The sequence below is a fragment of the Melopsittacus undulatus genome, chromosome 15 (assembly GCF_012275295.1).
Source record: "Melopsittacus undulatus isolate bMelUnd1 chromosome 15, bMelUnd1.mat.Z, whole genome shotgun sequence".
NCBI lineage: Eukaryota > Metazoa > Chordata > Aves > Psittaciformes > Psittaculidae > Melopsittacus > Melopsittacus undulatus.
Window position 1 is genome coordinate 6,388,486 of NC_047541.1, and position 66,242 is coordinate 6,454,727.

General features: G+C 54.6%; 6 protein-coding genes across 10 annotated transcripts; 5 read left to right on the plus strand and 1 right to left on the minus strand.

Moving 5' to 3' along the window:
* Positions 1-14,430: 14,430 nt before the first annotated feature.
* Positions 14,431-16,906, plus strand: LOC115945450 (uncharacterized; the record flags this gene model as incomplete). The annotated part of the gene is made up of 5 exons (XM_031043459.2): positions 14,431-14,642; positions 14,948-15,030; positions 15,573-15,733; positions 16,298-16,424; positions 16,803-16,906. Coding segments are annotated over exons 1-5 (687 nt in total), but the record flags the coding sequence as incomplete, so codon positions are not given.
* A 2,230-nt stretch (positions 16,907-19,136) lies between these two features.
* On the minus strand, positions 19,137-25,177 carry SRPRA (SRP receptor subunit alpha). Its single transcript, XM_005142799.3, has 14 exons — positions 25,011-25,177; positions 24,605-24,688; positions 23,395-23,558; positions 23,145-23,305; positions 22,874-23,021; positions 22,265-22,418; positions 22,010-22,116; positions 21,732-21,850; positions 21,395-21,481; positions 21,132-21,304; positions 20,834-21,047; positions 20,591-20,754; positions 20,019-20,117; positions 19,137-19,827 (listed from the first exon to the last, which is right to left on the minus strand). Exons 1-14 carry the CDS (start codon positions 25,122-25,124, stop codon positions 19,699-19,701), a joined length of 1,917 nt encoding a protein of 638 aa, XP_005142856.1. The 5' UTR covers positions 25,125-25,177; the 3' UTR covers positions 19,137-19,698.
* Positions 25,178-25,319: 142 nt separating this feature from the next.
* On the plus strand, positions 25,320-29,181 carry FOXRED1 (FAD dependent oxidoreductase domain containing 1). Of its 3 annotated transcripts, XM_034069530.1 has the most exons (10): positions 25,320-25,383; positions 26,358-26,596; positions 26,678-26,788; positions 26,864-26,982; positions 27,077-27,171; positions 27,578-27,679; positions 27,750-27,826; positions 27,929-28,074; positions 28,434-28,563; positions 28,680-29,181. In XM_034069530.1, exons 1-10 carry the CDS (start codon positions 25,359-25,361, stop codon positions 29,037-29,039), a joined length of 1,404 nt encoding a protein of 467 aa, XP_033925421.1. In that variant the 5' UTR covers positions 25,320-25,358; the 3' UTR covers positions 29,040-29,181. The 3 variants fall into 3 exon arrangements, with proteins under 3 accessions (XP_033925421.1, XP_033925422.1, XP_033925420.1); XM_034069529.1 differs by lacking the exon at positions 25,320-25,383 and having other exon boundaries at positions 26,259-26,596; XM_034069531.1 differs by lacking the exons at positions 25,320-25,383; positions 27,077-27,171 and having other exon boundaries at positions 26,253-26,596; positions 27,578-27,672.
* Positions 29,182-29,586: 405 nt separating this feature from the next.
* EI24 (EI24 autophagy associated transmembrane protein) lies at positions 29,587-36,336 on the plus strand. The gene is made up of 11 exons (XM_034069474.1): positions 29,587-29,658; positions 31,425-31,572; positions 33,224-33,369; positions 33,765-33,825; positions 34,314-34,380; positions 35,026-35,150; positions 35,236-35,355; positions 35,447-35,558; positions 35,652-35,763; positions 35,866-35,940; positions 36,036-36,336. The coding sequence occupies exons 2-11, from the start codon at positions 31,531-31,533 to the stop codon at positions 36,199-36,201; spliced, it is 1,026 nt and encodes a 341-aa protein (XP_033925365.1). The 5' UTR covers positions 29,587-29,658; positions 31,425-31,530; the 3' UTR covers positions 36,202-36,336.
* A 141-nt stretch (positions 36,337-36,477) lies between these two features.
* Positions 36,478-46,164, plus strand: STT3A (STT3 oligosaccharyltransferase complex catalytic subunit A). Its single transcript, XM_005142801.3, has 19 exons — positions 36,478-36,836; positions 38,132-38,215; positions 38,354-38,479; positions 38,582-38,642; positions 39,414-39,535; positions 39,701-39,846; positions 40,396-40,486; positions 40,896-41,002; positions 41,520-41,684; positions 41,895-42,075; positions 43,014-43,169; positions 43,293-43,384; positions 44,004-44,159; positions 44,269-44,457; positions 44,537-44,653; positions 44,734-44,836; positions 45,352-45,540; positions 45,659-45,774; positions 45,863-46,164. Exons 3-19 carry the CDS (start codon positions 38,392-38,394, stop codon positions 45,899-45,901), a joined length of 2,118 nt encoding a protein of 705 aa, XP_005142858.1. The 5' UTR covers positions 36,478-36,836; positions 38,132-38,215; positions 38,354-38,391; the 3' UTR covers positions 45,902-46,164.
* Positions 46,165-46,357: 193 nt separating this feature from the next.
* Positions 46,358-51,887, plus strand: CHEK1 (checkpoint kinase 1). 3 transcript variants are annotated; one of them, XM_005142802.3, is made up of 12 exons: positions 46,358-46,443; positions 46,833-47,056; positions 47,519-47,583; positions 47,658-47,727; positions 48,105-48,293; positions 49,004-49,108; positions 49,185-49,280; positions 49,354-49,462; positions 50,025-50,202; positions 50,812-50,943; positions 51,041-51,142; positions 51,672-51,887. In XM_005142802.3, exons 1-12 carry the CDS (start codon positions 46,379-46,381, stop codon positions 51,765-51,767), a joined length of 1,431 nt encoding a protein of 476 aa, XP_005142859.2. In that variant the 5' UTR covers positions 46,358-46,378; the 3' UTR covers positions 51,768-51,887. The 3 variants fall into 3 exon arrangements, with proteins under 3 accessions (XP_005142859.2, XP_030899308.2, XP_030899310.2); XM_031043448.2 differs by lacking the exon at positions 46,358-46,443 and having other exon boundaries at positions 46,457-47,056; XM_031043450.2 differs by lacking the exon at positions 46,358-46,443 and having other exon boundaries at positions 46,457-47,056; positions 49,381-49,462.
* Positions 51,888-66,242: the final 14,355 nt, after the last annotated feature.

A 66,242-nucleotide genomic window follows, 5' to 3' on the forward strand; every position in this document is an offset into this window, starting at 1 on the left:
ACCTATGGGTTAAATAGAATCCTAGGCTGGTTTGTGTGGAGCAGAGCCAAAAAGTTGCTCCAGTAGATGCTCTTCTGTATGCAGTTTATGTGACTTTGAAGCAGCATTTGAAGTGAACTCTGGGAGCTCTTGAGTAGAGATTCTTTGTGATCATGGCCAAGATCTTTACAGTCTTTTGTAAGGTGAATGCAAGAGGCAGATTAAGGTGCATCTGGTTAAGCCAAGATGATAAAACCACAGACCAAGCAGCTTGGGTTCTAGGACTCAGTTGTAGTGGACAGACCAAGCAGCCCCATCTGTGAGGATGATCTAGAAAGCTCTTTAAGCCTTTAGCTACCTGGTAAGTGAATATGGAGACCCTGGATCGAGCTTTTAAGGGGCCAGCAGACTCTGCAACCATTGTGCTGACAAGGCTTGGCTGGATTGTTTAGCCCAGAAGCTGTGATTTACATCATGCACTGGCTTATGTTTTATGCTTCTTGTCTTTAGGACTCTCCTCCCCAAGTGGTCCTTGTTTGCCTGGGTATTACTGCACCTCAGAGGCCCGAGTCCCCAATCCTGCCCATGATGAGGCAGGCAGCCTTTGCCCAGCAGGACATTACTGCCCACCAGGCAGCAGCAAGCCAGAGCCCTGTCCTGCTGGTACCTTTCTGCCTCAGGCTGGGATGGTTCATGGTAATGCCTGCATGCCCTGCCCTGCGGGGAGGTTCTGCCAAGGAGAAGGCCTGGCCAATGTTTCTGGTGTGTATTGTGTGCATCTGACTTCTTCTTGTCTCCCAGGATTGGATTTCTTGATGTTCTCTGGTTGCTTAAACCTAATGCAGGAGCTTTTCTCCCATGCAGGAACGTGTTACGCTGGGTATTTCTGTCCCCGTGGAGCCACGCAGCCGGATCAGGAGCACTGCCCCCCTGGCTTCTACTGTCCTGAAGGCTCTGAGTCCCCAGTCCCTTGCAGCCCTGGAAGCTTCAACCCTGACAGTGGGAAACGGCAGCCTGCAGACTGTCAGCCCTGCCCAGCTGGGTACTTCTGCAGTGGTGAGTTACACACTGGGAGCCAAGACAGACACCCGCTGCAGCTTCACTCTTACAAGCTCATGCTTAGCAGGTACAGGAGAAGCTCAGCTAGTGCCACACATCATCTTTGGTTAGCAGCAGTTTCTGCGGGTTGTACACCACTATAAATGCCCCAAGGCATTTGTCCTCCAAAACTGACGTTGGGATCTCAGTAGCAGTCTCAGGTCACCCATAACACTTCTTGCTTGTTATCACACCTTCCTCCCTTGGCTCAGCCACCTCTCCAGATGTCTGTTGTGTCTTTGGCCTCAGGAAAACAGAATAGCTCAGCAAAGGGGCACTCAGTGCCAGGGTCTCTGCAGCTTCTCAGGTGTTCTCACCATCTGGCTGTGCAAGATGTTGATGTGCTCCCCACCCAGCACTGCAATGTCTGTAGTCACACTGACAGAGCTTCACCCATCACCTTCTGTGAGACAAAGAGGCTTTGGCTTTCTCAGGTGAGAAACTGAAGCAACAGGAAGGAAATGACTTGGCTGAACTACCACAGAGCTTTGTAGCAGAGCTGGAACCACAGCTGAGAGCATCAGTCACAGCTGAGCATTGAATTGGAAGCCTGTGTTAAACCAGGCAGATAATTCAGAGCTTACTTTGCTGTACAAGATGTCCTTTGTCTGAGGCTGAACTTCAGAGAATTGGTGCTTTCTGACACGTGTTACAGGTGTATGATGGAGGAGATGGTGATTTCAGGAGCTAAGGGTTTCCATTGTCTGATCTGGCAAAGGAAAAGGAAGGACTTTGCTCTTGTTGTTGCTGAGCTGGGCAAAACCAGTTCTGAAGGAGCATGTTCTGCAGGCTACAACTGCACCCCTGGCCAGACTCCCCTTACCCCCATCACTGCCCACAGGGCTTTTACTGCATGGTAGGATCTGCCTTTCCTGTGCCCTGTGAGGATGGGGCACAGCAGTCACAGCAGAGGAAGGACTTTGTGACCTCTGCCCAGCAGGACTCTCCTGTGAGGAGTGTGAAGCAGGGGCTGTGTATTGTGGTAAAAGGGTTTCCAGGTCATTAAGGGCTGAGTCTTCCTGTTAGTGACACAGACAGTAAAGGGATTCTGAATGCTGCCTTCCTTCTGCTGAGCTTCTGCTAAGTCAGTGTGGGTTGGACTGGACATGCAGGGGCAGCAGTTTCTGCCAAGAAAGGAAGGCAAAACCCATTTCAAAGCCCATGGGGTTGTTGGATGAACAAATAGGCTGAAGCCAAATCTTTCTCCTGTCTGGGGAAAGAAACTCCATGCCCAGGAAAATACCAGTTACGAAGCTCTCCCTGTGTCACTGCTCCTGCATGCGACAAGATGAACCACACAGAATGGGGCTGCACAGCTCCCTAGGTGGGATTGTGCTCCTAAAGCCATAGGCAGCTCCTGTCACCCCCTGTAGTATCCCCTGAGCAAGGTGCTGTGCTTGTGTCCTAGGTTCTGGAGCACAGACTCCTGAGGTGTGTCCTGCTGGGTACTTCTGCCTGCCCGGCACCAGCTCCAGTTCAGAGCACCCATGTCCAAAGGGCACCTTCGGCCCCAGGAGTGGAGCCACCAAAGAGTCTGACTGTGAGCCCTGCCCTGCAGGTGAGCAGGGACTTGGCACAAGCAACCCAGGGGCATCCATGGGAAGGATGTGGACAACTTCTCCCTTTGTGCTGTTGACTCCTCCACTGATCTTCTGTGCAGGCCCTCACACTGAGATTGCTTTTCTGCTCCTTGCAGGCATGTACTGCTCAGCACCAGGCCTGTCACAACCATCTGGATTTTGCTATTCAGGTTATCATTGTGCCAAGGGAGCCATCAGCCCAGCCCCGTTCAAACACAGGGTGAGTGAGTGCCAGGCAGCAGCACAGTAAACCCGGTGACATGGGGACCTGTACCTTCTGGGGCAACGTTTTCCAAGCATTTCTGCTGTCTATGGGGTTGCTTGTGCATTGTACTGCTGCCCTTGGGAGCTCCTCAGATGCAGTGACATGCTGCTGCTCTTCATGTCTGCTGCAGTATGTTGCTGCCCACAGATAAACTCTGCTCAGACCCTTTGTAGCTTGCACTGGAGTGTCCTGTCTAATACCTCTTCCAGGAGATGACCCAGGGATGCAATAGCCACATCTCAGCAGTCAGTGCCAGCTGTGGTCCTTGTTTAGTTCCAGTAGCAGCAGACTTGTAGGACCTCAACATCAGGAGGACACGGAGCTGTTGGAGCAAGTCCAAAGGAGGCCATGAGGATGCTCAGGGGCTGGAGCAGCTCCTGTATGGAGCCAGGCTGAGAACATAGGGGCTGTTAAGCCTGGAGAAGAGAAGCTGAGTGGAGACCTCAGAGCAGCTTCCAGTGTCTGAAGGGGGCTACAAGGATGCTAGAGAGGGACTATTCATTAGGGACTGTAGCAACAGGACAAGGGATGATGGGTTCAGACTGAAACAGGGGAAGTTTAGGTTGGATATAAGGAAGAAATTCTTCCCTGTGAGGGTGCTGAGGTGCTGGCACAGGGTGCCCAGAGAAGCTGTGGCTGCCCCATCCCTGGCAGTGCCCAAGGCCAGGTTGGACACAGGGGCTTGGAGCAGCTGCTCCAGTGGGAGGGGTCCCTGCCCGTGGCAGGGGTTGGAAGTGGATGAGCTTTAAGGTCCCTTCCAACCCAAACCAGTCTGGGATATTATGACTTTGCTCCTCTGTGCCCTTTCCAGAACCTGTGTCTGTAGCACATGGTGCCAAGTCTCTCAGTAACACTCCTCTCCTGTGTGTTTTATGGATACAGGTGGAATCTTCCAGCCTTGGCCTGCCTGGGAATGACATCTGCCCTGCAGGGCACTTCTGTCCCAGTGGTACAGAGTATCCTGTGCCCTGTCCTCCTGGCTCCCTCTCCAGCATGGTGGGACTGGAGGCAGAGGGGCAGTGCCAGCCCTGCCCAGCTGGACACTACTGCAGTGGGGCAGGACTGTCTGATCCAGCCCAGACCTCGCCGTGTAACGCAGGGTATGGGCAGACACTCACTTCCTGGGGCAAAAGAGCAGGATTTGTCTTAAAACCAGTGAAATAACTTCAAAGAGTCTATCAAACCTGAAATAACCTGGATCTTCAAGGGATGTTTCTTATGCAATGTGCTCTAGTGGAGGGTGTCCCTGTTCATTGCAGGGGGTTGGAACTGGATGAGCTTTGAAGGTCCTTTCCAACCCAAACCATTCCATGATTCTACTGTGGTGACCCTTGGTTCTTGATTATTGCCTCCCCCATCTATTTTCTCCAGAGCAGGGCTGTGAGCTCTTTGTTTCAGGTCTGACTTGTCTCTCTACAGGTGTGTTTGCCTGGAAGGAAGCTCTGCTCCCTGCCCTTCTGATGGGATTCATGGATACAGATGTCCCAGTGGTTTCTACTGTCCTGCAGGCACTGTGCTAGAGCTGCCCTGTGAGCCTGGCACATTCAGCCCTGTGCCTGGGGCCAGTGCCTGCCTGCCTTGCCCTGCTGGTATGGCCTGCAGCACTGCAGCCACTGTTGAGCCACGGAGCTGCCCCAGAGGTGAGGCACTGGTTCACTCCAGGGGATGGGGTATTTGCCCTCAGAGCAAGCTCAATGTGTCCCCCTCTTCTCCTTTCCCCTTTGAGCAGTGCCTCACTCCCCTCTCCCAATGTACAGGTTACTACTGCCCGGGTCAGACTGCTGTCCCCCTGCCATGCCCTGAGGGGACACTGAACGCTGTGGAGGGGGCATTGGCCCCCAGTGCCTGCAAGCTGTGCCCAGTGGGGAGGTACTGCAGAGGAGATGCCAACTGGGAACCTGATGGTGAGTCCGGGTCATAGCAGACACCACAGTGAGGGCTGAAGGATGTGGGGAAGGAGAGAAGGTATCTCAGTGAGCAGAGGTAGTGAAGGCTATTGGAGGGCACCCCCTGCCCTGTCTGTGCCTCTGTCATTTCTGTTTCATTCTTTGAGCTGAGCATCTGTTTTGGATGTTGCTTTCGTGTTACTGCATCACTTCCTTATCCCCCTTAGGTTTTCCACTTTCTCATTCTACGCTTTTAACCCTTTTATTGCTCTTTTCTGTCCTCCAAAATCCTTCCCTTCCCATTTAAGCACAGAGTAGGTGTCACTGGGCCAAAAGCAAAGGTTGGAGGCATGAAGTGGAGAGTCACAGCTCTTCCCACACAAAACAAAACCAGAATCAGTTAGAGAAGTGAGGAGAACAGGCAAGTGCCAGAAGAGATCAGTGCAGGTCAGGAAGGGAAGTGATAGAAACCAAAGATGGATGTGAAGGAGGGAAGGCAAACCAAAGGTGAGAGGCGCAGATGTCAGCAGTGATGAACCAGGTTCCTGTGGGGGTTTGAGGAGGTGCTTCCTCACTCCTGTGGGCTGCTGACTGCCTCCCTCTCTGTGCCCCACGGCAGGTCTGTGTTCAGCTGGCTACTACTGTGAAGGAGGAGCCACTGATGCCATTCCACGCAGGACACCTGCATTCCCACTCAGTGGGCCCTGCCCGCTCGGGCACTATTGTCCAGAGGGCACCCATTTCCCAGTTGCCTGCCCAGCTGGGACCCTGAACAATGCCACTGGTGAGTGTGGCCTCACCCATGGCCTGCTGCTGGCAATGCGTTACCAGACCAAACAAGTGCTGAGGATGCTGTGCAGCTCTGGGGGTGCTTTCATCTCCTGCTGGTGTGCTCCCAGGTGCTGCCTCCCCAAAGAGCTGTGTGCCGTGCTACCCTGGCTCCTTCTGTGCTGCTGTTGGGTTGAGCTCTCCAACAGGACCTTGTGCTGAGGGGTTTTACTGCCCAGTGAACTTCAGCTCCGTCAGCCCCACTGCTTTCCTCTGCCCTAAGGTACTGCTCAGGGAGAGGTGGGTCAGTTGTTTCATTTCAAGGTGCTTCATCTCCCACAGTGGTGAAAGGTCATGGAAGTGTTGATTACATCCCATAGAACGCTGCTGGAGCAGTTCTGGGATCACCCTTTACACGGATCCTATTTCCATGCTATCTCCTTCCTCCTGTCATTGCCAGGGTCACTTCTGCAGCTCTGGGGCAGCCCATCCAACACCATGCCCTGCTGGGGAGTACCAGCCAGCCAGTGGCTCTGCAGCCTGCATCCCGTGCCAGAGAGGATTCTATTGCCAGGAGCTGGTGGCAGGAGACCCCAAGCGCTGCCCCCCACATTCCTACTGTCCTACAGGTACACTGGAACTTGCACACCAAGGATCCCAATGTTGTGGCTTCACTGTGACCCAAGAGTTGTACAAACCTAATGTGCATTGTCCTGTAAGCCGGGTGATGGGAGGTGGCAATGAACAAATGGGATGTAGTCGGCATCTTGCTTCCTGGGAGTCAGCTCCTCTGTTCTAGAGTCTTGTCAGAGCACAACAGGGGTTTTATTGTCTCTGTGGGCTCCCTTTCAGGCACACGGGTTCCTCTCACATGTCCTGAAGGCACCTTCACTCCTGCAAATATGACTGGTCTGTGGAATGAGAAGGAATGCCTGCCTTGCTTACCTGGTCACTACTGCAGGTTGGGATCCATTGCGATCTGGCATCTTTCCTCTCTGTTTTAAGTAGTTTGGCATCTTGTTTTGTGCTGATGAGTCGATGTCAGGTTCCTCCCAGCTCTACCACACCTCTCATTCAAAGGAAAGAAATGGATCTTAGACACAGCTTTTGGGCACAGAGGTGCTGGATCTGTGAGTTCTGGGGGCACCTCCAAGCAATTTGATACATCTGAAAGAGATAGTAGGTAGTGTTTGTGAAAGCATGGAAGCAATGCAGGAATTCCAGCCTACTGGAAAGTCATCCACAATTGCATCTAAAGCACTTTGCCCATGTTCATGGAATTTGAACTGAGAACCACCTGGTTCAAGCTGTCTGCATGGTTCTGTAAGTGGAAAAACGGGTCTGTTTTCTCTCTCATCTCAGCATCAGAAGTTCTTCTTTATTGCCAAGTTCATTCCATCTCTTCCTGCACCAAATCATTAGCAGCAGGTGCTACAAAAGCTCTTCACTGCCCTCTCTGCTGCAGGCATGGGCGGCTGGAGGGGAAGTGTGCTGCTGGATACTTCTGCCTTGCTGGGAGCTCCCAGTCCACTCCCCAGGGCCACAGCTTCTCCTGGCGCTTTCTGACTGGGTGCCACTGGGGTCAGGAGTGTGCAGGGCTGTGTCCTGCAGGTAAGTGAGGGTCTCAGTAGTGTGTTAAGTGTAGAACAGGGACTTGCTGGAGAGTGTGCAGAATACATTGTGATCCCTTCTGTGAAGCTGTCGTTGCTCATTGGTTTCCTCTGGTTTTACACCTTTTGAACAAAGAGGTGTACCTGACCTAAAGGCTGCCTTGAATTTATAGTGCTAGACTGCTAGTGCAGTTGTTTTGGCTCTCTAAATCCACAGCAGTGTCCCCACAGCTGTGTAGGTGTTCATCCTACAACAGGAGGCTCATGCTGAGCCATTTTTTGCCATTGGAGGGCTTTCAGATCTGATTTTCATCTCCTTCCCATCCGTTTCTGTAGGTTTCTACTGCCTGGAGGGATCCCAGGTACCAACACCGTGTCCTGCGAATACCATTAGAGATGTTCCAGGAGCTGTGAAGAGAGAAGACTGCCTCCCCTGTCCACCAGGCCACTGGTGCAAAGCAGGTAGGAACTTGGAGCTGACCAGTGAGGGGAGGGAATGGATGTTGTTTTGCATCCTTGAGTCTGGTGATGACTTTGGAGAGCTGGCCTAGGAGGAAGCCTAGGATATCGGATACTGCACTGGGGACCAGTCCTTGCAGCAGGCACACTGTCTAGTGATGGGTTCTAGTGACTGCAGAGGAAGAAGGCACCAAACACTTCATACAATGTGCTGTTCCAGCAAACACTGCAAATGTGGGAGAGTCGAAACTACAACCGGGCTCCAAAGATCCCTGTGTCAGATGGGGATTGGACTGTGAAGGTGGATTATAGACATCTGTGCAGGTGTTCAGGAAGGACCCAGAGAGGACAGAGAAGAAAAGTGTTCCAATTACGATGCAAAGTTGACTCCCTAAAGCCCTGCTTTTTGCTTGCTAGGGGATTCAGAGGCCTACCCATGCCCATCAGGACACTATTGCTTCGGAGGCAATGGCAGTGAGCACAGCAGTCTCCTGGCACCTCAGAAATGCCCTCCACAAACCTACCGCAAGCTTCCAGGAGCTCAGAGCCTGACAGATTGCCAGCCCTGTCCTCCTGGCTACCACTGCCCTTTATCAGGTGAAACCTCTGGAGCTGATTGCAGAATTCCCTGAGATGGAATAGTGCTCAGAGCCCTTCTCTAAACCCTCTCATGGCCCTTTCTTCGTTCCTTTCTCTTCCTAACAGGTCTGACCAGGTTTGAGGATTATCCCTGCCCCCCTGGGTACTGGTGCCCAGGTAAAGGGGATGCTTTCCTGTGTCCAGCTGGCACTTCCAGGATCCAGCCTGGTGCAAAATCATTGGAAGAGTGTGAACCCTGCTCACCTGGATACTTCTGCCCAGATCCAGCAGAGACAGGGCTGCCTAACACCCAGGGAGTACCCTGTAAACCTGGCTATGAGTGCCCAGCAGGTGACATGGCCATGCTCCTGTTTTCTTTATTTCCAGCTATTTCTGGCTGGGATCAATCACTGTTTCCCCTTTTTGCCACCAGGTTCAGTAAATCCAAAGCCTTGCAGGCCTGGCCTGTACTGTGCTGCTCACACAGCCCTGCCTTCCATGTGCCCTGCTGGGTATTACTGTCCTGAAGGATCATCAACATACAATAGCCCTGAGCAGCTGTGAGTACCTGGTGTGTTTGGTGCAGCCAGCTTTAACTTTCTAAGGAGTGAATATTGTGAGATGTGCCTGTGCTAAAACCCATCTGAATGCTTCAACCATGGACTTTGTGCACTGTGCAGAAGCAAAGGCACCTCTGGAATAGGTAACAGTCATGGATTTGGTAGCTGCTAAGGCTGAGTAGGGTGATTCATGATTTCTACTTGAGCCTGGAACCAGGTGAAAACCACTTTTAGTTTTGCCCTCAGTTAGCACTGGCCATGGAATCCGGGAATCCAAACACCTCCAGGCACTTTTCCTTCTTATCTCCGTGTTTTGCATTCCAGGTGTGTGTTTCCCTACTACTGCCCCCCAGGCAGTGCCCATCCGCTGCCCTGTGAAGCAGGGTACATGGCCCTCAGCTTGCCTGGTCCAAGGGACTCACCTGAGAAGTTCTGCAGGATCTGTGATGCAGGCACCTACCGCAGTGACCCGCTCATCATGTCCCCCTGCCAGCCCTGCCCTGCAGGCTTCCTATGCCCACAAGGTAAAAGGAGCTGCCACAGAGCAAGGAGGCAAGAAATAGCAGCTTAAGCTGCTGGGTTTAAGTTCTATGTGGGCAAAGCTCCGCAGTTCTAAACCCTGGTGTGGGCTCTCACATCAGTTTGTGGAGCACTTATTGTGGTAGGCTGTCGTGTATGAAGAGAAATGAATCCAGCGTGGTTTGGATATCCATGTCCTGTCTCCCAGGGCATGACCCCTCCAGCCCTTGTGAACTGGGTTCTCCCTAATTCTGTGGCTTAGCTGAGAGGTTCAGGGTTAATGTATTACCAGAGGAGTGACCCTAAGGGCTCAAAGACCCTGAGACCCCTGCTGCTTGCAGCCTGAGGAGTTAGAATGTGGGAGCAACAGGTTTATGAGCATGGAAAGCCTGTTGGCTGGTATCCTATGGGAAGTTCACTGATGTGTGTTGAGCTCCCATGGAGGAGACCTTGTCTGCTGACTCTTGCCATTGGATTTGTCCAGTGAAAGAGGAAAGACAAAGAAATGAAGGTTTATATTTAAATATCAATGAATTAAATTTAATGTTTATGAACTTTATACATAGCTGCCTATGGTAAATGCCCCATCCTGGGCAGTGTCCAAGGCCAGGTTGGACAGAGCCTTGGATAACATGGTCTAGTGGAAGGTGTCCCTGCCCAGGGCAGGGGGTTGGAACTGGATGATCTTTCCAACCCAAACCAGTTTGGGATTCCATGATAGAGAGGTGTGGATATGTACAACAGGAATAAATGTCCTCTGCCCATCTCTCAGCATGTGCTTCAGTCCCTACCAGTGTCTGTGTCTCCAGGCAGTGAGAGTTACCACAAGAAGCCTTGTCCCAGTGGCCACTACTGCCCTCCCCTGGCATCTGCCCCTCTGCCCTGTCCCCCGGGGACCCACAGGAGCAGCAGCTTTGGGAAGCACATAGAGGATTGCCAGGCCTGTCCTGCCGGTACCTTCAGTCACCTCCCTGCCCAGGCTGCCTGCTTCCCCTGTGGCAGCTCCTCCTCCTCTCAGCCTGGTGAGTCCTGTGTGTGACTGAAACTTCCACCTCTTGAGAGACCAGGAGATGTGATTCCCCACATGGTGGTTCCGTGATGGGCCACAAGTCCTGGGGTCCTCATGGTGCTGTTGGTGCTACCAACTGCTCTGCCTCTGTCCCACCCAGAAGGAGAACTCTGTTTCCAAAGCTTGTTTTCCTTTTACACTCTATTAGCCAAAGGGATTTGTCTCCTTCAAAGGAAGAGATGAGCAGCCCCATGAACTCTTGTTCTGTCCTTGCTTTGCAAACATTGGAGTTTCACCAAGAGTACTTTTGCCCTGCACTGGGGAGCTTGCATGAAGTGTAGGTTTGCCAAAATTGGGCACTGAACCATATCCAGCTTTGGAAAAGGCTGGAAACCTGGCAGGGAGGTGGCAAATGCCTTACTGGGTGTACTGTGGTGGGTTTGAAGCACAAGAGAGGGGCCTGGCAGCATTGACTAAGTCCTTACCCCACTTAGTGGCTTGATGCACAAGTGACTGCAGGGTTTGTCAATGCGCCATTGCTGCTCTTCTCTAAGGTGCAACCAGCTGTACCTGCCACGGGCTGAACCGGGCTTTCCAGCAGTCAGATGCCTCCTGCATCTGCCAAGCAGGTTACATTTACTATGATGAGAGAGGCAAGATGGACCCTGACAGCAACAGCGACCAGGACTGCCAGCCCCAGGTGAAGCTTGGCTTCAGAACAGAGCTGTTGTGTGATATGAAGGCAAGGGAGAGTGATTCGGTGCTTCAGGCCCTGTTTCAGGGTCTGTACATGCAATCCGAGTTTTGTTCTCTGGGCTGCTGCAGACACAAGTCCCTTAGCTGCTTTGTTTGACCATTCCTTGTAGGATAATGGCACTTGTCTTTGCTAAATTCATAAGAGATGGAGGCAAAGGATGCTTCTTCCATGCTGTGGCAATGGAGAGCAGCACAGTGTCACAGACAAATGACAGATGCAGGAATTAAAGCTTCCACATTGTTCCTATGGAGTCCTTCATCAGTTTGGATGAGATGCTGTGGTCTTTCTTCCATGCTTTCCAAGTTGTCTTTATGAGCCCTTGTGGGGTGACCTTTACCTGAACATCAGCAGCTTGCAGGGGGAGGAAGAGGATTTGAGGGCTGCTGTCAGTGGGAGCTGCTCTGGTGTCCCTCACTGGTGAGTGTTGCTGTTCCAGGTGGATGAGCTCTGTGCTCCGGGACAGGTCCGGCTCGCAGCCACACGTCAGTGCGTCCTTCCCGAGCAGTACGACTGCTCCCCTGCTTGTGGGCCTGCAGGAGGAGAGGTGAATGCAGAGCTGGGCATGTAAGTGCCATCCAGAAGCACCAGAGTGGGTTCTGAGCGGCTGTTACTGATCCCATCAGGGCATCCCGAGGGAGGTGTTCTGGGCAGACACCAGAATGACACTGAGGGACAAGGTGAGGGTGGGCAGAGCTCATGTTTTCCGAGGTAGACCTTTTCCATGTGCCTCAGGTTGAGGAAATGAAACCTTATTCCAACCCCCACCTTTAATGCCAACTAAAACACTAGTTTAATACCAACTGAAAACTAGCTCTTGTCAAATTATGCTTCTAAGCTTTCTGTGGAGGAACTTCTGTATTACAAAATCTCCTCCTGACGTGGACTGCCCAGAAATGAGGTGTGTTAAAGTTAAACTCTGTTTCTTTCAGCCATTGACTGAAAGTAGAACTTTAGGGAGGGATGCATAACACTACCACAGGACTGAACTAGATCTCTGTTAGATACCTGTTAGAGAGTGGGGTATTACATTTTGGCCATAGCAGGCAGTGCTGGGTGAGATGGTCTGTGAGCTTGCTCCATTCTGGTTTCCATGGGCTGGTCCCCAGTAAGATACTGGGGTCAGCCTGATCATCAGTGTGTTATAGCTGTTTGCTCAGGGAGCAGAAGTGATCAAGACCTTTTGTCGTCAGCACAGATGTCACTGCAAGCAGTATGTCTCTGCTGAGGAGCTGTGTGACCAGCTGTGTCTGCTGAGAGCCCCACGGATCTCTTTGGGATTCGGCATCAATAGAGAGCTGCTGCTGAGGATGAATGGAGGAGAAATGTGGGTAAGTGTGAGGTTACACAAGGGTGGGAGGCTGCGAGTAGAGAGGAGAGGCTCTCACTGTCAGGTTGTTGCACTGCTGAGAGATGACAGCTTCTGAATGGTTGAGGAAAGCCCTCTGTAGAGCAGTCTGGTACAGCTGACACTGATCACAACCCAGGCTCCCAGGCTGGAATCAGTGACAAGTGTTCCCTCTGCTTCTAACAGGAAGTGACAAACGTTCTGGGCCCGGACGAACACGTGCAGAAAAGCCATCGGGTGCATTTGGTTCTGTTCAGTCCCACTGCAGTGCTGGGTTTCATTGCCTCCAGCACAGATGCTCTGGAAGCGTTTCTCACAGGTAAGGCTTGAGGGTGACTCAAAGTTCCAGTCACACAAAGCCATTCATTTCCTTCCAAGTTGGCACAGAGGGAATTCATTGTCCAAGTTATTTACAAAGCTGGGAGAGATCTTGTTCTCTGTGGGAGTAACCAGTGGTGACCTGCACTGGCTCTCTGGGAACGGGTCAAATACAGCTTGTAGAATGATTTTGGCCTTCCAAGAAGCTAGAAGGAAACTCCACTTGAAGGCAGGTCTGTTGCTGGCTCCTAACTCCAGTTGCTTCTCACTTATGGTAGTGTGGCTGAGGGCAGAATTTGACCTTGTGAGCTATAATTGTCCACAGATACAAAGAAAGAGTTCTCTGTTTTCAGGAGCTCCTCATTGTGCAGAGTTCATTCTGTTTGTCCTCTTGCCTGTGCCAGGAGACTTTTCATCACATCAGTTGCTACAGAAAGGTCGTAGAATCCAGAGGGCTTCCTCCACAGATACCCACACCTTGCCCCTCGTTCCTAACCCAGTAGTATGCCTGGAAGCAGGAGACACGATCCTTTTCCAGCTCAGCATCGATTCCCACAGTGAGTGTTGTTGGGTCTCTGTGCTCTTTGTGTCCAGAGCAACAACTCCACATCTGAGAGCACTGCATGTATGAGCACATTCCTTCACCTCCCTGTCTCTCCTGCCTTTGGGGGACTCTGGAGCTTTAGCCTAGTGACTTACATGGTGCTTTTCCACTTTTTTACTGGATCTCTGTAGAATAAAGATATTGTTTGTCCTCTGTTAGAAAGCAGAAGGTGTTGGTGGGCAGTAATGCACACCTCAAAGGAGTTGGCCCTGCATGGCCCCAGGAGATAAATGCAGCTCCATAGTTCTTTGCCAGGCCAGTATCACCTGTCCTGACTGATGTAGGTCACTGCTGCTGACACTGAGCTGAACTGTTCCCAGACCGTGCATCCAGCCATTACCCTGTGTATCAGAAGCAGCATCTCTACAACAGCAACCCAAGCTGGGATTTTGGAGCCTTCCGAAGGCTGGACCACCTCATCCAGGAGACTCACCTCAACATCTCGTGGTAATAATACCTGCTGTGGTGAATATACACATGGCATGGGAGGGACTTGAGAGTGAGTGTGTCACTGAACATGCCAGCTTGGTGTGTTCATGTGTTTAACTGTCAACACAGCTGGAGGCTAAAGGAAGTGTGGATCAACCTTCCTTCCTTTTCTTCCTCACTTCTCCCTTCCAGGTTTGCCCATGTTTTCCTGGAGTCTGGGACATATGTTTTCAGGGATAGGACCATTCAGGAGCACTTCCTGATCGTGACTGTGAATGAAGCAAATATGGGTTGTGACCCCCGAGATGTTTCCTTCCAGCCCTCTTCTCTGTTCCAGCTGGCCAGACATGGAATTCTGAAGCAGCAGAACCTGAATTTGGCTCCTAACTGGGCCACTATCACAGGTACAGCCAAAACACTGTGAGAGAGGGAAGGACCAGTTGTGCTTCTCCCCACTCCCTGCTTGAAGAATTCAAGTGAGGGCTTTGTTTCCCTTGGCTTGAAGGCAGAAAGTGCCAGTGTTTTAGTGCTAAACTCAGCTGAAATGAAAGGCATCATTTAAAAGATCACTCGGGGCTAAATACGAGGACAGTTGAGGTCTTTCCTCAAAGCTGTGCACATACCAGTCCTGTGTCCATCAGTGAGAGGACAGGAAAGCAATAGAAATGAAAGTGTGGCTTGCATCCTCTGTGCTGTCCCTCTTGGCTTTCCCAGCAGTTCTCTTTGTCCTGGGCTCCCTAATTGTGGTGCTGGCAACCCTGGCTGTAGTGTTCCAGCCTGCTGTGCCCATCATCAGCCCCCTGAAGGCCTGGAAGCCACGATGGAGGAGCCTGGGCGAGCCACACATCCCACCGGAGTACATCCTCCTTAAAGACAGGTAAACCCCTTTGCATGGGAGCTATCAGGACACCCTGACAGTACAGAACCATGTCCTGTTGCATTACTCTCAGTCCCTGATGCTGGACCTCTTGCCAGCTCTACAGGATGTTACTAATTGCACAGGGAGCTGGTCGGTGTCACCAGCAGCGTGGTGTGTAACAGCTCTGTTGTGTCCATCTTTGTTCTGACTTCAAACTCTAGCCAAGAAACCTATCCTCGTGCTTGAACTGGGCTGGTGATAGTGAAGGATCTGATTTTACTGAGGATGAGATACTCTTCACCCTCTTCTGTCATTCCCTTTAGCCTTCAGTTCTATCAGACAGTCGGTCCTCATGCTTCTGGAGAAGATGCTGACTTTGAAGAGAAGGGAGCTGTGCATAATGCAGGTAAAGTGCTGGGCCAGTTCACTGCCCATCATCCTGTTACCTGTTAGCTCTCTAGTAGGATACTTTCATACCTGCTCACCAAGGGCACACAGACACTTTGGCTGCCCTCTACTCATGTGTGCACATTTACACACACCACACACACTTCCATTCTAGGTTCATTTGATCTCCTCACATGGGGACTGTAACCTCCTGTCATGGAATGGGTCAGTGTTTTACTCCTTAGGAGGGCAAGTGGCCAGCCCTCTTTGGCCTTGTTTGCCTTCAGGAGATAAACCTCATCTTGGGAATTTCAGGATGTTCACAGGGTGCAGTAAAACCCAGCGCACAGCCGGTGGTGATGCTGGGAACAGAGGAGCAGAAACCCTGAGTTAGGATGGGATAGTAACACTCCTCCCCCTCACCAAGGAACAGCACCTCCTCTTACACCTCTTTCGCTTTCCTCCTTCACATTACACCATGCTGCTGCCTCCTATGGACAGGCAGTGCCCCTTGTGGGAAATGAAGACCTGTGGCCACTCACCAAACACTTTGTGTTTCAGAAGAGCGGTTGACACGGAGGCTCCTGGAGGATTTCAGTGTTCGCACCCTCTACGATAAGCTGGAAGATCAGAACTTGCATCTGGCATCTCAGCTGGCCAAGCACAGGATGGACGTGCTGGTGTTCTACAATGGAGTCAGCCAGCAGATCCGGAGTCTCATGGTCAGTGTGGAAACAACTGAGGGAAGGGAGTCTTGCAACTGTGACGTTTGTAAGATAAATGGTTCTCCTGCAGTGGCAGTTTGCTCCTTTTGGTCCCTTCTTTTGGCATAGAATCATAGAATAGTTAGGACTGGAAAGGACCTCAAGATCATCCAGTTCCAACCCCCCTGCCATGGGCAGGGACACCTCACACTAAACCATATCACCCAAGGCTTCATCCAACCTGGCCCTGAACACTGCCAGGGATGGAGCATTCACAACCTCCCTGGGCAACCCATTCCAGTACCTCAGCACCCTCACAGTAAAGAATTTCTTCCTTATATCCAATCTAAATCTCTGCTGTTTGAGTTTCAACCCATTACCCCTTGTCCTGTCACTACAGTCCCTAATGAAGAGTCCCTCCCCAGCATCCCTGTAGGCCCCCTTCAGATACTGGAAGGCTGCTATGAGGTCTCCACGCAGCCTTTATAATGTAGTCATGCTAATTTCTGGTTTTATGCAAGAAGCAGGATGGGTGGCCTTGTGGGGCTTGCAGAGTTGAACACTGCTGTTCTCTGTAAGCAGGACATGCTGCAAGCACTGGACACTGAAGACTTGAAAAGGGCTCGTGAGCACAGACCTGCAGAGAGCAGCAGGGCAGCAGCATGTGCTGAACAGTGTGATGGGCACTGTGGACACGACTTCCAAGCAGGTGAGAGAGCCAAAGTGCAGAGCAAGAGAGCAGCAGTGTCAGGGAGCATCAGTGGTTGCACAGGACATGATGGGTACAGTGGATGGCTCATACACATGAGAGGACATCCCACAAGACTGTGTCTTCCAGTGGTGCTGTAGTTCTGTAGGAGCTCTGTAAGAGCTGACCGCCTGTCTTCGTGTGAGTTCAGTGAGAAGCCAGGTCCAGCTTAGGAACAGGTAAGCAGAGAGTTCTTTGGAAATGCTACAGCATGAGGCAGCTTGGAGTCGCCATGTGGCATTTCCAAAGGTTCGTGCTCTTGGCTTTGCTCTGGAGATCATTGCAGTTCTTCATGTGGTTCTGTAGGAGTCCACTGAAAGTGCCTGTTGGGTTCATTAGGCGCTCCATGGCAAGAGGCAACAGAGTTAATGAAAGCTCTGGAGATGCTGCTGGGGAATGCTCTGTACAAGAGTGCATCCTTGAAGCGAGCTGTGGAGCAGAAGGTCCAAGGGCAGGATGTGGTGGCAGCTGTGCCCTCCCTGGACAGCCTGGCCAGTGAAGGTAAATCAGGAGGAATGGAAGGGCAGGTGAGTTGCAGGTGTCTTATTGGGCCGTCTCTCACCTCCCTGATAGTTTTTTGCCCATTTCTTTAACTCTTGGGCCCTTTTTACCTCATAGGGTCATGAGCTGCCTCAGCAGTGGGAGCTCTTCACTGGGAACAATGTTTTTTTCAGCTTCCCTGGGCATGAAGAACAAGGTAAAGGCAATGACTTCTTGTCCTGGGTTTGGCTGGGATAGAGTTAGTGCTCTTCCTATGCTGTGCTTTGAATTTAGTGTGGGAATAACGCTGGTAACACACCGATGGTTTAGTTGTTGCTCTGTAGCACTTACTCAGTGGCAAGAACATCTGTGTTCCATGCCCTGCCAGTGAGGAGCACGAGAAGCCAGGAGGTAGCAGAGCCAGAACCTGAATTAGCCCAAGGGATATTCCATACCATGGAACATCATGCTCAGGATAGAAACTGGGGGGAGTTGGCCAGGAGGGGCTGATCACTGCTTGGGGCTGGGCATCGGTCAGCAGGTACTGAGCAGTTGTACTGTGCATCACTTCCCCCCTTGAGTTTCATTCCTCAGGTGTGTTGCAGACTCCCAGCCCTGAAGAGCCTCTTCTTCCTCTAGGCTTAAAGTGCCCCCCTGTTCCCTTCAGGTGTAGATGTCCAGTTGGCTTACCTGACCGAGTTGGAGGTGGAGAGCCTGATAGCAGCTTCTCCCCTTGCCAAGACTCTGTGGGAGATCAAGCAAGCTCTGGTGAACCTGCAGCAACCTTCAGACCTTGGTAATGCAGGTAACACACCTTGCTCTGCACCCACTGTTTCCCCATAGTGGATAGGATATAAGATTACAGAACGGGAGAGAAGTTGTCTCTCACCCTTGGGAAAAGCCACACACAAATACCTGCTGTTGAGCTGCAGGTCGTTAAAGAGAAGACACCTTTGATTAGCCCAAAGTGCTTGATTAGTTCACATGTGCACACTGGTTTCATTTGTTCTATCACCAGGGAATTTCATTTCTTAGAGCTTTTTCTGCTCACCACAATCTGGGAACACCCAAGGTTAGGGTGAATGCTTAGGGAGCAATTCATCACCAAGGCAGCATGTTCTCTTTGTGGTTTATAGCAGCATGCACTGGGCAGATAGAGCCCAAGTCAGTGTAGAGTGCTTGGAGCCAGTTCCTTGGCCATTGGACCAGGCTGCCTTATGGTGGCAGAGCTGTCTCCTGGTGCTGTCCTCTGAATTTGCACTCTGCTTTTGGATTGCCATACTGATGGCACCCACCAGACCAGCATGGGGAGCTCACCCTCTTCTGAGCCCTTCTTTTGGGTCACAGAAGAGGGATGAAGCTTTGCTGCTGGAAATCCAGAGGAGCTGCATTGCCCAGAGGATTGAAGAGGCAGAAACAGAACTTCATCTTCTGCAGTGAAACAGCCACCAGCTCCCTTCCTTGAGGAACCTGGTCCTTGGCAACTGCTAAAGATGGATTATGGAAGCGTGTAGCTTAGAGCTACCACACTTCTACCTGGCATCCCTGCATTGCCTCCATACACTCACACTGATCTCAGCAAGTGCTGCTGGCACACACCTTGAAGGTTTCTGCAGATGTTATGGTCTGAGAGGACACTTAAACTATTCACTCTATGAGTTGCAGGGACCAGGGGAGCTGCCAGTGTCAGCTTCACACAGGGTGCTGGGAAAGTCCTGGATCTTAAGGAATGGGAGGCATTGATACTCTAGCCTGCTAAGCACACGGAGTTTGGGGTTTCTTCCCCAGAAGCCTGCTGTGAATGTAGCTGAATTTGGGATTTACCTTTATGAAATCACTGTATGAACAGCCCTGCTGCTCCCCACACATGCCAGTAGTGTTTTCCCTGTTGTTTATTCCCTTTCATCCTTCCAGGAGGCAGCAGCTGAGGAACAGCCTCATCCCAGGACCCGAGTCCACAGATCCCAAGCAGACTTGATGGGTTTTTGCCTACTTAAAGCTCCACTTCTTTAGTTTCTGTCTTTATTGTGTAGTGTTTTGTATGTGGAAGCTTCTATTAAAAGCCTGTTCACTGACCTTGCGGCTGGTGGGTGAGTTACTCGCCCTCTCCAACCCCTCACCCAGGGTTTGTCTCCTCCCTACCCCCAAGGAGTGAGCAGGTCCTGCCTGGAGGAGAGTTATTTACACACAGAGGACAAATTATGAGGTTTATTTCATATAAATTATGTCTCTGAGCAGACAGCATTCAACTTATTGCACTGGAGCACATCTGCGATATGGAGCTACAAGACATTGTAACAGAGGTTTGTATTACTCAGTATAGCACTTCAGACCGGGCTCAAGAGGCACTCGAAGGGGGAGAACACCAAAGCCACCAAACGTATCTGCCAGTAAGAATTGGCTTTTTCTTCCTATCCACCAGCAAATACCATCACTCCTCATCCTCCCTCAACTGGTCTAAAAGAAATCCAAAAGCAGCTCAAAGGAACTAAAGCCTTCAACCCCCCCAAAAAAGCACAGCAGGCCCTTGCAGCATGAACAATACAAAGCTCTGGCTTCAGCTTCCCTGCGAGGGAGCCTGTGCCACCTCAACCAGAATGAAGGAAGCCAGGGGAAGGGATTTTGCTGGATAAAAGGAATTTTACCCCCCAAAACCATTCCCCTCCCACTGGCATCCCTTCATTGTGGGAAGGACGAGCTGGGAACGGGGTAAAGCATGTTCTTCTTGGACATCTGCAACAGCCATTGGTGGGGTTCAGGCCTTCATGAGCGCTGCGACCACGGCCTTGGCATTAAGGCTTCGCAGATCACAGTAGGTCTGTCCGGTACCAACGAAAACAATGGGCTTGCTCGTGATGTAGGTCATGGAGATGGCAGCACCGACCTGCCAAGGACAACAAGCACCATCAGCCACTCTGCCTCCTTGCTCTTCACTCAGCACATCACTGAATTGGGTTGCAATGCAAGAGGAAGGCAAGAGATGGCATCCGAGACAGCACCAAAGCACCCTGTGTTGGACACTTCTGCCTCTCCAATGGGAAGCTCCATGTGGAGATGTCTCAACAGCCTCCTTACCTTGTCATCGATGGTATCAAACTTGGTGAGGACAATCCCATCGATGAGCCGTGGTGTCTGGGCCATGGAGTGATCAGCCAGGGCCTTGTTGAATTTGACCTGAGGGAGAAAATGGATCCAAGAAACTAATTTCTGGTGCTGCCACTGTCCAAATGCCTGATAAAACCCATGGAAGCAAGAGTCTTTCCCCATAATCCCAGACTGGTTTGGGCTGGAGAGAACCTTAAGATTATCCAGCTCCAACCCCCTGCCATGGGCACAAACACCTTCCATTAGAGCAGCTTGCTCCAAGCCCCTGTGTCCAACCTGGCCTTGAGCACTGCCAGGGATGGGGCAGCCACAGCTTCTGTGGGCACCCTGTGCCAGCGCCTCAGCACCCTCACAGGGAAGAGCTTTTCCTTAGATCTAACCTGAACTTCCCGTTTCAGTTTGAACCCATCACCCCTTGTCCTGTTGCTACAGTCCCTGATGCAGAGCCCCTCTCCAGCATCCCTGTAGCCCCCTGCAGATACTGGAAGGATAGTAACGATGATGATACTCTATCTTCCAGGACCCAAAGCCTGCTCCCTCACCAGCTGATCCACTGCCTCATTTCCCACCAGCGCTTCCCCAACGAACAGGACCAGGTCAGGAGCATTGACAGCAATCAGTTTGGCCAACGCCGTCATCAGGGGTGCATTGTCCTGCATGCGGCCCGCCGTGTCCACCAGCACCACGTCAAAGCCCTGGTTCCGAGCTGGGCAAGATGAAGAGGCACCAGTGAGCAGGATGTTCCCCCAGAACAACACCTCCCCCCACCGGTTCTTGGCGTGTACCGTAAGCAATGGCCTCCATGGCAATCCCGGCCGCGTCCTTGCCGTAGCCCTTCTCGTAGAGCTGCACCATGGTGCGCCCACCGTGGCTCTCCGGAGGGTGCAGGGCGTTGAGGCGCCGGGTGTGGGTGCGGAGCTGCTCCACTGCTCCAGCCCGGAACGTGTCACAGGCGGCAATGAGGACACTGAAACCGTTCTCGATGAGCCAGAACGAGATCTGAAGGGGATGGAGGAGAAACGCGCATTAGCAACGACAGCCTCGCCTCCTCACCCTGACCTCACCAGGAGCACCGTGTCCAACCTTGGCCAAGTTGGTGGACTTCCCAACGCCGTTGACGCCACAGAAGGTGACCACGTAGGGCCGGCGGTGGCGCTGGGCATCCATGACATCCCGGAGCACATCCACCCGGCGCTGGGGCTGCAGGATCTGGACCAGAGCCTCCTGCAGGGCCTGCTTCACTGTCGAGGTCACCGCTGGGGAGGAGGAGGTGGAATGAGAACCCCTCACACCCAGGAACACTCCTGAGCCCCACACCATGAACAGGAGGCCTCATGGCCACTTACTGGTGAACGTCCCCATCACCTTCCCTTCCAGTTTCTTGGCCACTGACTCGCAGAGCTGCACCGCGATCTCAGCTGCCACGTTTTTAGCTTCAAGAGGGAGACAGAGAGAGGAGGGTGAGTGCTGCTGAGGTCACACACACCAGACACCAGTGCTGGGGGGAGGATGGATCACCATGCAGGATCCGCACCAGACTAGACCATTGACCCCCCCATTTGATGCATTGTCGAGGGTGAGACAAGCACCCACCAGTCCCTGTGGGCAAGAACGTCCCAAACCACGGGTGCTACCCCATGGAGCCACCACAAATTAACTTGCTTTTAGGGGAGCCAGACCTACCAATCAAGTGATCCTTCATCTTTTCCAGTATGGGGTCCATGTCCTCTCTTGTCAGGCTCTTGGAGCCCACCAGGCCTTTCAGCATGCCAAACATGCCCCCCAGGCCACCTTTCTTCACACTGTGGAGAAGAGGGGTCACCTTCAGGTTCAAGGGGCGAGCTGTGTAGAGCCCACCAGCTGACAACCACCGCTTTGTCCCTGCTTCACAACCAGTTGAGAGGAGTTACAGGGTAGAAACCAAGAGGTGTGTGACACGCTGGGGCTGCAGGAGCCTCTACCTGGGCTTTGAAGGGTTCTGAACAACCTTCTCCTCTTCAGCTTCCTCATCGCTCTCATACTCGAGGTCGTAGAGGCGGCCGGGCTCCCGATTCCTATCCCCTAGAGCCTGCAAGGAGGGGAGAAGACACCCTGAAAACCATCAAGTGCTCCCCCTCATCCCGCTCCAGCCACATCCGGAGTCTCCATGGGCCGGGATCACAACACCCAGCTGATCCCAGCACAACCCAGGACACAGTGACCTGGCTTTTCCTTACTGCATCAGGGTCAAATTCTTCCACAGGACAAGCCTCGGCGCTCCCATTGGTAGCAGAGTTACTGTAATCCAGTACTTTGGCATTAGAGTTCTCCAGATCCCACACTCTGGGCTTCTTCCCTTTCTCCTTCTGTGCCTCAGGCTTTGGGGATTTGCTGGAATAAAGATGGGAAACGTGGATTGTTCAGTTCAGGGAAACAGCAGCAATAGCCTCCTTGGAAAATGTGACAATTACAAGCCTGCATTAAACCAACAAAAGTCAGGAATTAAGGCTAAACCTGATTGATGTAGTCCCCATTGTTTCATTATCTCATATTTGACCCTGTACCAGATCCCTTTACCATAAGCCAGGCACTGATGCGCCACTGCCCTTTGCTCACAGCACTCCTGGGCACACACTGGGTTCCTGGCTCTTCCAGGGAAAGAATGGATCAAGTGCCATTACCTCCAGGACCCACAGTGTGCCCTCTCCAATCCTCCCAGCGAGCAGGGAGATAAGGAAAAGAGAAAGCAAGGTTTGAATTCTGGGGCTCCCCACAGGCTGGAGGGACTCAGCTGTGGCTGAGGGACAGTGCGCCTGGACCACAGGCAGCCTGAGCTCGTCACCCACCTGGACTTCTCCCCTGCTTTCATGTGTCTCTTGAAGAATTCCTCCCGGTTCTTCTGCAGGATTTCATCCTTGGTCAGCTCCTCCCTTTCCCCAGAGGACTGCTTGTCACCTGCAGAGGCTTTGCCGGGCGCTGCGACAGCCTCACTTCCTGATGGCAGGAACCCAACATGAGCTCAGGCCAGCGTTCCGGAGCACACGGGGACCGGGAAAGACACAGAACTCTGGAATCTTGATTCCTTCCCTGCCCCGGTTTTCTTTCCCACAAACTCACCCTCCTTTTTGGAACCTTTGTTCTTCTTGTTCTTGACTTTCTCCTTTGGTTTCTCCCCCCGGGTTTCAATCATACACTTGACAGTCTTCTGAGACTTCAGAGACTGCTCAAACGTCTTCATTACGGTGGGAGCTCGGACTTTACTGCTCTCCTCTGCATCCCTGCGGAGAGGACACCCGTTCAGAGCCTCTATTTTGGCTCTGCCTGCACTCTGAACAGGGATGTGGGAGGGAAAACCAGGCTCTGCTACCGGAGGAGGCGCATGAAGTCGTCTTTAAAATCAAAGGTGCCATTTAGGAGGCCCAAGGTGCCCTTCTGCTGGAACTCATTGCGGTACTTGTCCCTGAACTCCTTGTGAACGTCGTCTATCAACTTGTCCACGTAGGTTAGAGTCAGGATCTTCTGAAACCCCACCTGGGATGCAGCACAGTGGAAAGACGTTAGTCCATCACCTCATTTAACAACAATCTGCCTGGTGTTGAGGGGAAAACCTCTCTAATACAGCGCTCTTGAACTTATGAAGTTTAACCATGCCAAGTGCAAGGTCCTGCACCTGTGTCAGAGCAATGCCAGGCACAGCTACAGGTTGGGCAGAGATTCAGAGCAGTCCTGTGGAGGACTTGGGGGTGTTGGTCAATGAGAAACTGAACATGAGCCAGCTGCAGTGTGTGCTCACAGCCCAGAAACCACCTGTATCCTGGCTGCAGAAAAAGGAGCATGACCAGCAGGTCAAGGGAGGTGATCCTGCCCCTCTGCCCTCATAAAGTTCCACTTGCAGCACTTGTGTGCAGTTCTGGTGTCCCCAGCATAAGGCCAAGCTGTTGGAGCAAGTCCAGAGGAACTGGGCAAGGATGCTCAGGGGCTGGAGCAGCTCCTGTATGGAGCCAGGCTGAGAACACTGGGGCTGTTCAGCCTGGAGAAGAGAAGCTGAATGGGGACCTCCGAGCAGCTTCCAGTGTCTGAAGGGGGCTACAAGGATGCTGAAGAGGGGCTCTGCATCAGGGACTGGAGTGACAGGTCAAGGGGTGATGGGTTCAGACTGAAATAGGGGAAGTTCAGGTTGGAAACAAGGCAGAAGCTCTTCCCTGTGAGGGTGCTGAGGCGCTGGCACAGGGTGCCCAGAGAAGCTGTGGCTGCCCCATCCCTGGCAGTGTTCAAGGCCAAGTTGGACAGAGCCTTGGGCAATGTTATGTAGTGTGAGGCATCCCTGCTCGTGGTAGGGGTTGGAACTGGATGGTCTTAAGGTCTTTTCCAACCCTAACTATTCTACAGTTCTATGGTTTCTGGCCGGTTTTAAACAGATTTGGTCAAAATCAAAAGTTTTGTTAGGGCAGAGCAACCTCTGCAGCTCCTACTGGAGGTTTAATGAATTTAAATGATGATCAAAATGAGCTGCTCCGCAGCAGTGTGTGCCCAAGACCCCCATCATCCCCAGAGCCCCCTCTGGGGCCATCCCTTACCACAAACACCAGTTCAAACTGGTTGTCCAGCTTGTACTTGAGCGTGAGGGCTTCATGGGTGAAGGAGTTGTTGCCACCGCGCTCCTGGGGAAAAGGACACATTGGAAAACGGGTGTAAACAGCGAGCACACCCCCCCATCCCCTAAACATCATCCTTACCCCCCTCCGCCCCAGACAGTGGTCCAGCCCGTAGCCCCGGGCAGGAGGTCCCATCCTCCTTCCCCCAGTGGCTCCCTATGGGGCAGCTCTCCCGTACGGCTCAGCCCACCCCAGAACGGGTCATTTCCCCCCTCCCCACGCAATGGTCCCATCCGTTTCCCCCTCAGGCCCCCCCAGGGATGCCCGCCCGGTGCTGCCGGTGTCCTCCCCGCCCCAGCCGGATGGTCCCCCCCGCTCCGCTCCGCACCTGCAGCAGCACGGACCGGATGAGCGCGTTGACGGGCGCGGTGGCTGCGGGGCCGCCCTGGAAGCACCACAGGACGAGCCCCCCCTTGCTGAAGATGGTGAAGAAGTCCAACATGGCGGCGGGACCGGCTCCCGCACACGTCGCACTGCCCCCCACCCCCCACTTCCCGTGCGCCCTACTTCCGCCGGAAAACACCTCCCATTGGTGGAGGGGATGGAGGGAGGCGGGACGGGCGTTAGCCAATAGCGAGGGGGGAGCGGCGGTGGGGGCGTGGCCAGGGCCATGCTGCGCAGCGGGAGCGCGCTGAGGAGGGGGCTCCCGCGGGCGGGGGGGGCTCCGGGACGGGGCATGCGCAGTGCGGACATGTTCCGGGGTGAGCGGGGTCACAGAGTCCGGGGGGTGGCCTGGGGGGGGGGGAGGGTGATCCCATAGGAGACTGGGGTGTGCAGGGATACACTGGAGTCCGGGGGGGGGGATATGCAGGGATACACTGGAGTCCGGGGGGGGGATGCAGGGATACACTGGAGTCTGGGGGGGGGATACAGGGATACACTGGAGTCTGGGGGGGGGATACAGGGATACACTGGAGTCTGGGGGGGGAGGATGCAGGGATACACTGGAGTCTGGGGGGGGGGATACAGGGATACACTGGAGTCTGGGGGGGGAGGATGCAGGGATACACTGGAGTCCGGGGGGGGGGGATACAGGGATACACTGGAGTCTGGGGGGGGGAGGATGCAGGGATACACTGGAGTCTGGGGGGGGAGGATGCAGGGATACACTGGAGTCTGGGGGGGGGATACAGGGATACACTGGAGTCTGGGGGGGGAGGATGCAGGGATACACTGGAGTCCGGGGGGGGATGCAGGGATACACTGGAGTCCGGGGGGGATGCAGGGATACACTGGAGTCTGGGGGGGGAGGGATGCAGGGATACACTGGAGTCCGGGGGGGGAGGGATGCAGGGATACACTGGAGTCTGGGGGGGGAGGATGCAGGGATACACTGGAGTCCGGGGGGGAATGCAGGGATACACTGGAGTCCGGGGGGGGGGATGCAGGGATACACTGGAGTCCGGGGGGGGGATGCAGGGTTACACGGGGGTCCGGGGGGGGATGCAGGGATACACTGGAGTCCGGGGGGGGGATGGATGCAGGGATACACTGGAGTCCGGGGGGGGATGCAGGGATACACTAGGGTCCGGGGGATGGGTGTTATGGAAGGCTCTGGTGGCTCCAAAGGTCCTGGCGATGCTGAGGGCAGTGGCAGAGGGGGGGTCTGGAGGGTGCCGGGGGTGCAGAGGGCACTGGGGTGCCCCCCACCCATCAGCCCCCCCGTACCCGTCAGAGCTGGGGCTGAGGCTGAGGCTCATGGGCCGGACCCTGCAGGATCAGCTGTCGCCGCTGGCACCCGGCACAGGGAGCTGGGGCCCCCCGGGGGTGCCCCGGGACCCGCAGCCCCCCGAAGAGGCCGACGTGGTGGTGGTGGGGGGGGGTGTGGTGGGCTGGTCCGTGGCATACTGGCTGAAGGCGCTGGAGGCGCGGCGGCACGGCATGAGGGTGCTGGTGCTGGAGCGGGACCCCACGGTGAGCACCCCCGTCCTGGGGCAGGGCATGGCCTTGGGGACCCCCGAACCCCTCTATTCTGGGGGTGTTTCTCTCTTGCAGTATTCCCGAGCCTCAACCGTGCTGTCGGCCGGGGGCATCCGGCAGCAGTTTTCCCTCCCGGAGAATATCCACATGTCCCGTTTCTCCGCCAGTTTTCTCCGCAATATCAATGTATGTGGGGTCACTGGGGGGCTGTCAGGTCGGGGAGGGCCAGCCCTGCTCAATGGGTGCCCCCTCTCCTCACAGGAGTACCTTGGGGTGCCGAACGAGCCGCCCGTTGACATCCAGTTCCAGCCTTCAGGATACCTGTTCCTGGCCTCCCCGCAGGATGCTGAGGGGCTGGAGGCCACTGTCAAGGTCCAGAGGTGGGACATGCACACACAGTGCCCCCCCCCTCCTCAAGGGTTTTGGGTTTGGGGTTTTCATCCTGACCCCCCCCCCCATGCTGGCTCTCCCCAGGGAGGAAGGGGTGCAGGTGACACTGCTGTCACCCGCTCAGTTGAAGGACAAATTCCCATGGATAGACACGGAGGACGTGGCTGTGGCTTCCTATGGTACCTGGGGACCCCATCACCACCCATCCTCGTCACTATCCCCATTCTCACCCCCATCCTCACCTCATTCCCCATTCTGATCCTCCTCTGCATCCCCATCCTATTCCCCATCCCTATCAACATTCTCATCCCCATCCTCACCCCATTCCTCATCCTTATCTGTATCCTCATCACCATCCTCATCCCATTCCATTCTCACCCCCTATTCCCCATCCTGATGCCCATTCCCATCTTCATCCCTGTCCTCATCCTCATCCATTCCCACCCTCACACCCATCCCATATAATCACCCCCACTGGGCCCATCATTCACCCCACCTTAATTTGGGGATGGGGGCTCTTCCTCCCCCAGCCTCAGGTGTGTTTGGAGGGGTCACACCAGCATCCCCCCCATGTGTCCCCCCCAGGTCTGGAGGACGAGGGCTGGTTCGACCCCTGGACCCTCCTCACTGCTCTGCGGCGCAAAGCCATGTCCCTGGGGGTGCTCAGCTGCGCCGGGGAGGTGCGAGGTGAGGGGGGGACACACACAGAGCGGGTGTCCCCTGGGGGTGTCACCCCCTCACCCCCCCAATCCTCCAGGTTTTGTCACCTCAGCTGAGGACTTGATGCCACCACGGGGACCGGACCCGTTGTCCGCACGCATCAAACGCATCCATGTGAGTGTGCCCCCCCCAGAGCACACCTGAGAGGTGAATGACACTGACACCCCACGGGTGTCCAGACCCCCCCCGGCTCATGTGGGGTGAGTGTCCCCCCAGGTGTACATGCAGGACAGCCTGGAGTACCAGCCCGTGACCTGTGCCATCGTGGTGAATGCAGCGGGTGCCTGGGCTGGGGAGCTGCTGGAGACAGCTGGGCTGCCCGAGGCGCTGCGCCAGCCCCTGCCCATCCAGCCCCGGAAGAGGTGGGGAGGGCAGGATTTGGGGGTTCACATTGTGGGGTTCACATCCTGGCATCACTGTGGAACCCCTTTGTGCTCTATGGGATGGTGGTTGTGTCCCGGTGCCCACCATCCATTCCTTTGCAAAGGGGTTGTGAGGACTTCAATGGGATTTTGGGAGGGGGGATCTCACATCCCAGCACTCACCTCTCTCCATCTTCGAGGGCTGGTGAACTTGGTCCTTCTTTAGGGTGCCCCTCCAATTGTCAGGAATGCTGTGAACCCTCAGTGCTTTCATTTCCACGCACCCCCCGATGTTCTGAGGCACAACCTACCCCCCTCATCCCTATATTTTTGGGGGGGGATCTCCTCTATCCCTATAGGTACATCTTCTCCTGGCACTGTCACGATGGTCCCGGCTTATCCTGCCCATTCCTCATTGACACCACTGGTGCTTACTTTCGCCGTGAGGGCATTGCTGGCAACTACTTGGGCGGCATGAGCCCACCCGAGGTGCACCCAAAGGGAGGCTCCTCTCTATTGATATTATTTATGCTATTTCAATGCATTATTTACATGGTTTCCCTCCTTAGTTTTCCTTCTGACTCCCTCCCAACGTGTTTTCCCAGGAGGAGGAGCCGGATCCCAGCGACCTCTCTGTGGATCACAGCTACTTCCAGGAGCAGGTCTGGCCGCGGCTGGCCCGGCGCGTCCCGGCCTTCTCCTCCCTCCGTCCCGGCAGCTCGTGGGCAGGTTACTACGACCACAACTCCTTCGACCGCAACGGGGTGGTGGGAGCTCACCCCAGGCTGAGCAACCTGCTGGTGGCCGCGGGGTTCAGTGGGCACGGGCTGCAGCACGCGCCGGCAGCCGGCAGGGCCTTGGCTGAGCTGGTGCTCAAGGGTCGGTACGAGACCTTGGACCTGAGCAGGTTGGGCTGGAGCAGGCTGGTGCAAAGGGAGCCGCTGGTGGAAGGAGGGGTGGTGTGATGGATGTGCGGAAACAGGTGTTTTGGTGCACAACGTGGGGCACGAAGGGTTGAGGTAATGACAGATCTGACCGAGTGTGCCTAATCCTATTTGTGATAAGCATTCATAGTTTCGGGTTAATAATCACTCACCACAATGCTGAGTTATTGGCTCAAGGTTGTTTCTCTCAATCTCAGTTCCAGCATGTCGTACCTCACTTACAGGGGACACCCCTGCTGCTGCCCAGCTCTGCCCTGTGCATAGCGGGCACACACCAGTGCTCCCCTATTGCTCACCCAGTGCTCCCCAGCCCCACTGCCCCCTTTCTGGTGTCCCCAGTGTGTTCCATTCCCACCCAGTGCTTCCTCTGTCTGCCTTCTGCACCCTATTATCACCCAATGTGTCCCCATTACCCCCAGTATCCCCCCATGACCCCCCAGCCTCTCCCATTCTCCCATTGCCTCCAAGTGTCCCCCTCGCTCACGTACCGCCCCCTCGCGGGGCGGCGGAATGGCTCTCCGCCGGCAGCGCGCCTGCGCGGGGCGGGGCGGGCGGCTGCGCGGCGGGAGCCCGGCGCATGCGCGGTGGCGGCGGCCGGGCCGCTGGAGCTGGGCCGTGCGCGCCGTGAGCCCGGCCCGCGGTGAGTGGTGGCAGCGGCGGTGGGGGGGGGGGGGGACCGGCTGAGGTAACGGGGGTGGGATCGGGTCGGGGGGCACTGCCCTGAGGTAACCGGGGCGGGGGGCACTGCCCTGAGGTAACGGGGGCGGGGGGCACTGCCCTGAGGTAACCGGGGCGGGGGGCACTGCCCTGAGGTAACCGGGGCGGGGGGCACTGCCCTGAGGTAACGGGGGCGGGGGGCACTGCCCTGAGGTAACGGGGGCGGGGGGCACTGCCCTGAGGTAACCGGGGGCGGGGGGCACTGCCCTGAGGTAACCGGGGGCGGGGGGCACTGCCCTGAGGTAACGGGGGCGGGGGGCACTGCCCTGAGGTGAATCGGGGTCTGCAGGGACCCACGGGGAAAGGCTGAGGGGAGTTTGGGCAGCCCTGAGGTAACAGCTTCAGGGGAGCGTGGGGGCAGCGGTGGCTTGAGGCGCACGGTGTGGTGCGGTGTTGTGTTGTGTGGTGTGTTGTTGTGTGGTGTGTTGTGTTGTGGTGTGGTGTGTTGTTGTGTCCCCCCCGGCCCCGGTTCCTGGGGTGATGGTGGGAACAACCTGAGGTAAAATAGTGCTCCCCCCACTGAAGTTATAGGGGTGCCCCCCGGTACCGGCAGGGACGGGTCTGGGGTAACTGCCTGCCAGTTAACAGTGGGGAGGCGATGCCCCTGCCCCAGCGCTGCTGTGGGGCAGCACTGGGCACCTGTGGGTGCTGTGGATGATCCCCACCGCTGGACTCGCCCATCGGGAGGAGCTGCCTGCAGGAGCAGGGTCCCACTAGAGAGGTTTCGGAACCCAAGGCACGGTGAGGTGCAGTGTTGGGAGCAGAGAGCGCTCTCCTTCGCCTTTTGTTTCTGCCAGTGTGACCTGGACCATGGACACTTGCTAAAGCACAGAGATTCTAACCCACCCCCCCCCATCTGAGTGTGTCTGCTCCAAAAGCTTCATTGTGGGGTGGCAGTGCCTGTGATTAACGTGGTGTTGGTAACACTGGAGCCTGGCTCTGCTTCCACAGCTTCATCCCAACCGGTGTTCGCACTTCCCAGGAGTGGGGTTCAGACCCTGGCAGGGTTTATCTTGGAATAACCCAAATAAAATCCTTTTTTAAATGTTATTATTTTAATCATTTATGCCTTGTGCTGCACACTGGAGAGCAACAGCACCTGTGACGTGTTGGGGCTTGTGATACCAGCCTGCTCCAGAGCTGTGGGAGCTCCCACCTAGGAAAAGCGATCAGTTTGGATCTCATTGGGAAAGCTCCATGTGTTTTCTGTTTTCCTTAACTTAAAAACCTGTTTCTGCAGCACTTCACAAGGAGCAAGAGACTCAGCACAAGGCTTTTGGCAAAGGGCTGTTGGGAGTTGTTACTGCTTGGGGCAAAAGCTGATGGGACAGCTCAAAGAGCAGCCCTGGTTTTGTCAGTGCAGACATGGGAGTTTCTTTCATGCCAGAGGAGGTGTGGAGCTGGATGGTGTTAACTGAATGCTGGGCCTAGCATAGATGTATTCACACCTCCCTGGGCTGGCTCTGCTGGCTCCCCAAAACGAGTGGTGCAGTGAGGTGTTAGCATAGAACTACGGGCTGTGCTGTTCCTGAAACAGGCTTTTAACATGAGACACCATGACACAGACAGGATGGATCCTTTCTCTGCCTGTGTGTTGAAGGGGGCTGGAAGCCTGTTGGTGGGATTAGCTTGGAATCCCACTCTGTGGTTAATGCCTGCCATGATCCTTTGTGTTTTCTCTCTCCACAGGCTCCATCCGTTTCCCATCCCTCCAGGATGAGAGAGGTTTGGGTTCGGCTTTTCCCCTCTCCCTGTAGTTGATAGTTTTGGAACCGGAGGTGATGCTGGAGTCGAGATGGCAGACAGTGTGAAAACCTTCCTGCATGACCTCGTCAGGGTGAGTCCATGCACTGCAGCTCCTTTGTCATGGGGACTGGTCGTGTTCCCTTCCGTGGCTTCGTCAAAGGTGAATTAAAGAATTAGAAGCTCTGGCTGTATGTTAATCAAAGACTTCAGTTTAGTCAGACAGAGATACCTGTCAGTAGGCTTTCTGCTGTTAGATTTGAGGTAGCTGTGTGGGATGTGTTGCTTCCCAAGTGTTTTCCCAAGGTGGCTGCAGTGTGTCTGTTGCAAAGAGTCACAGTGATAAGGCTTCATGTGACCTCAGTGCTCCCACATCATCTTGTATCATCCAGGTATAAACACAGGCTCAAAAATGTTGGTCATGGGATGCTAAGAAGTTATTCATGTTCAGAAACTGGTGTTCACTGGCCATGGCCTCAAGCAGTAGGATTTGGGTGCTAGAATCCTGGAATGGTTTGTGTTGGAAGGGACCTTAAAGCTCATCTGGTTCCAACCCCTGCCATGGGCAGGGACCCCTTCCACTGGAGCAGGTTGCTCCAAGCCCCTGTGTCCAACCTGGCCTTGAACACTGCCAGGGATGGGGCAGCCACAGCTGCTCTGGGCACCCTGTGCCAGCGCCTCAGCACCCTCACAGGGAACAGCTTCTGCCTAAGAGCTCAGCTCAGTCTCGGGCAGGTTCAAGTCATTCCCCTTGGCCTGTCCCTACAGGCCCTTGTCCCAAGCCCCTCTCCAGGTTTCCTGCAGCCCCTTTAAGCACTGGAGCTGCTCTCAGGTCTCCTCTTCAGGAGCCTTCTCTTGTCCAGGCTGCCCCAGCCCAGCTCTCTCAGCTTGGCTCCAGAGCAGAGCTGCTCCAGCCCTTGCAGCATCTCCATGGCCTCTCTCCAGCAGCTCCACATCCCTCTTGTGCTGCTGGATCAGGGCTGCAGGGGGGGGATCTCCCCAGAACACAACAGAGGGGGAGAGTCCCCTCCATGTCCTGCTGCTCACGCTCCTTTGGGTGCAGCCCAGCACACGAGGGGATTCTGGGCTAAAGTGCACTGAAGTTAGGTCTTGGGGAGCTTCTCATGGACCAGATACCCCCAAGTGCTTCTCCTCAGTTATTTCACAACGCTCTCACACTTCATTTTGAAGTGAAATGTTTGATAACAAATGTGTCCCAGAGGTGGAAGTAAGTGCTAGAGAGGTGTTGCTAGAAGTCTTTTAAAGCAGGAGTTGAGGCAGAGACTTCTTGACACTTCTCCGTTAGCAGGTTTGCACAGATGTGGCTCCGAGGCTGTTTCTGGGAGGCTGTCACCTGTAAAGCCATGAGCAGCACTCTCAGATGTGTGATCAGGCCACGAGGGCTTTTCACATCCTGAATGTTTGGTGTAATTCTATTTTATTGGCCTTCAGTGGCTGGCAGGGGGGAGAAGGGCTTTCTGCCAGGCAGAAGAGATGGGCTGTGAGAGATGTGACTTTCTGGGTTATAAATAGTGGATTTTGGATGAGAAATCACACCTTCAAAGAGAGGCTGCTGCTGGAACAGGCAGTGATTTAGGTCACCAGGCTATGGAGAACAGGCAGCACTCCAAACCCTGGCTCTCCCTGAGCCTGGTGCTGCCTCCTCCACTCTGGGCAGCAAGGCTCATCCCCTTCCATAACCAGGAGGTGGGAAGGAGTGTCACAGCCTCTCCTCATGTCCACAGGGAATTAAGGACTCCATCTGGGGCATCTGCACCATCTCGAAGCTGGATGCCCGCATCCAGCAGAAAAGGGAAGAGCAGAGGCGGAGGAGAGCCAACAGCGCGCTGGCCCAGCGGAGGTTTCACTTGGAAGAGAAGAAGCAAGAGAAGTGAGTGTTGGGCCTGAGGACTGGTAATTCCCTTCTCCCAGTCCATCAAAGGTGAATCAAGGTTATTTATCCATAGCCCTGCTGTGTTCCAAAGCCATCTCTACCAGTTGCATCCACTAAGGATGGAAGCACTGGGATTAAATCTCAGCAGTGCTCTTGTCATGTCCGTCAGTACATTGTGAGGAGAGAGAAGCCAAAACGAGCCTTTTCCGAGGACAAAATGCCCCCAAACCCCTCCAGTTTTATTGCACTGAGAGCTTTTGAGTCAAACCAACCCTGAGCTCCCCCATAAATGCTTAAAACTCAGGAGGAAAGCTCTCCTTCTCTTCCATTCCAGCATGGATACAGGGAATTAGTAAAGGCCATTGATGTGTCTCTCTCCCGTTGCTCCGCAGTGAACCCAGGATAGTGAGCCGGATATTTCAGTGTTGTGCCTGGAATGGAGGCGTGTTCTGGGTAAGTGGGAATTTTGTTCTTTCTGTGTTAAACCCCTCTGTGGAAACCAACCCTTGCGTGCCTTTGGTGGTGAGCCATCAGCTGGGCTGCAGGGACCTGTGCCAGCTGCCGTATTCCCTGTCCCACCGCTGTGCCTTAAGGGAACTGGGATATAGACCTGCTTGGGAAAGCCCCCATGTTGAAGCCAAGCTGCTTTGAGACTGTTCTGTGTGGGATGTTGCTTCACTGAATTGAATATTGATTCCTCAGCTCCGACCTTACCATGAGGCCGATCCTCATAAATCACCAGCTTCATTTTCCCATTAGGCAGAGAATGAGGAAGTGGCCCAGGAATGTTAAAGGGAATGTGCTCAGTTGTAGATTTGGGGGGGGGGGAGGTCTGTGGTCTGTGCCATTCCCGGGGTGGTCCTGGATCCCCATGGGTAGAGGGTCCAGTTGCAGCAGCCCAAAACCTCCCCCAGCAGCACCGAACCTTCCTCTTCCCCCAGCTCAGTCTCTTCTTGTTCTACCGCATGTTCATACCTGCCCTTCAGTCCGTCACGGCGCACATCATCGGTGAGTTCCTTCCCAATGCCCCATGAACTGTCATGTCCCTGCCTTGTTCTTCTCCTTCCCGAGCTAATTAAGGCTGTTGTTAATTATCCAGAGGTAAATCAGAGATGGAGGGACCCACTCACAGGCTGTGTGGTGGGATCTGTGCAGGCTTCTACCACACAGTTGTCACTGTGGTTTTGCAAATGCATGAAAAGCAAGTGGGATTCCTCCTGTTGGGGGCTCCCCTGGGAGCAGAGATGCCAAGGGGAATTTGTGATGGAAAAGAAAGTTCCTCCAGTTGAGGCACTTCCCAAAACAAGGAGTTTCCTAAAATGATGTTCTTCCAATTTTGAGCTCCCTGAAACATGCAGCTTCCTGTAATGAGGAGCTTTCCTAATCAAGGAGGTTCCTTCAGGGAGGATGTTCCTTCAACAAGGAGTGCTCTGGGATGCTGAGCTTCCCAAAGTAAGGAGCTTCACAAAACAAGGAGGTTTCTTCCAGTGAGGAGCTTTCCAAAATGAGGAGGTTCCTTTAACATGGAGCTCCCAGAGACAAGGAGGTTCCTCTAATGAGGAGCTCCCTGAAATGAGGTTCTTCCACTGAAGAGCTCCCTGAACCGAGGCGCTTCCCTTGCGGAGTCCTAATGTGTTTCCCTGTTTCTGGAAGGTGACCCTTCCTTGCACAGCGATGTCTGGGCCTGGCTGGAGTTCATCCTCACCTCCATCTTCAGCGCCCTCTGGGTCCTGCCCCTCTTCGTCCTCAGTAAGGTCGTCAACGCCATCTGGTTTCAGGTGGGTGCCCGGAAAACAGACTCTGGGTGTATTCCTGGTGACATAATCCCAGTGGATTTTGGATCCCCTCTCTCCTCTCCATCAGGACATTGCAGATCTCGCCTTTGAAGTCTCCGGCAGGAAACCTCACCCCTTCCCCAGCGTCAGCAAAATCATCGCCGACATGTTGTTCAACCTCTTGCTGCAGGCGCTCTTCCTCATCCAGGTGAGGATTTCATCCCCCCAAACAACCACATCGCCCCAGAGCCACCTTCTCCAGAGCTCCCCTCATGCTCCCACTGGGATTTTATCCATAGGGAATGATCGTGAGCCTCTTCCCCATCGATCTGGTCGGCCAGCTGGTTGGGCTCCTCCATATGTCACTACTGTACTCACTCTACTGCTTTGAATACCGCTGGTTTAACAAAGGTGGGAGACACTTCCAGATGGGATCTGTTGGGATGGAGGCTGCTCCATGCCAACGGTTGGGTTCTAAAGGGTTTTCTTACCCTTTCCCACCAGGAATTGAGATGCACCAGCGCTTGTCCAACATTGAGAGGAACTGGCCCTACTACTTTGGCTTTGGCTTGCCACTCGCCTTCCTCACGGCAATGCAGTCCTCCTACATCATCAGGTGAGGGGATAGCTGCCGTTCCACATCCACGTCCTTCATCTTTCTCACCCCAGCACCCTTTTTTATGTCATTTTATCATATTTTGGTTTTTTTCCCTTCCAGCGGTTGCCTCTTCTCCATCCTTTTCCCCCTCTTCATCATCAGCGCCAACGAGGCGAGGACCCCCAGCAAAACCTAGTGAGTGATACCCTCCGTGTCCCCAAACCTTCAGCCTCACCCCCCTCAAACCTCCATCCGGGAGGAAGCTCATGGGGTTCTCTTCCCTTTTCCAGCCACTTCCAGCTCCGGCTCTTCTCCTTGGTGGTTTTCCTCAGCAACAGACTCTTCCACAAGACCGTTTACCTGCAGTCGGCCCTGGGCGGTGCTTCCTCCTCCTCCGACCGCCCCCTTCCCCCTCAGCCCTCTCCTACCAAACACACACCAGCCCCGGGGCACTGAGCCCCGGCTGGGGATCCCTGTGTCCCCCGGTGGGTCCCGTGTCCCCCGGTGGGTCCCGTGTCCCCCAGTGACCGCAGCCCCCCCCGGGGGTGGTTCTTCGCCCCACCATGGGAATTTTAAGGGGGGGGGAAGGATACAGTTTTTAAGGCGCTCCCGTCCCGCTCCCGGTGCATGCGCCGGTTCCGGTGGGGCCGGGACGGAACCGGGACGGGGTTGGGGGGTTCGGGGTGATTTTTGGGGAGGTTTCTCGACTTTTCTCTAGTATTTTCACACGGAAACATTAAACGGACGAAACACGACTTGTGCCCCGTGACCAACCCGCACCCGGCGCCGCCGCTTGGCACCGCCCCACGTGTCACCACCCACGTGGCGGGGCCGCTGCCTGCTTCCGCTTCTGCCCACGTGACGCACTCAACAGCTCTTGGGGACACGTCGCGGCTCGTTCGCCGTAGCTCCGTCTCCGCCAATCAGAAGGCGCCGTACACGGCCCGCCCCGCCCCTCCGCCTGAGTGCGCGGCGGCTCGGCCAATGAGAGCGGCCGTGTTCGGAGTGGCGACCAATGGCGAGCGGGGGCGGGGCGCGGCGGAGGGCAAGGGAGGCTGCGCAAGGCGGATGGACGGGGCGGCGGGGTCCGGGTGAGGGCCGTGGATCAGGGGGTGAAAGGCTACGGGCAGGGGGCTGTGGGGGTCTATGGGGTGTGTGTGGGGCAGGGGGCTGTGGGGGGTTATGGGGTGTGTGTGGGGCAAGGGGGCTGTGGGGGGTTATGGGGTGTGTGTGGGGCAAGGGGGCTGTGGGGGGTTATGGGGTGTGTGTGGGGCAGGGGGCTGTGGGGGGTTATGGGGTGTGTGTGGGGCAAGGGGGCTGTGGGGGTTTATGGGGTGTGGGGGGTGTGTGTGGGGCAGGGAGCTGTGGGGGTTATGGGGTGTGTGTGGGGCAGGGGGCTGTGGGGGTGTGTGGGGTGTGTGTGGGGCAGGGGGCTGTGGGGGGTCTGTGGGGTGTGTGTGGGGCAGAGGGCTGTGGGGGGTCTATGGGGTGTGTGTGGGGCAGGGGGCTGTGGGGGCTCTATGGGGTGTGTGTGGGGCAGGGGGCTGTGGGAGGTTATGGGGTGTGTGTGTTTTGGGGGTAGGTGATGCTGTGGGATGAGGGGCTGCTGGTTGTCAGGGGCTGGAGGCTGTGGGATGTGGAGCTGTGGGGTGCTGTGCGGAGATGGGGTGTGCAGGGAGGTGGCTGTGGGGTGCTGCATGGGGGATTTATGGGGGGCACAGTACCTTGTGGGGCACAGACCAGCTCAGAGGGGCTGGCAGTGACTGCAGGGCCATAATCCGTAGCCTAGGGATGGCTCTTCCTCCTTCCTGTTCCAGCATCCTGGGACTGGCTTCCCCCATAGCTGTGGTGGGGCAAAGGGTCCCCCACACTCCATGAGTGGTCTGCTGGAGCTGTGAAATCAGGGTACCAGTGGGACCCCACTGGCAGAACCGCTCATGCCCTGCAGGCATCCACATGACATCTTCCTGAGCTGCTGCTTGTTATCCCCAGGGAGCCAGGACATAAATCCATCAGGGGCTTGTTTCTGTGTCCGTGGTGAACATGTGCAAGTTAAATCGCTTCTCGGTCACCAAAACGTCTTTTTTCGGGCTCTGAAAGCACAGTTTGTGTTTTAAATCTCAGCCTGTCCCAGTCTCAGCTGCAGCTCTGATATGGGACTGGGTTTTTCCATACTGATTGGGCCAAGAAGCATCTTAAAGCAATCCGTGGTTTCAGGAGTACAGAAATGTTATTCCCTGGCTACAGTTTCATTTCCTTGGTGTCCAAGACCAGTTCCTTGTGTCCTCTGTGGATTGTTTTTCTCAGAAGTGATGGTTAAGCTCCAGCCAAGGGAAACGGAGTGGATTTGTTAAGAGCTTACACTTGGGCTTTGTTTCCTATGCAGAGAAACAGACGCCTCCTGTGCCCCAAAGAAGCTCTGGTCTCTATAGGAGGAAAAACCTCAGCTGAGACTGGGGCAGCTAATCAGGTGAGGATGTGAGGGAAGGGGATTTGGGGATGGGAAGCATGGATCTGGGAAGCATCTTGCAGAAGTGGAGTATTGCAGATGTGCTTCATGAAACCTTTGGAGATGCTGTGCTCTGATGCTCTTTCTGCTTGTTTTCAGGTGTTGGAGCATCCTCAGTTCTCACTTTTGATGTGAAAATGACCAAGCTGGGGTTTCTCCGGCTCTCCTATGAGAAGCAGGACACTCTGCTCAAGCTCCTCATCCTGTCCATGGCAGCTGTGCTCTGTAAGTCCTGCAGGTGCCCTGAATGGAGAATCCCGGGAGGGAGCTGCCTCTGCTTCTCTTGGAAGCTCTCATCGGGCTTTAACCCTGTCTCTGTGTTTGCAGCTTTCTCCACGAGGCTTTTCTCTGTGTTAAGGTTTGAAAGCGTCATCCATGAATTTGATCCGTAAGTGTCATCTGCTTATCTCCTGGGGGTTTTCCTCTTCCAGAGCACATGGAATTCAGGTGCTGTACACCAGGCTCAAGTTAATCCACATTGAGGATGCGGGATTTGGAGGGAGGTTTTCACTGCAGATAGGTTTTCCTCTTCCAGACCAAAAATGAACTTGCTGGGACTCTTCCTGCAACCTGGATCTAAGTAATCACTTGCCACTGGAATCCTGGAATGGTTCGGGTTGGAAGGGACCTTAAAGCTCCTCCAGCTCCAACCCCTGCCATGGGCAGGGACCCCTTCCACTGGAGCAGCTGCTCCAAGTCCCTGTGTCCAACCTGGCCTTGAACACTGCCAGGGATGGGGCAGCCACAGCTGCTCTGGGCACCCTGTGCCAGCGCCTCAGCACCCTCACAGGGAAGAGCTTCTGCCTAAGAGCTCAGCTCAGTCTCCCCTTGGGCAGGTTAAAGCCGTTCCCCTTGGCCTTTTTTGCTGGGGTTTGGTTGTTCTTGGCCTGAGCAGCACAGAGCAGGGGACTCACTGCAAGCACTCCTGGGCTTGCTGATGACTAAACCAGGCTCAAGGGAGGATGTTACCTCTGCAAACCCACTTTTAAACCCCTGAGGAGGAGCATGAGCTTTTGCAGATGAGCTTTGTAGGAGTCTTAGGGTGGAAAACACACAACACTGTCCTGCCCTGGACATCAGAGAAGGGCATCTAAATGGGCTTTCATAGGATTTAACTGCCTGTCCCAATCTGCTGGTTTAACCCCTGTCCCTGTTACAGGTACTTTAACTATCGTACAACCCGCTTCCTGGCAGAGGAGGGCTTCTATAAATTCCACAATTGGTTTGATGACCGAGCATGGTACCCCTTGGGCAGGATCATCGGTGGCACCATTTATCCAGGTAAGCTTCTGTGGAGTTGAAATGCACCTCACATGAGGGAAAATGGGAAGAGGGATGATTTGGAGGGAGCAGGGTTCCAGGGCTGGATAGGAGAAGGGGGATTCCCTTTGTCAAAGCATTCCTGATGAGACTTTTGGCTGCCCTGGTGTCGTTTCCACCTCACAGGCCTGATGATCACATCAGCAGCTATTTACCATGTGCTGCACTTCTTCCACATCACCATTGACATCCGGAATGTGTGCGTGTTCCTGGCTCCACTCTTCTCCTCCTTCACCACCATAGTGACTTACCACCTCACCAAAGAGCTCAAGGTAAGGGGTGAGTGGGATGCAGCTCACACGAGGAGAATGGGCTTGTGCAAAAGCAACTTGTGGTTGTCTTGGAAGCTTGGAGGTGACCACCACATCAGTGAAAACCCACAACTTCTGAAGTGTCGTTTTGATGCTCAGTTTTAATAGAATCATAGATAGAATGCTTTGGGTTGGAAAGGACCTTAAGATCATCCAGTTCCAACCCCCTGCCACAGGCAGGGACACCTCCCACTGGAGCAGCTGCTCCAAGCCCCTGTGTCCAACCTGGCCTTGAGCACTGCCAGGGATGGGGCAGCCACAGCTGCTCTGGGCACCCTGTGCCAGCGCCTCAGCACCCTCACAGGGAAGAACTTCCTTATATCTGCCCTGAACTGCCCCTGTTTGAGTTTGAACCCATCACCCCTTGTCCTGTCACTACAACCGCTGATGAAGAGCCCCTCTTCAGCATCCCTGTAGGATGTATTCCTTTGAGGTGTATCCATGTGGAATATAGCAAAATTCCCATGAGCTGATGGCTTTTCCCACCTTGTGGCTGGTTTCTCTCCCCAGGATGCCGGCGCAGGGCTCCTGGCTGCTGCTATGATCTCAGTTGTGCCTGGGTACATCTCCCGATCCGTTGCCGGCTCCTACGATAACGAAGGTGAGTTTGTGGCACTGGGAGCAGGGAGAGCTGCTGTTTCCAGCTATTGGCTGCTGGATGATGATGGGAAGGATGCCACAGAGAACGACAGAGGGACACTGTACTCTGTTTGTATGCATTCCAGAAGCAATGTGGGGGCTGGCAAAGGCAACAGTCTTGTTGCCAGTGATCAGGTTCCTCTCCTGTAGCTGGGCTCTGGAGCCCGTGTGAGGAGGTGCTGTGTTCAGAAACCCATTTCCCACCCCTGCCTCTTTGCATAAGGCTCTGTTTCATCTTCTGATGGAGCAGCAAAAGTGTTTATATATGCATTTTTAATGCATTGAGTGCTCTGCTGTGCCCCAGAGGTCATAGATTAACATTTCAGGGCTGATGTGAACTTGCTTTGACGCCTCTTTGTCCTTCCACCCAGGTATTGCCATCTTCTGCATGCTGTTAACTTACTACATGTGGATCAAAGCTGTCAAAACTGGCTCCATCTATTGGGCAGCCATGTGTGCTCTGGCCTACTTCTACATGGTGAGTGTTCTTTCTCCTGGCAGTGAGGTACTTTGGACTACATTCTAGATACGGTGACCAAAACCATCCAATGTCCCATTCCTGTGTCCTTGTGTTCAGGTAGCTAGAACTTGACATGACAATCCCGGACTGGTTTGGGTTGAAGGGACCTTAAAGCTCCTCCAGCTCCAACCCCTGCCACAGGCAGGGGCACCTTCCACTGGAGCAGCTGCTCCAAGCCCCTGTGTCCAACCTGGCCTTGAGCACTGCCAGGGATGGGGCAGCCACAGCTGCTCTGGGCACCCTGTGCCAGCGCCTCAGCACCCTCACAGGGAACAGCTTCCTAACATCCCATCTCAATCTCTGTCAGGTTAGGGCTCCTGTCAGTTTACTCTCAGGGCTGATCTCAATCAAGTCTCCACCCAGCTCCTATTTGTGCTTGATCCCAGGAATATCAAACCTGCTGCGTTTGAGCTCTGCTGTGAGACCTGTTCCATCCTGGAACTTGTGGTGTGTTGTTTGTTTTCTCTCTTGGCAGGTCTCCTCGTGGGGTGGCTACGTCTTTCTGATTAACCTCATACCCTTGCATGTTCTTGTGCTGATGCTGACCGGGCGCTTCTCCCACAGGATCTACGTAGCCTATTGCACTGTCTACTGCTTGGGAACCATCCTCTCCATGCAGATCTCTTTTGTTGGCTTCCAGGTGGGGACCAGAATGATTTGCAAACACAAGGAATGGTCATTTTGTTGCTTGTAACAGAACATCAACGAGTTTTTCTTTTGCCTTTGCCCTTGAGGCTGTAAGTGGGTGCTGGCTTCTAGTTGGAGATCTTGCTAATGCTGATTTGTTGCAAAATTAGCTTATGGACTCTTGTTCTCCTCCATCCCTGATCCACATCTCCCCTGCTTGCAGCCTGTCCTCTCCTCGGAGCACATGGCTGCCCTTGGAGTCTTTGGCTTGTGTCAGATCCACGCCTTCGTTGACTACCTTCGGAGCAAACTGAACCCGCAGCAGTTCGAAATCCTCTTCAGGAGTGTCATCTCCCTGGTTGGCTTTGTTCTCCTCACTATCGGGGCTGTGCTGATGCTAACAGGTAGCCTGAGATGGTGGGGACCATGAGTGCATTCTACTACCTCCTTTCCTTGCTTTGGATCATAGAATCCCAGACAGGTCTGGGTTGGAAGGGACCTTAGAGGTCCTCCATTTCCAACCCCCCTGCCACAGGCAGGGACCCCTTCCACTGGAGCAGCTGCTCCAAGCCCCTGTGTCCAACCTGGCCTTGAGCACTGCCAGGGATGGGGCAGCCACAGCTTCTCTGGGCACCCTGTGCCAGCGCCTCAGCACCCTCACAGGGAACAGCTTCTGCCTCAGAGCTCAGCTCAGTCTCCCCTCTGGCAGGTTCAAGCCATTCCCCTTGGCCTGTCTCTACATCCCTTGTCCCAAGCCCCTCTCCAGCTTTCCTGCAGCCCCTTTAGGCACTGGAGCTGCTCTCAAGTCTCCCCTTCAGGAGCCTTCTCTTGTCCAGGCTGCCACAGCCCAGCTCTCTCAGCCTGGCTCCAGAGCAGAGCTGCTCCTGCCTTTGCAGTATTTCCCTGCTCTTTGCAAAGCACATTGTTTGTCAATCCAAATCCCACATTCCTGCCTGCAGGCCCGCCCTGTGAGGTGGAGGCTGGGTCCTGCCCCAGTTTCTTCATCACCAGGAAAAGACTTGGGAAGCAGCTGTAAGATCTGGGCTGCTGCTGTCACAGGATGCAGAGAGTAACCTGCCATGACTTGGTGTGCTGGAGCTGCTGAACTGACACATGTTGATTTGTAGTAGCAAAGAGATGCTAAAAATGGCTGGTGGGGGGAGAAGCCTTTTTTAGGGTAAAATTGCTCTTTATTTCCTTTCTAAAATGCCAGCTTTTAGTAATGGGGATGTTAAACAAACTCTGGGATTGCTCAGCCAGCCTTACACATGCTTCCCCTGTGAGGGGTCGTATCAACATTGTTGGAACTGAAATTGGTTGGGTTTTATCTCCTCTTGCCTAGGGAAAATCTCCCCGTGGACGGGGCGTTTCTACTCCCTCCTGGATCCTTCCTATGCAAAGAACAACATTCCCATCATTGCCTCGGTCTCTGAGCACCAGCCCACCACTTGGTCCTCCTATTACTTTGACCTGCAGCTCCTCGTGTTCATGTTCCCAGGTGAGCCCAACGCAGATTCCATCAGACCCTGATGCATTAAAGACTGTGCCTCTGTGGCTGTTTCTCACTGGAGGCAGCAGATCCCCAAGGTGGACCTGACCCGTTTCTCTCTCCTCTCCACAGTTGGTCTCTATTACTGCTTCAGTAACCTCTCGGACGCCCGCATTTTCATCATCATGTATGGCGTGACCAGCATGTACTTCTCTGCTGTGATGGTGAGGGGCTGCTTCCTGCTGGGCACAAGTGTGACGGAGAAATGGTCCTCACAAAGCTGATTTAATGTTCTCTTTTCTCAAGCTGATGATGGTTCTTCCACCCTGAGCTGGCTGAAGTGTTTGTGAGGCTTTGCTCCCTTCCTTAAAACTGCTTTATTGACCTCCCCGAGCAGTGAGGGAATGTGATGTGGCAAAGCTCAAAGGGTTTGGTGTCCCTTGCTTCCAAATGGCCACTCTGGGTCTCTTCCTGGTCTTCCATAGCTGAGTTGCAACCCCAAACAAATTTTCCAGGTATCTGAGCAGTCACTCCTGCCCATAGCTGCTGCTGAGTCTGTTTCCACTCTTGCTTTAGCACCCCAAGCTCTAAATACGGGTTGATTTTTGCTATGGAGGTATCTATGAATCCTTGGCTCCACCTAAGCCTGCCCAAGAATGCTCAGTTGAGGTCAGTTCTTCACATTGGCCTGTTTTGAAGTCTTCAGAGAACATCCCTTAGGGGCTAAATAAGTCAGCTGCAGGTTTATGTTGATGCTGAGGTTTCTGGTGTCTCATTTCCCTTCTCTCAGGTTCCTGCCTGGATTTCTTCTCCAGCAACCACTGATGGTTCTGTTACCCACAGGTGCGTCTCATGCTGGTGCTGGCCCCAGTGATGTGCATCCTCTCTGGCATCGGGGTTTCTCAGGTGCTGTCCACCTACATGAAGAACCTGGATATCAGCCGGCCAGACAAGAAGAGCAAAAAGCAGCAAGACTCCACCTACCCCATCAAAAACGAAGTGAGTTGGGCTGGCTTGGGACAGGAGGAGGAGACACCTCATCCTGGCTGGGGACAAGTGGAGGTGGTGGCCTCTTCCATTCAGTGTTGATCCCAGTTTGTTCCCCCAGGTTGCCAGTGGCATGATCCTGGTCATGGCTTTCTTCCTGATCACCTACACCTTCCATTCCACGTGGGTGACCAGCGAGGCATACTCATCCCCCTCCATCGTGCTCTCTGCCCGTGGGGGGGATGGCAGCAGGATCATTTTTGATGACTTCAGAGAAGCTTATTACTGGCTGCGGCACAACACACCAGAGGTAAATGGGGATGATTTGGGTGGTGGGGACCCAATGTTGTCCCCTGAGGTGCCAACAGCACATCTGGTGTTGTGTGTAGGATGCAAAGGTGATGTCCTGGTGGGATTACGGGTACCAGATAACCGCCATGGCCAACAGGACCATCTTGGTGGACAACAACACCTGGAACAACACTCACATCTCCCGTGTTGGTCAGGTAGGTCCTTCCCTCACCCACTGCCTTGTCCTGCCTTTCTGGGGCACCTCATGGTATCACTGACACCGCATCTGCTCCAGGCCATGGCATCAACGGAGGAGAGAGCCTATGAGATCATGAGGGAGCTGGATGTCAGCTATGTGTTGGTCATCTTCGGAGGCCTCACTGGGTACTCATCTGATGGTAAGATCTCACTCTGAGCTGGGTCAACCCCATTTAGGGGCCGTTTGTGGCTCAGGCTTCTCCAAAATAGCTCTGAGGAGTGAAATTCCACCTGCAGCTGAGGCTGCAAAGTGGAAACGGTATCAAAACACTCCTCTTTGGAAGCTGCATGTGCGTTTGTCACACTCCAACACTCAGCTTCTTGCTCTTGGCCTCCCAACTCAACCTCTTTGCTCTAGGCCTTCCATCTCAACTCCTTGCTGTGGGCCTCCCAGCTCAATTCAACCCCTCGCTTGCAGCCCACAAACTCAACCTCCTCATTCTTTCACCTTGACTCCTTGTTCTTTCACCACCCAACTCAACCCTCTCACTCCCCCAGCTCAGCTCCTTGTTCTTTCGCTTGACTCAGTCCCTTCCTCTTGACCCCCCCAACTCAACCCCTTATCTTTCACCCCCCAGCTCAACTCCTTCCCTTGCTCTTGGCCCCTCAGCTCCGCTCATTCTCCCACCTCAACACTTTGCTCTCCCCCTTTCAGACATCAACAAGTTCCTGTGGATGGTGCGGATCGGGGGCAGCACGGACACAGGGCGCCACATCAAGGAGCACGACTACTACACCCCTACGGGGGAGTTCCGTGTCGACCGCGAGGGCTCCCCGGTGCTCCTCAACTGCCTCATGTACAAGATGTGCTACTACCGCTTCGGGCAGGTCTACACTGAGGCCAGTAAGTGTCCAGAACCACCCCTGGATGGGGGGGACACCACTCCAGGGAGACCCCACCGTGCCCCCAGCATCTCTGGGGTGTGATGTGGCAGCACTGCCTGTACTTTGTCCTCTCCTAGAGCGACCGCCGGGCTATGACCGGGTGAGGAACGCCGAAATCGGCAACAAGGACTTTGAGCTGGATGTGCTGGAGGAGGCATACACCACAGAGCACTGGCTTGTCCGAATATACAAGGTGTGGCCCCAAAACAACCCCAAACCCCTCATATTTGGGCCAAAGCATTAAGTTTTCACCCCCCTGAGTCTTGTTTTTTACCTCCCAGGTGAAAGATCTGGATAACCGTGGCTTGTCAAGGACGTAGAGGTGCCGATGGGGCCACCTCGCACCGCACTGACCCAGCCTTTGCCTGTGAAGCAGAAACGTTTTGGGAGGGTTTGGTTGGGTTTGGGGGGTTTTCCTTGGGGGGAATTGGTTGTTTTGTTTTCTACAGTTTGTAAGTACAGCAGCGGGGGGTGCCCCTGCCCCTCCCTGCCCGGGGGGAGCGATTTTTATACACGCAGCAGTCGCCAAATCGGGAATAACGGCTTTAATGGGGAATTATAATTAATAAAGGTTAAAGAAGGCGGTGGTGGTGATGGTTTGGGAGCGGATGGGACGCGCTCCAGCCCTGCCCACACCGCGGGGCACAGAGCAGCACGGGTGTGAAGCTGGAGGGGGGGGGGGGTGAGGGGTGGGCACAGGGACCCAGTGCCGAGGGGGCGGGGCTTGGGCGCTGCGCGCGCAGGGAGGGGCGGGGCGCGGTTGGCGCTGGCGGGAAACGGGAGGAGGAGCGCCGGGAATGGCGGTGCCGTTCGTGCAGGACTGGGACCTGGTGCAGACCTTGGGGGAAGGAGCGTACGGGGAGTGAGTGCGGAGCGGGAGGGGTCGTGGCTTGCGCGGCCATTGCGCGGCCCTTGCGCGACCCTTGCGCGTGTCCCCGCAGACACACACTGCGTGAGCCTCCTGCCTGCCCCTTACGTGGCCGCCGCTCGGCTGTTCCGTGCGCTCTGCACGCTCTCCACTTGCGCACTGCTTGTCCCTTCGTGCCTGCTGCACCCCTCCTGCTTGGGGGTTGTGTGCCCCTTGTGCGGTCACTGTTTGCCATTGCATGCCCCTTGTGTGCCTGCTGCATGGCCACTCCACTATCTGTGCCCACCGCTTGCCCATTGTATGACCCTGATGTGCCCGCTGCATGCCTGCTGCCTGCATCCCCTGCCTGTCCCTGCCCGCAGCCTGTCTCTTGTCCCCCCCAGGGTGCAGCTCGCTGTCAACCGCCGCACCGAGGAGGCTGTGGCTGTCAAGATCGTGGACATGAAGCGTGCGGCTGACTGCCCTGAGAACATCAAGAAGGAAATCTGCATCAACAAGATGCTCAACCACGAGAACATCGTCAAGTTCTATGGGCACCGCAGGGAAGGTGCCACTCAGTACCTGTTCCTGGAGTACTGCAGCGGCGGGGAGCTCTTTGACCGCATCGGTGCGCTGCTCACAGACACCTCTTAGCACCCAGATTGGTTTGGGATGAACGGATCTTAAAGCTCATCAAGCTCCAACCCTTCTACTGGAGCAGCTGCTCCAAGCCCCTGTGTCCAACCTGGCCTTGAGCACTGCCAGGGATGGGGCAGCCACAGCTTCTCTGGGCACCCTGTGCCAGCGCCTCAGCACCCTCACAGGGAACAGCTTCTGCCTCAAAGCTCAGCTCAGTCTCCCCTTGGGCAGGTTCAAGCCATTCCCCTTGGCCTGTCCCTACAGGCCCTTGTCCCAAGCCCCTCTCCAGCTTTCCTGCAGCCCCTTTAGGCACTGGAGCTGCTCTCAGGTCCCTCCTTAAGGAGCTTTCTCTTCTCCAGGCTGAACCAGCCCAATTTTCTTTGCCTGTCTTATTAGAAACTAATCCCTAAATGGTTGAGAATCCATTTCCATTCTTTTCCCCCTTACACAGAGCCAGATATCGGGATGCCAGAGCCAGAGGCGCAGCAGTTCTTCCAGCAGTTGATTGCTGGTGTGGTGAGTGTGGTGGCAGTGCTGGTGACACCAGTGGTGGTCCCTGCACTGTGCTGACCCTTCTCTGCCATCTCCAGGTCTATCTGCACAGCATCGGCATCACCCACCGTGACCTGAAGCCGGAGAACCTGCTGCTGGATGAGCGAGGTCAGGAGGAAGGGCACGTTCTCTGTCCATTCATTTTGAGTTTTCATTTGAATTGATCTGTACATTGCAATTTGGCCTCTGTGTGCCCACTGCTTGGCTGTCACTTGCCCACCATGCGGCCACTGCAGGGTCATTGCATGCCCTGTGTTTGCCCACTGCTTAGCCATGTCATGCCCCTTGTGTGCCTGCTGATTGGTCATTGCTTGACCTGCACCTGCATCACCTGCCTGTCATATGTGCACTGCTGGCCTGCTGCTTGTTCATTGCATGCCCCTCATGTGCCTTCTGCCTGGCTACTGTGCCCCTTCTGTGCCCACCACTTGCCCTCTGTTTAACCATTGCATGCCCACTTTACCTTCCCTCTTTTCTGCTTCCAGATAACCTGAAGATCTCAGATTTCGGCCTGGCCACAGTCTTCAGGCACAACGGCCGCGAGCGGCTGCTCAATAAGATGTGTGGGACCCTGCCCTACGTGGCCCCCGAGCTGCTGCGGTGCCCTGAGTTCCATGCGGAGCCTGTCGATGTCTGGGCCTGCGGTGTGGTGCTGACGGCCATGCTGGCCGGAGGTGAGGCTGCCCCATGCGTGTGGGGCACGTGTGACGTGCTCGAGGGACATAGAGGGAGGTGTGTGGAGTTCTTGGGATGGGAATGGGGGTGACCTGTCAAGGGAGGGGATCCTGCCCCTCTGCTGTGCTCTGTGAGACCCCCCCTGCAGCCTGATCCAGCCCTGGGGCAGCAGCACAAGAGGGACCTGGAGCTGTTGGAGTGAGGCCAGAGGAGGCCATGGAGCTGCTGCGAGGGCTGGAGCAGCTCTGCTCTGGAGCCAGGCTGAGAGAGCTGGGCTGGGGCAGCCTGGACAAGAGAAGGCTCCTGAAGGGGAGACCTGAGAGCAGCTCCAGTGCCTGAAGGGGCTGCAGGAAAGCTGGAGAGGGGCTTGGGACAAGGGCCTGTAGGGACAGGCCAAGGGGAATGGCTTGAACCTGCCAGAAGGGAGATTGGGATGAGCTCTTAGGCAGAAGCTGTTCCCTGTGAGGGTGCTGAGGCGCTGGCACAGGGTGCCCAGAGAACAGGGGGGCAACACAAGGGGTGCAGTGCAGAGATGCCTGCCATGGGAGATGACCATCGTGCTGGTGCACGCTGCAGGGCTTTGCACATTGAAAACCCCAAAGAAATGGTGTTCATTCCCCCTCCCCTCGCAAAACCTCCCCATGTGCTGCCTCCTTGGCTGCCTTCTGCCCTTCTCATGGTGCAGTAACAGAGGTTTCCCCTCCGGCAGAGCTGCCCTGGGACCAGCCCAGCGACAGCTGCCAGGAATACAGTGACTGGAAGGAGAGGAAAACCTACCTCCCGCCTTGGAAAAAGATTGATTCTGCACCCTTAGGTGAGCACCCAGCACCCCCAGCAGTGCCCCATGCCATGCTGGGATCACCATTCCCAACCCTCTCCATCTCTCCCAGCTTTACTGCACAAGATCCTGACGGAGAGCCCTGCAGCGAGGATCACCATTTCCGATATCAAGAAGGACCGGTGGTACAGCAAACCCCTCAAGAAGGGTAAGGGGATACAGGGGAATGCGTTCGTCACTCCTGGTTTAGGGAATTATTGGGGTGTCTCGTCCCTTTGCAGGCATCAAGCGGGCTCGTGTGTCCACAGGGGGGGTCTCTGATTCTCCCGGTGGCTTCTCCAAGCACATCCGATCTGATATGGACTTCTCACCTGTGAAGAGCCCACTTGGGTGAGCCCCCGATTCCCTCTGTGTCCCCCTCCGTGCCCTGGGGTATGTAAGTGCCTTGTCACTGTTGGGCTTTGCAGTTCTTTGCACCTTCCAGGCCTTTCCCTGTGTTCTCCCCATGAGGTGGGTGGTGGAAGCCATGCACAAGCCTGTGTTTATCCTGCTTGTGCAATGCAGGGCTTTCCAGAATCGTGGAATGGTTTGGGCTGGAAAGGACTTTAAACCTCATCCAGTTCCAACCACTGGAGCAGCTGCTCCAAGCCCCTGTGTCCAACCTGGCCTTGAGCACTGCCAGGGATGGGGCAGCCACAGCTTCTCTGGGCACCCTGTGCCAGCGCCTCAGCACCCTCACAGGGAAAAGCTGCTTCTTTATATTCAACCTAAATCTACTCTGTTTCAACCTGATCCCATTCCCTCTTGTCCTATTGCTACAGTCCCCCATGAAAAGCCCCTCTCCAATATCCTGCTACAATTCCTATGCTGAAATATCCGTGCGTTCCCCATCCTTGCAGCCTCTCCTTTGCACTTGCACCCATATAACACCCCGTCTCCCCTTGCATTGCAGTGAGGAGAAGGTGAGCTACTCCACATCACAGCCGGAGCCAGGCACCGGTGGGATGCTCTGGGATTGTGGAGCAGCTGCTATCGACAAGCTGGTCCAGGGCATCAGCTTCTCCCAGCCCACCTGCCCCGAGCACATGCTGGTCAACAGCCAGCTCCTCGGCACCCCTGGCTCCTCACAGGTATGGGGCTCAATTCTATGGGGTGCAGCTCTGCAGTATTTGGGGTGTAGATTTGCAGCATATATAATACTAGGGAGTAGCTTTGCACTATTGGTCATCTCTGGATGTGATTTTGCAGCATATAGGAAACAACTTTGCAGTGTTTTTAGCGGCAGGATGCGGCTTTGCAGCATTTATGATACCAAGATGCAGCTTTACATGGTTTTGCCATCTCCAGAAGAAGCTTTGGGTGCATCTTTAGGGTATTTTTAGCAGCAGGATGCAGCTTTGCAGTGTTTAGGTACTGCTTTCCAACTGCAGTGTTTGGGATGCAACTTTTCATCCCATTTATAACCTCAGAGCCCGACTTTGCTGTATTTAGGATGCAGCTTTGCATTATATTTGTGAGACTCAGAGGCAACTGTACAGTATTTATGCCATTAGGGAGCAGTTTTGTGGTACTGGGCTGCAGCTTCGCAGTGTTTCTAATGTTCGGGATGCAGGTTTGCATCCCAGGCGATGCAGGTCGCAGCCTTTGCCATCAGGGAGTGCAGCTTTCCAGGGCTTACCCTCGGGACTGCTGCATCCCGGTGGGATTTCTGACCTTTCCCATGGCTTTGGGGCCGGCAGAGCCCGTGGCAGCGCCTGGTGAAGCGGATGACGCGGTTCTTCACCAAGCTGGATGCTGATGGCTCGTACCGTGCCCTGAAGGAGGTGTGTGAGAAGATGGGCTACGGCTGGAAGAAGAGTTGCACCAACCAGGTGGGTGCTGGGGGGGCGAGATCCTGGGGTGCAGCCTCCCTGCTGTTGTATCTGCAAGTAACCCAGGGGATGCTCCCCTCCTCGCTGCTGTTTTCAGGTCACCATCTCGACCACGGACAGGAGGAACAACAAACTCATCTTCAAGGTGAACCTGGTGGAGATGGAGAGCAAGATCTTGGTGGATTTTCGCCTCTCCAAGGTGGGCACATGGTGATGCACAGTAGGTGTAAGGTGATGCATGACGGGTGCAAGGTCATGCAGGACCATTCAAGGTGAGGCAGGACCATGGTAGGTGGGTGCAGGATGATGCAGGACCATGTTAGGTGGGTGCAGGATGATGCAGAACCATGGTGGGTGAGTGCAGGGTGATGCAGGACCATGGTAGGTGGGTGCAGGATGATGCAGGACCATGATGGGTGGGTGCAGGGTGATGCAGAACCATGATGGGTGAGTGCAGGATGATGCAGGACTGTGTTAGGTGGGTGCAGGATGATGCAGGACCATGTTACTTGGGTGCAGGATGATGCAGGACCATGCTGGGTGGGTGCAGGATGATGCAGGACCATGTTAGGTGGGTGCAGGGTGATGCAGGACCATGTTAGGTGGGTGCAGGATGATGCAGGACCATGGTAGGTGGGTGCAGGGTGATGCAGGGCCGTGTTAGGTGGGTGCAGGGTGATGCAGGACCGTGTTAGGTGAGTGCAAGGTAACAACCTCTCCTCACACAGGGCGATGGCCTGGAATTCAAGAGACACTTTCTGAAGATCAAGGGCAAGCTCAGCGACATCATCAGCACGCAGAAAGTCTGGCTGCCTGCCACCTGAGCCCCAGCCTTCCTCCTCCTCCTCCTCCTCCTCCTCCTTTTCCTCTTCCTGTGGGGAGCACCCAACCAGCTGCACACTTCAGGTTTTAATGGTTCAATAAAGTCCTTGGGGAGACATGGATCAATGCTTCCTGCAAGCAGGGAGGCTGCAATGGGTCCCATCCTGCCACAGTCCCTGGAGGGTACAGGGATGGACTGATGGGTCCATCAAAATTTACCCAAAATGCCCCCAAATGCCTGAAATGACCCTAAATTATGCACAAATTGCCCCCAAACCAACTCAAACCCGTCCAGAAGTGCTTCACATTTCACTCAAACCACCAGATCCCAAAGTGCAAACATCCAGCCCCTGCTCCTAAGCTGAAGGGGCCAGGATAGAAAGCTGGTGCTGGGCTCACACACTGAGCTCTGTAACACCATCACCAACATGGATAGCCACACTTACACTCTCCACAGCTGCACTTTTAGGTAGGTAAGTAATGGAGGATATCTGTGTTGGTGGCACTGTTCCCAAGGTCACCACATTGTGGGACATGCTTGGAGCAGGCTGCTCTAGTGGAAGGTGTCCCTACTAGTGGCAGAGGGATGAAACATGAGCTTTAAGGTCCCTTCCAGCCCATCCCATTCTGTGTCCTATGCTCGGGCTCTAGGACCCATTGGAAGGAAGCAAAAAACCAAAACCAGTTTGCATTGCCCCAGAATAGCAAAAAACAACCCAAACTGACCCAAATGGCCCTAAAACCAGAGAGAAGTATCCCAAGGCTGCCCCAAGTGCTCCTAAGCCTGCCCAAATTGCCTGCAAAAGGCCCAAAATGCCCCAAAGCAACTGAAAGTGTCCCAAAATACCCCAAACCAGCCTGAAATGCCCCAAAGTGCCCCAACAACCCACACAAATTGTCCCAAGTCAGCTCAAATGACCCCCAAAATGGCTTTAATGGTCCTAAACCAGCTCCAAAATAGTCCAAAACTCACCAAAATGCCCCATAAGTCCCCACATCAGCTCAACATTCACCCAAAATGCCTCCAGATGGCTGGAATTACCCCAAATTATGCACAAAGAGCACAAACTGTGCCCCAAACCTTCCAGAAATGCCCCCAAAACGCCTTGAAATGCCCCAAATTACACTCAAACCACAAGATCCCAGAGTGCAAACATCCAGGCCCTGCTCAGCCTAAGGGGCCAGGACAGAAAGCTGGTGCTTGATGATGCTTCGGCAGAGGAGCAGGTGAGTAGAGGATGGGGGCTCCTCTGAAGAAATAGGGGTAACAGGTTGATTTGGGGCTGATTCCCCCCAAAAGCCCTTTCCATGATGGGCTGTGGAGCTGGAGCCGCTGTGGTGGCCCTAAACTACTCCAAACCCCCTGATTCTGGGTCTGCAAGGGTTGGGGCAGGGGTGCTGGTGTGGGGTCTGCTGCTGAGCCAGCATTCACATTTAGGTGCTAAGTCATCCTCATGCTAGAAGTCAAGTTATTTCGGCTAAAGCCTATTAGCTTGCTCTCAAATTTGCCCCTTTTCCTTCAAATAGTGCCAGTTCCTTTGCACAGTCCATAGTATGCACACTTGAGCTACCACACGAACTTTCCATCATGTCCACAAATGAACAGTTAATAAAGCCATAGTCAGCAGTAGCACAAGCACAGGCTGGGCCAGAATACTAAGAAGCTGAGTTGCTGTAGGAGATTGCCATTTTGTCCCTACCCAGAAAATGATGCCCTCCAGTTTTCCTGGTGTCGGTGATGCTGAACAGTCCATAGTGCTTGGTGAGAAGTCTCATTGAGCTGTATCATCTTCTTGAGGTCTGGGTGATACAACATCATCTTCAGCAGTTCTGGTTTCATTCCAGTCTGTAGGGCAGGTATATCATGGTATAACACATAGGTATCCTGTATTGGTTGGTAGCTACAGGGATGGTGTAGTTAAAATCACATCCAATGGTTTCGGTAGAATGACACACACACAAGTTAGTCGCATTTGTTTTATCAATTGTGACATTCTCACACATGGTTCTTATACAAGCACATCCTTTTCCAGTATAATACACTTGGGATCTTGCAGGAGTGACAGGTCATTTAGCAAACACAAGTACTACCCTCAGTATCAAGGCAGAGATCTTTGTTTTCAGGTCTAGGATTTACACAGATAAACCCTAACTGTTCTCTTGAGGTACCTGCCTCTGTACTTCCAGTTTGGGTCCTAGTGTTAAATCTTGCCCATACATGGTGGCTCATTGCTCTCACTGATGGTCTCTAGCGACAACAGACATCTAATGAACATATGTCTAATATTTGGCATGCTCGGTTGTCAATACAGAAGCAGTAATTTGTCTTTGAAATGGGTTAGACATGAAAATTTACTGGTTTCAACCATTCTTGGGTATGTTTTCTTGAACTTTGTGGTATCATGACTTCTAGCAATACCTGTTGGTACCTCTTGTGGCAGAAGTCCTGTTTCTCCTTCCCTAATAATAGCCGCTGCAACAGACTGTAACCAAGGTTGTGAGTGACTACAGCTTAAGGCTAAGGACACTTTTCCTGGTGAATCCCATAGGAAGTCAGTAACATGCTCTGGGTGCTTGGAGGTGTGTTCTGCTAACCCTGTTGTAAGATCCCTTAGCAACTGCTGTCTTTCAGCAATGGGAAGGAGAGATGATCTGAGTGGAGTTTCTGGATTTCCCACCCCTGAGGTGACTGTGCTTCATTTCTTTCCTAAGACTTCTTGATCAGTGGAGTTGAGGACTGCCATTCCCGATCCAAACCATCCCATCAAATCCCTTCCAAGTCTAGTATGGGCTGTTCTAAACTGAATCCAGCTTCCCCATCGTATAAGGCTTTGCTTAGTAAAAGATTTGCATTCCAATTTTACAGTTATCAGCCTGTAGCTTTCCCACCCCTTTCTTTTAAGGGTATTTGGGGTTCAGCATCAATGTTTGTTCATTTGATTGCTTTACCTCAAAAAGGTCCTGCAAATGAGAGGCTGTGATATTGGCACATTCTAAAGGGGAGAAGTCTGTAGGGGAGAAGGGAGTAGGTGTAGCTTGTGTGGAGACTTCCACTCAGCCTAATTGTTATTCTATCAAGCCCTTGATTCCAGTTAAATGCCAGAGTATTTGGTTTGGTCACTGCAAGGCTAAGTTGGCAAGAGTCATCATTTAAACCCAGTCAGCCATGAATCATGCAGTCTCTCTCTCTCACACCCCCCCCCACTTCTTGCCCTCCCCCTGCTCCCTGAGGGATGGGGAGGAGAATCAAAAGAATGCAACTCCCCCAGGTAAGAACAGGCTAATAACTAAGGTATAACACAAATCACTGCTGCTACCACCAATAGTAAGAATGATAAAGGATATAACAGGGCAAGTGAAGAGAATACAACACCTCACCAGCCACTGACCCATAACTCACCCCCCCCTGCCCGACTGAGCACCGACCGATACCTCCTCCATCCCCCAGAGCTCCAGCCCTTCCGGGTCTCTCCCCGTTCTATCCTGGCTATGACGTGCTATGTTATGGAATACCTCATTGGCTAGCCTGGGTCAGCTGTCCTGTCTCTGCTTCCTCCCGGCCTCCCCTCCTCCCTGGCAGAGCATGAGCTCAGAAAAGGCCTTGGACAAACCAAACCTTTGAGCAGTAACTCAAAACACACTTGATATCAGCAACTGTTCTCAGCCCCAAAGTCAAACCGCAGCAGTGCACCAGCTACAAGGAGAAAACATGACTGCTACTGCTGAACCCAGGGCACTCAAGCAGCAAGTGTGGCTCCAAACACGAGGCAGAGACCTCAGCCCTGAGCTCCTGCACAACCAGAGCAGGGAGAGAAGCTGGATGGGGCACTGGGGACCTGCCATTAACGTGTTTCATGGAACTACAGGCTGGTTTGGGTTGATGGGATCTTAAAGCTCATCCAGTTCCAACCCCTGCCATGGGCAGGGGCACCTTGCACTGGAGCAGGGTGCACCAGGCCCTGTCCAACCTGGCTTGAACAGGCAGACAGCTCTGGCACTGGATCCATCACAGCCATCCAGCTGCCTGGAGTTCTTCCTTTGGGAGGCAGAGGGCACAGAGCTGAAAGCTTCTCATTCCCATTAGGAGCAGGATGCCTTTGGTGAGCCAAAGCCTGAGGTCTGTGTGGGGTGCCATGGGTATTTCCCCACCCAAACCCCAATGCAGCACCCACCATGGAACCAAGAAACAAAGGGTTTGCCCCCTCTGGACCCTGAGCATTCACAGAAAGCCTGTGGAGCACCTGTCCCTCTTGCCAGGCCTGACCCTAAGTCCATGGGACACAAGCTTTTCATCCAGCCTTTGTCTGTACAGCACCTCCAGTCCCCAGCTCGATGGGGTTGGGATGCTCTCACTGCTCTCTTCTGTCCCCAGACCCTCAGAACCATCTCCCTCCCTGGCTTCCCTACTCCATGCTCCCTGGGATGCTTCTCCACCACCCTGACCTTTCCTGGGAGCAGTCACCAGCTGCTGTTCCAGGTCTTCCTTGGGTTTCCAGGCTGAGCTCCACCACATACGTTCTCCTGCTCAGCTCCCCACAGACCAGCCGGTCCATGCCCCCAGATCGTCCATGTGGTTATGTGGCTATAACTGTATGAGTTTACCGTAACAGAAACAAAGCTGGCTAAAGACACAAGATCAGGCAACAAGTTAAATAGGGCCAGAACTCTCGAGCAAAACTGAGTCACATAGCAAAAGGATTTGTAAATGTAAAAGAAAGATGGGGGGGGGACACTTGATATAAGAAGAGCTAGTGCCTGGAGAACATAAAGTACTTCTTAGCTTAACTTAGGTTGTAGGAAGAGATCAATGTTTGTGTTGTAAGTCTGTGGTGAGATAACAAGATTTAGTGGCCCAACGTTGGAGGAAGGTCATGATGTGAAGGGTTAACCGATGTACAGGGGGGTGGGTCAAGCCGCTTGCTTAACAATGTTACTGCTCATTCCTGCTTATGGCACTGGCTGTGAATGCTAGAAGCAGATCTAAGAACACAGGTATTGTTAAGAGGTAGAGCCCGTGAGTTGATTCCCGTCCCTTGGATGCCTAGGCTGGCTGAAATCGGCTCTGCGCTTTGCACAATGACCGAGCCTGCAGGGAGCAGGCGGGAGGACTGGAGGTGACAAGTTCAGGCTCAAGGGAGACTCGTTTAATGAATCTTGAGACCCTCGGCCACGACCACAGGAGGCCCTTCAAGGGCACAAAGAACCTCTTAGCTCATTAGAATACGAAGCAGGGATGGGACGTGAATATATATAGGCGTGTTGTGCAACCTCATGCATATGTATAACCTTGGAGGATAAATGTAAAGGGGAAACGCTGAGGTGCGCATGCCTTTGGAGGAGCCATCCCCCCTGCCCCTCAGCGCTGAATAAAGCAAACCTACTTTACAAGTTTAAGAGCTGTGGAGTCTATCGGCGCATCAGTCACACTGTTGTAAACCTGTGCCAGCTATCAGAAGAACTAGAGGTATGGCAGGTTTCAGTTAGTTTTGTGATTACCGGGACATCCGGCTGTGCCAAAGGTGAAAAGTACACTCCTGGTGGTGGTCGTTAGGGGGTTGTGAGTATAAATTACAGAGTCCCAGTCCCAGAGCCCAACCCAAAGAGTATGAGCCTCGAAGTCTCAGCCCGAGAATCTCATCCACAGAGTCTAAGAGTCTAAGCTAAAGTATCAGCTCAAAAATCTGAGTCCCAGAGTCTCAGCCACAGAATCTCAGCTGCAGAATCTCAGCCCCAGTCTCAGCTCAGAGTATGGGCCCTGGTGTCTAGGCCACAGAGTCTGAGCCACAGAGTCTCAGATACTGTTTTAGCCCTAGAGTCTGATCCCAGAGCCATAGGCTCAGCCACAGAGTCTGAGTCTGAAAGGATCAGCTCCACAGTCTGAGACCCAGAGTCCCAGCCACAGAGTCTAAATTATAGGGTCTCAGTAACAGAGTCTGAGATTCAGAGTCTGAGCCCCAGAGTCGGAGCTACAGAGTCTCACCCAGAGTATCAGAGCCAAAGTCTGAATCCCAGAGTCTTAGTCACAGTCGCAGCAACAGTCTCAGCTCCACACTCTCAGCCACAGAGTCTGAGTTATCACCTCCAAAGTCTGAGACCCAGAGTCTGAGGCACAGAATCTGAGCCACAGTCTCAGCCCCAAAGTCTGAATCCCACTGTCGTAGCCAGAGTCTCAGCAACAGCCTCAGCCGCAGAGTCTGTTTCTGAGAGATTCAGCCAGAGTCTCACCTCCAAAATCTGAGCACCTGAGCCTCAACCCCAGTGTCTAAATGAGAGTCTCAGTCACAGAGTCTGAGATTCAAAGTCTGAGCCACAGCCTCAGCCACAGTGTTTGAATCTCAGAGAAGACTCTTAGCTATAGTCTCAGTAACAGTATCAGCCGCAGTCTGAGAGCATCAGCTCCAAAATGTAAGGCCCAGAGTCTGAGCCACCATCTTAGCCCCAGTCTCAGCCCCACAGTCTGTGTCTGAGAGTCTCAGGCTCCAAATTCTGAGGCCCAGAGTCTCAGTCCCAGAGACTCAGCCAGAGCATCAGCCCCAGAGTCTCAGTCACAGAGTCTGAGCCTGAGAGTGTCAGCTCCAAAGTCTGAACACAGTCTCAGCCCCAGAGTCTCAGCCGCTGAATAAAAGCATAGCTACCTTACAGCTTTACCGAGCTGTGGAGTCTGTCCGTGTGTCAGAGAGAACAGGGTTTGATTGAGGGACAGTCAGTCAAGCAAAAGCAACAGCGCTGGGCACGTGACTGCAGCCAGAGGCACCCTGGTTAGCATTTGTTACAGGTTTATAGACTTTCACTATTGCATTAGTCACATCCATATTCATAATCCCCACATAGAGGTGGGGAATATTATAACTAGCTCCAGGAGCTGATTATCAGAAGTCTCCTCCCCTTGGCGTCTGCGCACTCCTGTCCGGTGATTGTGGGCAGGGGTCTTGAGCATGAAGTGAGCAGTCTTCCTCATGTGAGCAGGGGCCTTCAAGATGAAGTAAGCAGTCTCCCTCGCGGTGTACTTTTCACCTTTGGCACAGTTGGATGCCCCAGTGATCACAAAACTGACTGAAACCAGCCACATCTGTAATTCTTGTGAGAGCTGGCAAAGATTTAGGACAGTGTGACCTTCCTGCAAAATGTATTGCAGGACGGGCAGACAAGGAGTGTCCCAAGGGAGCAGATGGTTGGGAGGCTCTGTCTCTAAACTAACTGAGAAGTACAAGGATGGTGTGAAATAACTCATTCCTTTTTAGTGGGGCCACTAAATCCTCTCATCTCACCACAGACATTGGTCAACACAAACATTGTTCTTCATCTCCTTTTAGCTTAGTGACCTTTGCACACTCATACAGTTCTATCCACAGAGCAACAGCTATGATTAGGGAAAGCCGGTACATTTGTGTGTTTATCACATTTATAAGGCAAAAGTGAGGGACTACCTGCTCTTGCCTGAAGGGAGCCGAGCGGAGCCGGAGCCTCCCAGATGGGACGGAGCCGAGCGAAGGGACCCGAGCAGGCACGCTCCCCCACGTGCACACAGATGTACTGCACGAGTGTGCTCACAGGCAGGCACAAGCACACACACTTGGGGGCAGAGCCTCCACCGCTCCGGCTCTTCATGGCCCTCCCAGTGCTACAGCACAGGGGTGTGCACACACACACAGGCTCAGACACACGCGTGCCTGCGTCCATCAGCTCACAGGACACGGGGAGAACGAACAACCCAACAGTTTTATTGGTGACTACAAAGAACTTCAATGCTGCTCCATGGATAAGGACCATCACGCTGGGACTCAGGGCACGTGGGAGGCAGGGAAAAGCAGACTTTCATCTAATGACACACCAGCACTGGAAAATCTTGACCATGATCTGGGATCTCTGCAGTGACAGCAAGGACATAACAGCAATGTCATAACAGCCATTGGGGAGGGAGTTGGAACTGAGTGTGCATTAGGCTCCCTCCCAACCCAGACCCCTCGGTGAGTCTATGCTTCTATGAACATCAAGGAAATAAGAGCTGGGAAATAACAGCGGAGAAAATAACAGCAAGGAAATAGCATCTAAGGATATAGCCGAGAAAGCAACATCAAGGAAACCCTCGGCAGTTCCTACGTGGATCAAGAGCTGAACTTGGCACCAGCATTGCCACCATCGCACTTACGTTGCACCGATGACCACCTCCTACTCATCATCAGGCTGAGCCAGGGGCACCTCCTGCGGGGCAGGGATTGGAGAGGTGAGAAGCAGGCATGGGGCAGTGACAGGGCAGAGGGACAGAGCTGGTGCCTGCTCCTGCCCTTACCTCGTCCCTATCTCCGTCCTTGTCCTTGCTCCTGCTCCACCACTTGGGCCGCAGCTTCTGAAAGCACCTGGAAACAGGCAGGAGCAGAAGGAGGAGAAGCAAAGGGTGAACTCCTGCGGTGCTGGAGGAGTTGGGGGGGCTCTGGGCAGGGCTGGGCTCTGCTGGAGGAGAGCCTGTTGGGGCAGGGAAGGGCAGGAGTTACCTCTGCAGGCACCCTCCGCTGCTGCCTTGGGAATCCTCGGCATGTTTCTTGCTGCAGACCTGGTGGCAGAGAGACAGAGACTTGGAACATGGAGGTATCCACATGGAATTGTGCAGCATGGGGAGCTGGGAGGTTCTTCCTGCAGCCCAGCCCCTTCTACACACATGCAAGGCTGTGCCAGCAGCCATGCCATTAAGAAGAGCCCCCCATGCCGCCCTGCCCAGCTCCCCACTGCTCCCTGCCTCTGGGATGACCCAGAGTTCTCCTCAGCCTCGTTGGTGTCTGCCTTTCTCCTCTGCACAGAGCATTGCAGGCTCCCCCCCCACCCCTTCAACCGCTGCCTGCAACACGCATGATGCCTTCTAAAGACGTGAAACCTCTTTTGTCTCTTTGGAGGAGAAGGGCCCCAAAGGGAGGTTCAAACTCCACAGCAACGATTGGGCCCCTGCCCTGTGCCAGGACAAGCTGCTCCCAGCAGCTCTGAACACGTCCAAGCTCCAGGGTGGGGGTACCACAATGAGCTCCACGTCTGGGAAAACATCTCTTCTGCTTCCCAGCACATCCACAGGCATGTGCAGCAGCACCCGGGCCCCATGCGCACTGTGGGAGCAACCCCTGCCCCTGTGCTCTCCGTCCCCAGGGTTTGGCTGGCAGAGCTCTGCCAAATGAGTCCTTGGCTCACCTTGTAACAGCAAGGCACCAGGAAAGCAATCGACATGAAAATGAGAGTGGAGAGCAACGGCAGCAGCCACTGGTGGGAGGTGTGATTGGCCATGTCCTGGGAGAAAAGGAGAATGCATCAGGGAGGAGAGGAGAGGAGGAAATGGAGGCCCCTTCCATACCCGCTGCCCAGACACACACACGCAGCCATGCCCTGTTCTCTCCTACCGTCTCTGCAGATTCGCTGCCCACGTTCCTGGCCTGGACTTGGGCATGGGGAGCAGAGGTGCCGGCATCCTCCTCCCGCAGACACTGCTCCAGGAGGTCAGAGGGCTCCGGGTCACGCTGCCTCTCACTCAGCAGCTTCAGGAGCAGCCCCGTCCTCGAGACCATCTTGGCGCAGGCCGGCTGGAGCTGGGGCAGGCCACAGTCCTGGCGCAGGGCTCGAGCCACCTGTGCCATGAACCTGCGCAGGGCTCGCTCTGGCACCAGCCAGTGCAGGTGGCGGCTGAGCAGGGTGTCAAAGGGGGCTCCTGGCGTGGCCGCGCCGCCCGGGGCGCTGGAGGTACCCCCTGCCTTTGGGATGGGGGGTTCCTGCTCCTTGCGCTGTCCGGGTGTGCTGGTGCTTGCAGGGGCGCTGGGTGGTCTCCCGCCTGGAGAGGAACGCTCGGAAGCAGCCGCGTCTTCTGCGGCGCTGCTGGCAGCAGGGGGGCCGTTGTTGGCCAGCAGAGCATAGAAGGAATGCTGGAGAGTGCTCAGTCTCTGCTCTGCACTACCCTCTGCTGCTGCGGGCTCTACTTCTGCACCTTCGCTGCCCACTGTCCCATCACCATCCTCATCTGCCCCAGCAGAGTCCTGTGCTGGGGATGGCGCTTCCTCCTCATCTTCTGCACTACCCTCCTCCTCCATCCTGTCAGCCGTGTTGGTCTGCTCCATGACGTTGGAATAATCCCAACTCTGGTCAGACCGGGCAAGATGCGGGCCCTCTGTTGGGTATTGTGTAGAGGGCTGTGCTGCAGGAGGGGTGGGTGCTCTCTGCTGGCTGGAGACTGGGAGGCTGTCGCTGAGCTTGACCTTCCGGAATGCTTCCCAGAGGGTGGACTCTGAGTGGGTCAAGCCGAAGCCAGGCTCCTGTTGCTCCCAGTTTATGTCTCTTCCTCCCTCCAAGGCTGGCACCTCCTGCACCTTGTCCTTCTGCGCTGGCCGGGCTGTGCTGAGGCTTTTCACAGTCAGGATGCTCATGGCCTTGTGCAGCTTGCTCTTCAGCTGTGCCACGAGCACCTCTGCTAGAAAATAGAACCTGCTGGTGTCAATAGAGCTGCTCCAGCCCCTGTGCTGAATGCTCTGCAGCATCAGCATCAGCTCCTTGGCGGTGTTCCTCTCCTGCCTCGAGAGCTGCTGAGGAGAAGGTGCTGATGCACTGGGGCTGCTCACACTCAGGACAACTGCGAGCGTGACAGTTCCCAGCTCCGTGAGTGCAGGCTCCTTAGGCTGGAGATTCAACACAGAGCTGCTGTTCCCTTTCCTAGGTTGCACTGGTCCCATTAGGAGCCCTGGTGTCTCTGCCAGGGGATCTGTAACACACCAAGAGCACATCAGGGACAAGACGCTTTCTGCCAGACACAGGCTCAGAGGGTTCACTATAGCTGGGGCACACGGGCAGGGCTGTGGGGCACTTACCGCAGCGGGGAGCAGTGCTGCTGCACACGCTCATGCAGTCGAAGCTGAGGGTCCTGCACGGGGTCTCAGTGCTGTGCTTGTGCTGGCAGAGGCAGCAGGCCGTGTCGTTGGACAGCTTGCTAAAGAACAGAGGTTGTGCGCAAACACTGAGCATCGCCACCCGGGGCAGCGACTCCAACCCAGCTGTGGCACAGAAACGCGTCAGGGCTCTGCTTCAGTGTCTGCTGCGGCTCTGGGAAACTTCCCCTCAGCCCCAGGTCCCAATGGACACTTTTGGGGTGGTGGGTTTGTTCCCCACGCAGACCCTTTGTCCCAGCAGCTGGGATCTGCTGGAGGTGGGAGCCAGCCCCTGCACACTCACAGTGTTTCCAAGCGGGATGTTGTCAGGAGCAGCATGAGCAGCGTCTGCCGAGTCACTCGTGTGCCAGCCAGGTCCCTGCAAGGGGTTCAAGAAACACATTCCATTTCCCGCTGCCTCCAGCAGGAGAAGGGTGGGAGAAGGGTGGGATTTGCTGCTGGATCTCTGCTTTCCTGGGCACGGGACACCCAGAGACACAAAGCAAGATCCAGGGCAAGCTGTGAACAAGGAGTCTGTGCTTACAGGTCAGTGAGTGAAGGCAGCTTGAAGAACCACGTGTCCTCGATAACAGACAGGGGGTTACGGCTCAGGACCCTGCAATGAACCAACACCTCGTGTGAGCAGGGGGTGCAGGATGAGAGCGCTGGCTGGGGCTCCGTGCTACGTGTGTGAGGAAGGGCCTGGGGTGAAGGCTCCAGGCCAGGGCAGATGCTGACGGGCAGGTTCACAACGTACATCAGGTCCTGACTACCTCCAGCCCAGACAGCAAAAGCCCAGAACGGCTGCTTCTGGAAAACACAACATCTCTTTCTTTCCTCCTCAGCTCACACCTTCTGGTGGCTTCCCTCCACCAGGACTGTCCCTATTTTCTCACATTCCCACTGTCCGTGAGCTTTGTCCCTGTTCCTGCACCCAGCCAGGCAAAGCGGTGGCCTGACAGAGCTGTCGTTCAGCATTGATGCTGCTGCCTATCTGGGGTAAGAGGTGAGCAGAACACAGGGACAAGTGCCACTGCCCTGAGCTACCCTTAGCCCTGGGAACACTCACAGTGTCTGGAGGAACTGCATCCCGTGCCATGCCCGGAAGGTGTCGCTCCGGATCTCGGTGATGAAATTTCCCTCCAGGCTTCTGGGGAAACGGGAGAGCACAGAAATGAATTGGGTCTGACCCACAGGAAGCTGGAGTGAAGCAGCACTGATCTGTAGGAAACAGCCACATCCAAGGTGGAACTGGGAGGAAAGTGCCATTTGCTCTCCTGCTGTTTGTTAAGCTGTCCAGGAGAGGAGAGGAAGTGCATGTGTGCTGCATCTCTGCCTGCTCCAGGACACAGGAAGACTCAAGACTCAGCTTCTATTCTGGCTGTTTGCACAAGCCATGGCCCCCATCCTGGTGTGGCCACCAGCTACTCCCTGAGCCCCTGAGCTCGGCTGCTCCTTCAGCAGGAGGAACTGGAGCCCCCTTGTTCTGAAAATAACAGGAGCTTTTTCCAGCACCAGAAGGTCCTAAATGCAAACAGGCTTCACCAGGCCCACCAGGAAGAAACTCCCGTAACTCACAGGGTCTTCAGGAAAGGAAGGTTCTCAAAAGCACACGCCTCGATGGACTCGATTCTGTTGTAAGATAAATCCCTGTTAAGAGGAGAACAAAAACCGCTGGTGACATTTGCACTGTGCTGGTTCCTCTCAGGTGCTTTGCCGCTGGCAGCACAGATGTGCCACAGCTCTCATTTCACGTGGGCTTTCTCTCTGGCACTGACTTGCAGTGGTGTAAGCGCAGGAATAAAGCCCTTCCTGGGGCGGGCTGGGCAGCAGGGCCAGGGCAGGGGGAGGCCGTGCCCACCGCCACAGGCAGGGGGGTACCTACAGGTGCCTCAGCAGGAGCAGCCCCTCCAGCGAGCGCCTCTTCACCGCCCACAGCCTGTTGTGCCGCAGGACTCTGCAAGAGACGGACAAACACGAGCAGTGGCACCCGCGGCTCTCAGGGGCAATGGAGCTGTGGGGGCAACGACCCTGCAGCAGCGTCACTGCAGCATCTCGGCCTTGGCTGCCCGTGGCAAGCACCGGTGCGGTGCTCGGCACGGCCCCGGCTCCACAGCTCGGCGCAGGGATGGGGATGCCGCAACCCCTGGGCCACGTCCGACGCTGGTGGATACTCACAGCTTCTCAGCCCACGGGTATCCCTTCCACGCCTGCCGGGGGAGGAGGGCGAGCGCGTTCCCAGTGAAATCCCTGCGGAGAAGCCATTGGCAGCGTCACCCCCAGCACAAACCTTTCCCCTCCCCAGGGCTGCGGGGTGGCCGCGGGGCCGGCCTGGAGCTGCCCCCTCGGCGCTGCCCATCAGCCCTCCACACGCAGCGTGTCCCTGGAGCCGCTCTCGGGGTGCAGGGCACTCACAGCACGGAGAAGGGCTGTTGCTGGGTGGCCAGGGGCACGCGGGCCAGGGCAGCGCTGCTGCAGTCCAGCCGGCGCTGGCGGCAGCGGCAGGGCGCCGGGCAGGGCCCCAGGGGCCGGGCCAGGCCGGGGGCCAGGCCCAGCAGCACCAGCAGCACCAGCACCAGCGTTGCCATAGCGACGCAGGGCCCGAGCGCCTTCGGTAGCACGCGAGGCTCAAGGCTGGGGATCCAAACCAGGAGCTCCTCTCGTCTGCGACCAGCAGCGGATCTGGGGCTGTGCTGGCCCTGCTGGCTCCCAATAGCCTGGAACACCTCACACCTCACAATGGGGCCGCGCCCCAAGAGTGGCATCGCCCGGGCCTGTGAGCCTGCGTCCCCATTGTGACATGGGACCATCCCCTGCCGCTGGAGCCGGGCGCTCTGCCCCCCCTGTGCCGTGTTCCAGACCAGCACAGCTACAGCAGGAAAACCGGAGTGCAAGAAAGGAGCCTTGCCCTGTGTGTGTACGCGTGTGTACATGTGTGTACACTTTTACACACGTGTGTACATGTGTGTGGAAAGCGTCAGGCCTCGTGTGTTGGCTTGGAAACACAGGTGTCACTTCCAAGGGACACTTGGAAGTGTCAGGGTCACACACAGACCCTGCGGTGAACTGCTGGCCAATCTCCTTCTCCATTTGGAAGGCAAAGGCCCCGTGCTGGGGCTGCAGTCAGGATGGCAGGTTGTATCTGTTGAACTCAACTGCAGTGGTGCCTGCAACAGAGACTGACACTGGGAGAAGGTGCTGCCTCTCCAAAAGCTGCACTTTACACAGTGCTGAGCCCCTCTGCTCCCTGTGGACGTGGGACAGACCAGTTCTGTGCACAAGGCTACCTGAAAACTGCCAAACCCTGGGCAGGAAACAGCAACGACTCTTGGAAGGAGAAAGAAATAAGACAGAAGAGTGGAAGAACTGCCTTCTATCTTTGTTCATACCCTGCTGAGCTGAACACAGTGTGGCCTCTGCAACATCAGCCTCCATCATCTTTATGATTAGAGAAAAAACTGGTTTGCATCAAAGCAGCCGTAAAACACACAACCAGAAATACTTGGCACAGGCAATTCAACACACAGACCTTACATGTCCATGGAGACTGCCATTCCCAAATGCTGCTGTATCTCTTCCTCCCTCTGG

What these genes read in the sequence shown, in the direction of transcription:
- SRPRA (XM_005142799.3), bottom strand. Translation starts at nt 25,124, where the DNA reads ATGTTGGACTTCTTCACCATCTTCAGCAAGGGGGGGCTCGTCCTGTGG. An exon ending in AGTTTGAACTGGTGTTTGTG is followed by an intron (nt 23,559 to 24,604) that starts GTAAGGGATGGC and finishes GCTGCATCCCAG; the next exon opens with GTGGGGTTTCAGAAGATCCT. An exon ending in GACTTCATGCGCCTCCTCCG is followed by an intron (nt 23,306 to 23,394) that starts GTAGCAGAGCCT and finishes TCCTCTCCGCAG; the next exon opens with GGATGCAGAGGAGAGCAGTA.
- FOXRED1 (XM_034069529.1), top strand. Translation starts at nt 26,261, where the DNA reads ATGCTGAGGGCAGTGGCAGAGGGGGGGTCTGGAGGGTGCCGGGGGTGC. An exon ending in GTTTTCTCCGCAATATCAAT is followed by an intron (nt 26,789 to 26,863) that starts GTATGTGGGGTC and finishes CTCTCCTCACAG; the next exon opens with GAGTACCTTGGGGTGCCGAA. An exon ending in CGTGGCTGTGGCTTCCTATG is followed by an intron (nt 27,172 to 27,577) that starts GTACCTGGGGAC and finishes TGTCCCCCCCAG; the next exon opens with GTCTGGAGGACGAGGGCTGG.
- EI24 (XM_034069474.1), top strand. Translation starts at nt 31,531, where the DNA reads ATGGCAGACAGTGTGAAAACCTTCCTGCATGACCTCGTCAGG. An exon ending in TCCTGCATGACCTCGTCAGG is followed by an intron (nt 31,573 to 33,223) that starts GTGAGTCCATGC and finishes TCATGTCCACAG; the next exon opens with GGAATTAAGGACTCCATCTG. An exon ending in AGGACCCCCAGCAAAACCTA is followed by an intron (nt 35,941 to 36,035) that starts GTGAGTGATACC and finishes TCCCTTTTCCAG; the next exon opens with CCACTTCCAGCTCCGGCTCT.
- STT3A (XM_005142801.3), top strand. Translation starts at nt 38,392, where the DNA reads ATGACCAAGCTGGGGTTTCTCCGGCTCTCCTATGAGAAGCAGGACACT. An exon ending in CGGTGGCACCATTTATCCAG is followed by an intron (nt 39,536 to 39,700) that starts GTAAGCTTCTGT and finishes TCCACCTCACAG; the next exon opens with GCCTGATGATCACATCAGCA. An exon ending in CACTGGGTACTCATCTGATG is followed by an intron (nt 44,837 to 45,351) that starts GTAAGATCTCAC and finishes TCCCCCTTTCAG; the next exon opens with ACATCAACAAGTTCCTGTGG.
- CHEK1 (XM_031043448.2), top strand. Translation starts at nt 46,750, where the DNA reads ATGACCCTGATGTGCCCGCTGCATGCCTGCTGCCTGCATCCCCTGCCT. An exon ending in GCACCCCTGGCTCCTCACAG is followed by an intron (nt 50,203 to 50,811) that starts GTATGGGGCTCA and finishes TGGGGCCGGCAG; the next exon opens with AGCCCGTGGCAGCGCCTGGT. An exon ending in AGAAGAGTTGCACCAACCAG is followed by an intron (nt 50,944 to 51,040) that starts GTGGGTGCTGGG and finishes TGCTGTTTTCAG; the next exon opens with GTCACCATCTCGACCACGGA.